This window comes from Pinus tabuliformis, chromosome 2_1, assembly GCF_031772625.1.
Source record: "Pinus tabuliformis cultivar Carrire ecotype Pingquan chromosome 2_1, CPIR1, whole genome shotgun sequence".
NCBI lineage: Eukaryota > Viridiplantae > Streptophyta > Pinopsida > Pinales > Pinaceae > Pinus > Pinus tabuliformis.
The window spans coordinates 83,852,904-83,924,992 of NC_142299.1; positions in this window are offsets into that span (position 1 = coordinate 83,852,904).

The following is a 72,089-nucleotide window of genomic DNA, read 5'->3' on the forward strand; positions in this document are numbered from 1 at the left end:
GATTCCAACGCTGTTGTTTGATGAAGAGACGTTGCTCTCGCTCCTTCGCTTTGGCCGGTCACAATCCTCCACAATCCTCGTGGATAGACACCTGCACACACAAAGAGAAACACAAACACATGCGTGAAATCTAATAAATGAAATTATACATCAGTCAGAAAGGACATAACTCACATTAACCATTAAAAAGACAAATGAGAGTGGAACCATAATAGTAGTCATCTATTATTAATCAATAACAGAGAAGAGTACAACCAAAGTTCTGACGTCGAATCCTTCTCAAGAGGGTCTAGCCAGCAAGTCTCCTAAGCATTCACCCTTGGAGGTAGATCTCCTAAGACAAGAACTCTCTCTCACACAAGCAACACTTCACAACCTTCCTTAAGCTCTCTAGCAATCCCACACTTATCACACCAACTACCTACTAGCAGCAGCACTCTAAGCACTATCAACTCCACACTATCAAAACTAGCTGCTCATGGCCATGGTAGAGGCTTAAATAAGAGAAGGAGTCTCCATGAATGCTTTCAAATTTTCTCATAAATTCATCCACCACTGAAAATCCATCATAGGTCGACAGCTCCCTTACCTCTATTGTCACGCAATGTAGTGATCTAACCATCATGTTTCAATTAAGCGTTGTTACTTCGTGCAGCCGATTCTGCCATCGTTGTGTTAGCCTCCTGTTGCAACAGGTTTCATTTTTCATGATTGACATTTTTACATGCCAAATATGTCATCTTTCTTGCAGCAAGGTTCCATATTTCCAGAGAAGAAAACCAGAGAAGAAGTAATAAAGTGTGCCAATTCAAATGCCACTGCTGTTTCCAATTTTGATGAGTTGTTCCAGTGTTGAAGAATTTCTTAAAGGGAGGTCCAGAAAGTCTAATCTTGGCCTCCCTAGGTTTCAATTTCTTGTTTTAGAATATAGAGAATGACATCTGTCCAAACAGTTTAATCTTGGCAGATTTGTAGATAGATAGAGAATCAAAGGTACCCCAACTGTTTAATCTGGGCCCTGGCAGAAATAAGTGTAGATTTAGATAGGAAAATAGAAAAAAGGAAAAATTGTGAGGATGGGTCTGTAAGTCTAAGTGCACCCAAAACAAAAAGAAGAAAAAATGTTAGGACAGTAGGCTGGGTAGGTAGCTTTGATGTGGCAGAATCATGATTGGTGATCAATTTTGTATCTCACAATGTCTCATCTTTTCAGATCACAGTCATCAGGCAGTTTTGCATTCAAAGGAGGTACTCAAGCTGGAGATTCACTAACCTCCCCTTTCTTCTCATCCCCTAGGTCACTTACTAACATCCCCCAAGAGGTCAAGATCTGCTTGAGCCTCTCAGTTTCATCATTTCCATGACATGTGCCTTGGTGAACATCTGCTTCACTCAAGGATTGCTCACTCAGTGTTTGTGAGTCTTCTTTTCCCCAAAATGGCCTAAGGTCTCATACCTTAGCGCGCTCTTTTCATCTCCATATTAACTTTTAAATTTATTATATAACCCCCTAACAATTTTCCCCTTTCCCCTATTTAAATCATGTATATAAATCCCCTTATGTAAATATTCCCCCCTGGCAATATAGCCATATTTTTACTAAGTCAGGGAAATCATAGTCCATTTGGGACTGTTTTTAGCCCATCCGTGTCCAGGGATTATTCTGACATCTGGTCAGAATAATAACCTCTTCCCTAAACCAAAACCCCTAAAAAACCTTCAAAAAACCCATTTTTTGCACCTTTTTCCCTCGTTCCATGCATAATATATTAACCCCGCATGTCAAAAACCCATATTTCCCGCATATCCCTAAGTCCGACTGTAAATACATTAATGTTGAGGGCCCGGGAATCGGGTCGACAACAAGGGTGATACCCACCCGGTCTGGAACTTGGTTGGCAGCTCCTTGTCTGTTTGGTATAGCGGGTCCGACTGGGGATAATGGGATCAGTTTCCCAATCTAAGGGGTGTGTGTGTGTGTAGAGTTTGATGATGCTGATCTAGAAGTATTTTTAAGCTAATTTAATTCTAACTTCTAAACTGACTCTATGCTATTGTAATCTAACCGAAACAACACATCTAATCTATGCTAACCCGGGGTAGATTTCCTCTATTATGCGATCTAAAAAGATTTCGAACAATAACTGGTAATAAAGATCATTCAGCTATCATAAGAATATAAATCAATTAAGATAAACCATTATGCATAAAAAGTTAGGCAAAACAGTTGTGAACAGCATATCGCATAATAAGTTATTCATATGTCAAGCACGAATAAATGACTCCACCGTACAGAAGTGCCAAATGGTAACCGACACATTCATACATTAACACATAAACAACTAAAACTGCATATCACTCTAAGAATATAAGTAGAAATTGGTCAAGAGATAAAAGTACCATTTATGACTGATTTCACTCATAAACTTCAAGCAATAACGATTTATCTCTACTTTTTCTAACATCTACTAAGAGTACAGAAGTGCAACATCAGTAGCAAACATTAAAATGCAAACATAAATAAATCTCGATCCATCCATTTATCAAAACCTCCTCTGAGGGTGCAGAAGTGCATGTTCCGAGGACAAGTTTTTTGACAAATTTCTGGACCCTTCTCTAAATGCATGAGAAGGGTTAAAATACTACTTCCTAATTCTAATAATAGTATTATTACAAAATTTAGGATGCGGTTTTCAAACGACCGTCCTTTTTCTAATCTAGTTGAAGGAAAAAAACAACATTCTAAATGAAGTCACTTACGAACTTGGTCCTTAAAGTTGCAAGTGTTCAGCATAGGCTTGAGAAGAGTCGGCTGACTGATTTCTGCGCTGAGCTGGGCTGCGAAAACGGCATCTACGAGAGCTGGTGCTACCTTTTCGGCTGCATTTGTAATGCATTTCACCGTCATCCATTGGCTATGCGATTTAACCAAGTACGTCCAGTAACATTCCCAATTCAACCTAGCCAATGCTTGGATTTCTTTCTCTTTTGCCTGCGCTTTCTGCCTCCATTCTGTTTCCAGTTGCGACTTGTTTGGTAGGTACCCCGGGGTGGTCTCTATAATTAAATTGGCCCTGTGTAAATTCTCATTTACACAGTCGATAAGAATACTTGCCTGAGTTGTCACTGTCTCTGCTGCTTGCTCCGCCTGCCTGATTTGATCGTCCCATTTATTAAAGAGAAACTCCTTATGATTTTCATTTATCCTGGGTGCACCTGCCCTTTTGCCTTCATCATCATCTTGCCAAGTCAAATATTCTGTCACCTTCTTGTCATTCTGATCATAGTCACTTCGCAATTCCACCACTTGACTGGTGATTTTGTCGCTCAGCTCACAATAGTGACTCCACTGCGACATTTTACATCCCAACTCTTCCTGTTGTTGCAATAGTTGCTCGTTCAAGCCAATAGATTCTGAAATGAATTCTGCCAGCTTGGGCTCATCTTTATGCATTTCTTGTAAAGTCTGCAATTGTTTTTCTTTCTCTTCGAGACTCCTTTGATAGCCTATCTGCATTTGTTGAAAGTCTTCCTGTAGTTTCGCGAGCTGTCTGGAAGCTTTAGTGTTAGCGTTGGCTTGTTGCAACTGTTGTTGTAGTAGCTGTATATGATTTTCTTGTTCCTTCAATAGTTGCTGAACTTCTGAGGCCTTGTCAATAGTTGCAGAAGCATATGCTCCTACAATCTGAGACAGCTTCGTGAGATTTTCAGTTGGATTATTATTGGGGTCTTTCCATAAGACTTCCAAATGTTCAGCATCTTGAGACAGTGTATTCTCTAGTTTTCTTTTCTTTCTCTGTCTTCTTACAACTGCTTTGTGTTGGGGACTATAGAATACATCCAGTGGGGGAATTTCTTCTACGTTAAGTAGAAGCTCTGAAGGTGGAGCAATAGGAAGGTGTTCTGCTTCTGCGGCACTACTGACTATGGTCGAAACCACTTCTTGCACCACCTGTGTATTATTCACAGGTTTTTTCGGGGCTTGCCCTTCAAGATTGATCAATTCATTGAAGGTTTCCCACTCTTTATCTAGCTCTGTTGTGACAAGTGGTGCTTCGATGATAGGAGGGGGGAGATTTCTTGGTGGGGAGGCGATAACTTGCTGTTGAGACATTGCACTTGACTGAGCTGTATATTTGGTTGTTTCTTCATTTTTTCTTTGGTCATAAACAGACTCTTCAGGATGCTCAGATACTTCTTGCACAGCGTTGGACTTAGATCTGGAAGTGCTAGAGTTTTAACTGAGGCTGATGCTTGGAGTTGGCTCTCTAGCAGGTAGTCGCAGCTTCTCTAGCGGAATACTGGCCAGCCTTCTTTCTCTGTATAACGTGAATTTTTGGAGGTCACCTGGAGACAACCTCAACTAAGCTTCGCTCAAAATTTCTTGGAGCGAACTCTTATTCTGAAATAGATCATCAAACAAATCTTTCTTTCCAGAGAACACTCTTATCTTGACATTCGTTATGAATTCTTGGGCCACATCATTTGGGTCGAATGGCCTCGCTGGGAATTTAAATAATTGAAGACACGTCACATTCTCCACTTCGCCAAAAACGTGTCCTACATCGAAGAAAGAGAAGGCCCCACAAGTTACGGGAAATTGAGGCCATATGGCCTTCTTCTTGTCCTTTAGGTCTTTGGTTAGGCCGTCTTCGGAACAGGTTTGATAAGCGATTTCCAGAGCCAAAAGTTTATCAGGGACATATAGGGGTAGGACATGTGGAGGTACAGTGCTTCCAAAAACTCTAATGTAAGTAAACCATTCTTCCCCGAACCATATCGCGATGGGGATGATGTCAATTTGGGCCTCGGGAGAGCACCTTGGGGGGTCTTTATCATACATTATTCTATATAGGGGCAAAATAAGCCCATGGCAAATCTGGTAAAAGTGAGGGGCAAACTGGGAATCCCATAATACCGTATGATAAACATGGATGGGCAATGGGTCTTGGGTAGTCCATTTCCAACCCATAATAGGGAATTCAGATACAAGACAAATAGAATCCATAATATATGCAGACAGATAAAAAGGAGGATAGACCCTTTGAGACAAGGATCTTTTAGACCGGTAATTGATAACAGCTGTGTATAGATTATCAGAAAGAATTTTGGCCCAATCTATAATGTCGGCGTTTATGGCAGCATCAATTAATGGTAGCCATTTAGATGAAAACTTGTTGATATCCGGCATCCCAAATAACCTACAGAGCATGGCCGCAGCAAAACAATATGGAGAGGTGAGGGAACCAGTGCTGTACATACCGTTTTTATCCTTTTTTAGCGGCTCGTCTCTTCTAGACCATTCTTTAGTGGTGTCTGATAGATCTGGATTCTCCGCTGCGAACTTCTTAACAAATTGTGCATTATAGGTCGCTTGCGGTTCTGGAAGATGATACATAAGCTTCAAATCTTGCGCAGCAAACGATCCGATGAGCCCATGTCCATGAACTTTGAATTGTCTATTGTTCAAGTCTGCATCATCCAGTATCCACTTGATCATGTCTGTATATGGTAGAATTTTGGGTCTTGCCGCTATTCTGTGAAGGAATGAACATGCTAGGTCCTCTAAGGATGCCTCAGAAGAGCGTGGTGCACCTGCGACGGTAGCAACCTTGATTATTCTAGGTTTTTCCTCTTCTAGCAGCCTGTACATGCATTCCCATGTTGATATCCCTGCATCTCTGTTACAGGCTGTGTCTGTGTACAGAGGCGCCATCTCCTTAGTCTTCTCTTTTGCTTCAGAGCTTTGAGCTTTATTTTTCTTTCCCATTTCTCTCTGCATTTGTGTCTGAGTCGTCTTAGCTCTTCGTTCCTGCAGATTATGAGTGAAATGGAAATGACTGATCCAGAAAGGTGATGGGAGAGTTTTAAATGCAGTAGATAAATCAAATATGCCACCTTACGTGGAGTAAATCTCTACCAAGGCACGCATCTTTAATCCATTTAATAACTGACAACTAATTTATTTACTATCATTAAAAGCGCATGATTTTGGGTCAGATTATGGTAAGTGGCTTTTCTTTGAATGGCGTGCCCGGAGGATTCGTACTGAAGTGATTTATGATTTGCTGACGTAACCTTGCACATCGCGCGATTGCTAATCGCATCATCGCAAATCGCAAGGATGTAGCATCGCAGCGATCGCAACATCGCAGATCGCAGAAATTTGATGTTTGCCAAATCTTGCCGACTCATTTCTGCGATATGCGATCTAGCGATCGGCATTATTGTAGATCGATGAATCTTTAAGTTTTTCTTTATGGGCACTACTTTGTTGCGATGCGATTTTATTGTTAACACGAGGGTCGTGCGCATATCGATTTTTAAAGAGAAATGAAGATATTTCCTATCCTTTTGCAACGCGACTTTAAAGATTTTCTTCTCATCATAAACTTAGGCTTAAAATATCCAAGAGGCTTTTCCTAAGCATATGATTGTAACCTCAAAAAGAAACTCTTGATTTTCCTAAAAATTAACTAAGGGTCCCCATTCATTTACGTATTTTGGTTGATACTTAAATGAACTAGGGGGGGTGTTGCTGGCCACAACAATTAATGCGCCCTTTATTAAACCCCATAACCCACTAAACCTAAGTCTAAAACCCATCCGCCGCTCGTATCAAATTTGGAATATTCCTGCGAATATTCCCACCCACTAACCCGCTGTTACCTCACGATCGCTACCAACCGTTGGATCGCCTGCCCCACAGATCAATGGCTGGCAGGCTTTCTTATATGCAACACGCCCGGTCTTTAGCGTCCGGGAGTTCGGCAGTTTTGCCGCCGTACTCCCGCCACGCGTCAGGCTCTGGGGTGTGGCGGAGCCCCCTCCCCCGAAACCACCTTTGCCCATAAGCGGTGCACCAGAAACCGCTCATTGCCCTGTGATGTCATACCTTACGTCACCCCTTGTCCAGTCACCCGATGAGTCACCTGGTTGCTTGGCCTCCTGCCACGTGTCCCCGCCACCGTACCTGCCACGTCATTGTCCATACGTGATGACGTCATCCCGCCATGTTGCCCTGCTGACGTCATGCTGACGTCACCCACCGTACAATGCTGACGTCATGCTGACGTCATCAGCACTTTTTTGGGCGCAAAGGCGCAAAAGTCGCACTTCGGAGCCCCGAAATCCAATTCTGAGGCAGTTTTGATGAGCAATTTTGCACGCAGGATTTTTTAGGCCGAAATGGAGAATCTTCAGGGAATCTTTAAGGAATATTCTCACCATGCGGCCCCAGGAAGCCCGAAAAGGCGCACAAATGATCCGTTTTCTTCACAGAGCACACCAAAAGGAGCAGAAGACAATTTCAGAAGATACAGAGGCCGAACAACGGCCATTTACTAGTGATTAGACCCGCAACATATCAGATCAGCAGTCCAGATTTTGTCAAAGAGTATCAGAGAAGGAAAAAATGCCAAAGAGTATCAGCCGAAGATATTTTAGTGGCTCGAAGCAGCTAAGAATTAATGAGCCCCCCAGAAAGTCAAATCAAGCAGCTAAAGCCCATTCCTGCACTCAAATCACAACTTAAACTTTAAATGCAGGCAGACATCGAGGAGTAGGAACCCATGCATATTTATTTCAGAAGACACTACAGCAAGCCACCAAGGACCACATCATTCACTTATTTCTGATACGGCGACCCTCAGCGCCGCTCAAGAGATTTTTTGCATTTAATTCCAGATAGAGTTAGGTCAATAAAATTATGTTTTACGACCTGATTAGGTCAAGATGTAATAAAAGCAGTAGATAGAAATTTTTTCCCTATATATACCACCCTCTGTATAGTTTTAAGGGTTGGTTAATTGAGAATTTTCACTAGAGACTCGCTGTGTATACCTGAAATTTTCTGTAATCAAAGATTGCTTAAAGCTTGGAGAGCGAACTGTCTGTTGATGAATGTTTTGAAGAGTTGAAGATGGAATTCCTGTGCTGCGGCCTGAAGCAATAAGTGCCTCTTATCTATGTTTATGTGTTTGCCATTATCTAAATAGCAGAAAAAAGGAATAGCCTAGAATTAGTTTAAATACTCTCTATGCTCAATTTCTGTTGTTTCTTGATGTTTTCTTCTAAAAGAATTGGTTATGAACATTGAATTCCTACCAGCTCATGTTTACCCCAATTCACCTGTGTTGGCCAATTATCTAGGGATTCTTAACTGCCCCTAGGTAGTGCCCTGTTATTTTCTCTGCTAATCTGTTGGAGAGATTCTTAACTGCCTCTCTTTCTTTAGCATTCAGTTCATCCCTTAAACCTAAAAATTGCTTCAAGCTCAGCTATCTTGCTCCATGTTCCCTCACTGTTATTAAGGAAACACATCAGCAGTTCCCCTCCTCGACTCCACGCCCAATGGTTTGAAACATTCAGACTATGTTCTGCCTCTCTACCTGAAAAAAGTCAATTTTCCCACCGAAAATCAAAACAAAAACCCTTTGGACCCAAGACCTAGCCTAAAATCCTTTCAAACAAAGCTAAATCTAAAAGAGAGAGCCCTCTCTGATTGCAGGTTGGCTAGAACCTGCAGTCCAAAGTTGGTTTGTGGTTACCTCGGCCGTATCCCTTTCTTAACCTTCAGGGACAACCTGAGTGTTAACATAATGGCGACTCCACTAGGGACTCTCCTCAGTTAATTTTACAAAGTTTCATGAAGAAGGTTAAAAAAATCCCTGCAGAAATCGATTTTCTAATTGCTGTATATTTCCTAAAACTACAGATGAAGCCTGAATGTCAGGCAGGAAGCCTTTGAAACTGTTTCTGTTTACATTAACAGAATTAGATAAAAGCTGCTTCAGTCAATCTTCATGCTAGTTTTAAGATATACATAGCCATTCCAAAATCTTATCTGGCCCTTGTGAATACAAAAATATTCCAAAAAATATACCCAAAAAAAAAAAAAGCCAAGTTCGGAAGCTGGCTCCCAAGAAAAATCCACGATATACAAGGTCAAACCCAGACCTAGATCCTCCAACTGTTTTTGAAAACCCTAACATAATCCCTAAAAGCCTTAGGAAGCAACAAAGACAGGAAAATTTTGCTGATTTAAGTCCTGAAACAGCTTATCCTAGCCCTGTTCCAACTCCTGTCAAGGTTTTATTCCAGTCTACCCCTGTTTCCCCTAGTTCATCATCTACATCTTAAAGCCCTCCCTTCACACCTTCATTCACTACACATATTCCCATTACCACTACTGTTGTTTCTACCATTCCTATTACCCCTGTTGTCCCTGTAATCCCTGTTGTTCCCGTTATCCCCACCAATATGGCTAATAGATATGCACCCCTGCAATTACCTGCTAATGCTGCGGCTTTACCTCAAGATTACCAATCCAAAATCACATATTTTGATTCCACTGGCCCTTTCACAGCTATTCAGCATGCCAAAAAGATGCAAGACTATTTCGAAAACTATGAAATAGACGATGATAGTGTAAGAATGAGAATTTTCATTCAGAGTCTAACAGGTGATGTAAGAACTTGGTTCAGATCACTTGCTGCAAATTCCATAACCACTCCTGATGAGCTTTACCTATCCTTTACCAACAGATGGGAGAAAAAGAAAGATCCCTTGCACATACTAGCTGAATATGATACAATTAAACGAGGTCCTCAAGAGACCGTTTTAGAATATTGTGCAAGATTCAATAATGTATATAATGCGATACCACAGAATTTAAGGCCTCCACCCGATCTGGCCTTGTACAAATTTCCTGACGGTTTTGACCCGGATATGGCATATCAGTTGAAAGAAAGAGCCCCTACAACTCTTGAAGACGCCCAAAAGGTTGCTGTTACCGTAGAAGCTAACTTAATTGCCAAAAGAAACAGAGCGAGAATGGAAAAGAGAAACACCTTTAAGGAAGAACCCTCAGCCTTTGACCAGAAGCTTGACGCTATCATAACTGGCCTGCAAAGACTAGGAGAAAGAGTAGAAAATGTTGAGAGAAAAGCATCATGGGAAGGACAACAGTCCAACACCATAAGAAATCCAAATTTCAGGAAAACACAGAACATAAATGCTGGTAGGTCTAACCAAGACCAAGACATCAGACCCCCTTTTCAAGATAACTATGTAGAAGGATCCACATCCAGTCAACCCATAGAAGACGATCACATAAATGTAATGGATCTAAAGGGTGAGCATCAAACTTTCCTGACACAAGAAGACCAAAATGAACATGATTGCAGTCAATTTCAGACTAAAACTGGTGAGTCTTTTGATTTCAAGCAGGGTTATGATACTGCTGTGTATGAAGTACACAAACAGTATAAGCTCAGAACTAGGACCATTGACATCTCTGAGCCTAGCAAGACAAAGGAAACCAAACAGCCCAACAAGATTAAAAACACAGCTGTCATAACCCAACCAGCTGATATGACTGCCTCAAACTCAAGTCAAGTGACTGTAGAGGACATAACAGACACGCAGCCTGCTGTTGAGTAGCCTTTGACGCCGCCTTTCTTAAAAGAAAATTCAAACAGCATCCCAAAAGGTACTCCCGGAGTTGCCAGACCGCAAGCAAATACTTCCCATAGCATTGATAAACAAGAGCAAGTCGCTGAGAATTCAAATGAAAAGGGAAAAACTGCCAATGCCAATACCAAGACTCCATTGGAGAAGCCTTTTAGTTTAGAAATAGAGATTGGAAAACTCAAGATAGCCATTCCTCTTTCAGAATTGGCTAAACACGATGTGTATAGGCAACAAATTCAAAGGTCACTTCAAATTACAGAAAACAAAGATGATGTAAATGTTTTGGATGATTCCCCTGAGCTATTGTTTGGACCAGAAGTTAATGGAAAATCCACCCACGGACCTGTCCCACCCTTTTATGTCAGTCTGCATATACATGACAAAGTTTTACACAACGCTATGTTTGACTCAGGGGCATCACACAATCTTATGCCCAAAGCAGTTATGGAAAAACTGAATCTCGACATCACAAGACCTTACAAAGATTTATACTCATTTGACTCAAGTCAAGTGAAATGTTTAGGCCTCATCAAAGATCTCTGTGTCTCCTTAGTCCAATATCCTAACAAGACCATTCTCATGGATGTAGTGGTGGCTGATATTCCACCAAAATACGGTATGCTCCTGTCAAGATCATGGGGAGCGAAGCTTCAAGGATCCCTTCAACTAGACCTTTCCTATGCTACCATTTCAGTCTTTGGGCAACCAAAGAGACTGTACAGAGAAACGCTGATGAAATACGTAGTAAGTAGTGAAAGCAAGCCTGAAAATTTTCCCATTTACTCAATTCACTCCGATATGGATTCTTTCATTTTATTCAATGATGATTCAAATCTGCCCACTAATAAGGAGCCTTTGGCTCTAGAACAACAAGTGCACATCAATGAAGAAATGGTTGCCCACAATAGAGAAATCGTCAAAACAGTAAATGCAACCAGCATGTTACAAGAACCTCCCCAAACAGAAATTTTAAATCTGCCCAATCCTAAAACAGCTCAATCTCTTGATACTGATCACAAGCAAGAAATCACATGGTTTCTAGAGTTTGATGGCTCTGTTAACAAGTTAGGAGCAGGGGCAGGTGTCTGGATTCACAATACATATGATAATCATGCAGAAGGACATGCCTATAGACTGAATTTCAAATGCACAAATAACATGGCAGAGTATGAGGCTCTGCTGTTAGGCCTTAAACTGCTGAAAACTCTAGGTGCTATAAAAGTGTCTATCTTAGGGGACTCTGATCTAGTTATACAATAGATGAAAGGTAATTTTGTTACCAATGACAATAGAATGAGAGCCTACAGAACAGCTGCTACTGACATACTCCAGTCATTCACTGAATTCAAGCTTGACAAGATTTCCAGAAATCACAACATTCATGCACACAACCTAGCCACCTTCGCAAGTACATGCAAGCTTCCTTTTGACCCGAATCATCGTTTCACAGCCGAAATAAAACATAGGCCCACCATCCCAAATAATGTCAGAGATTGGCAAGTATTCGAGAATGATGCCCAGATCAATAATTTCCTTACCCTTGCGCACGAATTTTCAAATATTCACATTGACACGGATGCCATGACAGATTCTGAACAGCAGAGAAATGAAAGTCAGCAAGCTCTAAATACTACAACAGCCAAACTGATTCTGAAGCCAACCGTTTTTGACAATGAAAACATTGAACAGCTGAAACAAACACAGGCAGAAGAAGCAGACAGAACAGAGGTAGAAATCATTGACCTAAAGGATAATTTTTTGCCTGCTGGACTAACTCCGCTAGAAGACATGTTTGACTCTAATGACGTTCCCAGAAAACCAAAACTGCAACCAATAAACACGGAAATTGAAGAACACAACATTGGGACACCAGAGAATCCAAAAATGATCAAACTGTCCAAAAATCTGTCACCCGATCAAAAGCCCAAGTACATTGAATTATTCAAAGAATTTCAAGATGTATTTGCTTGGAGCTATGAGGATTTGAAGTCCTATGATACATCAGTGATTCAGCACACAATCCCATTGAAGCCCAATCAGAAGCCCTTCAAACAGAAATTGAGAAGAATCAACCCTGTGCTGCTTCCCCCGATTGAAAAAGAAGTAAAAAGGATGTGGGAAGTAGACATAATAGCCCTTATCAGATTCTCTGAGTGGGTGTCCAATTTGGTTCCTACAAGGAAAAAGACAGGTGAAATCAGACTTTGTGTAGACCTCATAAATTTAAACCAAGTCTCCTTAAAAGACCACTACCCTTTGCCCAAAATGGACCACATATTGCAGAGAGTAGTGGGATCATCTAGAATCTCTTTACTAGATGGATTTTCAGGTTTTAACCAAATACTTCTTCACCCCGATGACCAAGACAAAACAACTTTTACCACACCCTGGGGAACATTTAAGTATGTAAAGATGCCATTTGGACTTAAAAACACTGGTGCTACTTTTCAACGAGCAATGGATATTGCTTTCGCCAAAGAAATACATGACTTCCTGGTTGTCTACCTTGATGATTTAACCCCATTTTCCAAATCTGATGAAGAACATCTCAAGCACCTCAGGCAAATTTTCATGACATGCAGGAAATATGGGATTTCTTTGAATCCTAAGAAATCCTTATTTGGCCTTGAAGAAGGAAAATTGCTTGGCGACATTATATCAAAGGATGGGATCAGAATTGACCCTGAGAGAATACAGGCCATCCTCCAAATTCCATACCCCCGAAACATAAAAGAGCTACAAGCATTCCTTGGAAAAATCAACTTTTTGAGAAGATTCATTCCAAATCTGGTTGAATTAATAAGACTGTTAAGAAACATGTTAAAGAAAGATGCCAAGGTAAGATGGTCCCTGGAAGCTAAGCAAGCATTTGAGAGTATCAAATCTGCCTTAACTCAAACCCCTGTCCTAACTAGTCCACAGTTCGATAAAGATTTCATCATATTTTCATTTGCATCCGAGCATACGATAGCTGCTGTCCTGCTGCAGAAGGATGAACAGGGAGCTGAAAAGCCAATTGCTTTTTTTAGCCGAGCCTTAAGAGACGCCCCATTGAAGTACCCGATAATGGAAAAACAGGCCTACGCACTTGTCAAGGCCATCAAGGATTTTAGAGTGTACATACTGTATTCACACGTGATTGCCTACGTCCCATACGCCGCTGTAAAAGACATACTAACTCAAGACGGATTAGAAGGCAAAAGAGGAAAGTGGATCGCAAGTATCCTCGAATACGAAATTGAAATAAAACCAACCAAGCTGATAAAGGGACAAGGTTTAGCTAAACTGATGTCGGAAACAAATTTTCAAGCCTTAGACATTAACCAGCTGGACAATGAACCGGAGCTGGCGACTCCACAGATCAATGAAATATTTCTGCAATGCCCCTGGTACACTGATATTTGCTTTGTATTGTTAAACCTGTGTGCTCCCCCAGGATTGTCCAGGACAAAGAAAAGATTTTTGAAAATGAAGGCTTTGAGATTTTGTGTTATTGATGGTGCACTATTTTGGAGAAATCATGAAGGTATATTGCTGAATTGTTTAACCATGAATGAAACTAACAATGTCATGAAAGAATTCCATGCAGGTGATTGTGGAGGACATCTCTACTGGAAGTCCACAGCAGACAAAATCCTGAGAGCTGGTTTCTACTGGCCCACTCTCTTTACAGATGTAAAAAAGTTTTCCATGACATGTCACAAGTGCCAAATTTTTGAAGGCAAGAGAAAATTGTTGCCCATGCCCCTTAAACCCATCTCCACTGAAAAACCTTTTCAACAATGGGGTCTTGACTTCATTGGAGAAATCCATCCCTCTTCCTCAGGCTAGCACAAATGGATCCTAACAGCCACCGATTATTTCACCAAGTGGGTTGAAGCCATTCCCTGTAGACAAGCCAATGATACCATCATTATCCAATTCCTTGAATGCAACATCCTTTCCAGATTTGGCTGCCCTGAGAAAATCATCACTGACACTGCCGCTGCCTTTAAGTCCAAAAAGATGATCACTTTTGGTGGGCTCCAGTATTGTAGCAATAATGCTACAACTCCTGGAGCTTCCTATCTCTAATTTTATCAACCTAGTAGTTCGTAACAAACTTGGAAGCGACGGTGTTGTATGCACAAGTACTAGCTCTTGTCGCAGCTGTCACTTGGTCAGCTGGCACAAGTCCGCTAGGGCTCAAGCCAACTTCTATATGTTCTTAGAAGAAGCTTTCTAAATGATGGACGAAGGCTATCTCAAAGGAAATTAATCTACTTTGTAAAAATGAACTGAAAGCCAACCAAAACATGGAAACCCTAGTAAACCCTAATCTGACTAGCTTAATCTCTATGATGCAATGGTGGGAGTGCAAATGTCTAAAAATGATGCCATTACTTCTAGTGATATGAAATGCATGAACTTAAACTACTTCTATTGAAAAGAACATTGCTTTTGTATTTTTGCTTAAGTGGTTGGAGTTATTATGATTTTGTTTCTTATTAGGGTTTGACTGTGCAGGGGTAGTGCGAAGGGAAAGAAAGCTTGGGAAAGGTCAAGAGGGCTAGGAGAGGTTCCAGGGGATCCCTAACATCATTCCACAGGAGTCCACAACGTTCAGATGCTCGGCAACCGAGTTTGCAGGCTTCTACAGGATGTCTGCAGGGGATCCTACAGGAAGCTCGGAATTTCTACAGGAAGTCTGCTAACTTCTACAGGATGTGCTATAGTTGGAGTTTTGGGTGATGGAGGAGTGGAGGAGTTGTATGGTTGGATGGGTAAGGTGAAGGAGGAATTTGTGGTGGCTCAGGGACAGAGATATGAGATGAGGAAAGAGTGGGTACAGTTGGTTGGTGAATAGAAGGGTGGAGGCAAGGAAAAGTGGAAAAGATGGAGCTACGTGAGAAGTAGAAGGGTTGGAAGGCTAACGAGCTGAACAGAGGTCGAGCAAGTGGCTTCAGGCGTGGTTGAGAAGAAGAAGAACACGATAAAGTGATGCTATGCAGTGTAAAAGAAACAAATCCTCTATATGTTGCACAAAACCGAGAATTCCATCAACCTATTCTAACTGTGTTATTAAACCAATGAACAACAATGTAAAGTGTGGAGAAAAATCATGCATGGTGTTGGAACGAAGCAGTAGTGCTCAATAGCAGAATGCATGGATGGATCTACAATTGAAATGACTGTGTGGCAGCTTGCATGAAAGCATAAGACTGCGTTTTTTTGGTGGTTGGTACAACCCACACCCCCAATCTCTAAACAGAGATGGCAGCGAGTGCACTATCAACCTTTTTTGGAGCTCTAATGAATTACAATCCTCCTACTCTAATCTAAGCAACTAAAAGCAGTTGAACCGGAAACTAATCCTACTCAATCACATAAAAGAAATCAAATCAGCAAACTGTAATTTCTAAATGCATGTCAAAACAGAGGAATAAAGTGCTGAAAAGAAAGACAAGTAACAATACAAGGAAGAGGAGGTCTATTTCTCTCAGGTTGGGCCCTAACCTGAGAGCTATAGCTCCCTTAAAAACTCAGAATTGAATCCAAAGATGCCTGCCTTTATTAAAAGATCATAATCATGAGTCTAACATCATGCCAAAACTGGCTTACACTAGCTAACCAAATTGACTAACTGAAATGAGGTCTTAAGCCCTCTTATTTATACAATTTGAGGACCCCACAGTCCTTCTAAAATTTAGGGACTCGACTGCCCAAGACTTGTAGTTAACAACAGTCCAACTTGACTTGCTTGGCTGCCCTTGAACTCATTGATTTGGTGGCCTTTGAACTCCAAGCTGATGGTGGAGAATTCGAGGTAAGGGCCCATAAATGAGGGGGACACCTTCCTACAAATCCTCTAGCTTGTTCTCCCACGAATTTGGCTGCCAAGTGCTCATTAAGACCTTCAATTTTGTCTCCAAGTGGACCAAAAAGGCTACACAAAGCACCCATTAGACTTGTTGGCATAATGACTAACCAAATTCACTCTATTAACATAAAAATAATCAAAAACATGCAATAAACCAATGAGAATGGTGGATTAAGTCAACTTAGGAGGTTGAATGAGCCAAAATAATTGTCCATTTTTGGGGCTCATCAACTTTCTGCCATAAGTTTCATATCACCCTGGGCCACTCTACAACATATTACGCTCAAGGAAATGGATTGGCCGAATCATCTAATAAGAGCCTCATCAACATCATAAAGAAAATGCTAGAAGAAAACAAGAAAAACTGGCACAAAAAGCTGGTGAATGCCCTATGGGCAGACAGACTTTCAAGCAAAAGATCAATTGGAATGAGCCCTTATGAGCTGGTATATGGCATGGAGGCTAGATTTCCTTCATCCCTGGGCATTCCCACCATCAAGCTGTTACAAGAGATTCAGGCAGAACCAAATGACATTCAAAGAAGAATTAATCAGACAATTCATCTTCAGCAAACCAGAGAACAAGTCTATGACAAAGCACAAATCTTACAAGAAAAGCTCAAAAAGATGTTTGATAAGAGGGCTAAAGCTGAAAATTTCAGTATTGGTGACAAAGTTTTGAAGTGGGACTCAAGAAGAGAAGACAAGGGCAAGCATGCAAAGTTTGATTTCCTATGGAAAGGCCCATTTATTATTTCTGTTGTTCAAGGAAACAACACCTATTTTCTCAGATCTATGGAGGACAACACTGTTGAAGAAGGCCCTGTGAATGGCAGGATGTTGAAACATTATCACGATCCTTGTTGTTGAAACAATGCAAGTTCTGTAAATATCTTTGTACAGTTATATTGTGTATATACGAGCACTGTTTTTAAATTCCTTTTGATAAGCAGGCCGATTCATGGAGGCACAGCCGGTGCTGATTATCCAGTTTTTAAAAACCTATCTTTGTATCAATCTCAGCAAAGTAGCAAGAGTAACAATGGCATAACAACAATTTGGGTCAAAGAGAATCTGTTTTGCACTTGCAATTTTCAGGCAAGAAAAGGTTAACAGAAGAGGAAAAATTTCAGCAAATTGTTTCAAACCAATGCTGAAGGAAGTACATCAATTTGCAATCCATGTTTTCAAAGATATATTCTCAGGCAGCATTGTACATAATAATCCAGCACGCAGAAGAAAGCAGGCGTTGCTGAGCAGTTCACAAAGATTCACTTGAGGAGAAGGTTGTTTTGTCACAGAGTTTCATATTTCTAACAGCCAGAGCAAAGAAGTTTTTCAGTTTACAGTGACAACAGAGATCAAGGCAGTCTGACCTGCTGTTCTTGACTTTTCACAAGGAAAAGCCATCCCCAAGTGGAGCCGCTGTTAGCCTCCTGTTGCAACAGGTTTCATTTTTCATGATTGACATTTTTACATGCCAAATATGTCATCTTTCTTGCAGCAAGGTTCCATATTTCCAGAGAAGAAAACCAGAGAAGAAGTAATAAAGTGTGCCAATTCAAATGCCACTGTTGTTTCCAATTTTGATGAGTTGTTCCAGTTTTGAAGAATTTCTTAAAGGGAGGTCCAAACAGTCTAATCCTGGCCTCCCTAGGTTTCAATTTCCTATTTTAGAATATAGAGAATGACATCTGTCCAAATAGTTTAATCTTGGCAGATTTGTAGATAGATAGAGAATCAAAGGGACCCCAACTGTTTAATCTAGGCCCTGGCAGAAATAAGTGTAGATTTAGATAGGAAAATAGGAAAAATGAAAAATTGTGAGGATGGGTCTGCAAGTCTAAGTGCACCCAAAACAAAAAGAAGAAAAAATGTTAGGACAGTAGGCTGGGTAGGTAGCTTTGATGTGGCAGAATCATGATTGGTGATCAATTTTGTATCTCACAATGTCTCATCTTTTCAGATCACAGTCATCAGGCAGTTTTGCATTCAAAGGAGGTACTCAAGCTGGAGATTCACTAACCTCCCCTTTCTTCTCATCCCCCAGGTCACTTACTAACATCCCCCAAGAGGTCAAGATCTGCTTGAGCCTCTCAGTTTCATCATTTCCATGACATGTGCCTTGGTGAACATCTGCTTCACTCAAGGATTGCTCACTCAGTGTTTGTGAGTCTTCTTTTCCCCAAAATGGCCTAAGGTCTCATACCTTAGCGCCCTCTTTTCATCTCCATATTAACTATTAACTTTATTATATAACCCCCTAACAATTTTCCCCTTTCCCCTATTTAAATCATGTATATAAATCCCCTTATGTAAATATTCCCCCCTGGCAATATAGCCATATTTTTACTAAGTCAGGGAAATCACAGTCCATCTAGGACTGTTTTTAGCCCATCCATGTCCAAGGATTATTCTGACATCTGGTCAGAATAATAACCTCTTCCATAAACCAAAACCCCTAAAAAACCTTCAAAAAACCCATTTTTTTCACCTTTTTCCCTCGTTCCATGCATAATATATTAACCCCGCATGTCAAAAACCCATATTTCACGCATATCCCTAAGTCCGACTGTAAATACATTAATGCGCCCTTTATTAAACCCCATAACCCACTAAACCTAAGTCTAAAACCCATCCGCTGCACATATCAAATTTGGAATATTCCTGCGAATATTCCCACCCGCTAACCCGCCGTTACCTCGCGATCGCTGCCAACCGTTGGATCGCCCACCCCACAGATCAACGGCTGGCGGGCTTTCCTATATGCAACATGCCCAGCCTTTAGCGTCCGGGAGTTCGGTGGTTTTGCCGTTGTACTCCCACCACGCGTCAGGCTCTGGGGCGTGGCGGAGCCCCCTCCCCCGAAACCACCTTTGCCCATAAGCGGTGTGCCAGAAACCGCTTACCGCCCTGTGACGTCATACCTTACGTCACCCCTTGTCCAGTCACCCGATGAGTCACCTGCTTGCGTGGCCTCCTGCCACGTGTCCCCGCCACCGTACCTGCCACGTCATCATTCGTATGTGATGACGTCATGCTGACGTCATCCTGCCACGTCGCCCTGCTGACGTCACCCACCGTACAATGCTGACGTCATCAACACTTTTTTGGGCGCAGAGGTGCAAAAGTCGCACTTCGGAGCCCCGGAATCCAATTCTGAGGCAGTTTTGATGAGAAATTTTGCGCGTAGGATTTTTTAGGCCGGAATGGAGAATCTTTAGGGAATCTTTAAGGAATCTTCTCACCATGCGGCCCCAGGAAGCCCGAAAAGGCGCACAAATGATCCTTTTTCTTCACAGAGCACACCAAAAGGAGCAGAAGACAATTTCAGAAGATACAGAGGTCGAAAAATGACCATTTACTGGTGATTAGACCCGTAGCATATCAGATCAATAGTCCAAATTTCTTCAAAGAGTATCAGAGAAGGAAAAAACGCCAAAGAGTATCAGCCGAAGATATTTTAGTGGCTCGAAGCAGCGAAGAATTAATGAGCCCCCCAGAAAGTCAAATCAAGCAGCTAAAGCCCATTCCTGCACTCAAATCATAGCTTAAACTTTAAATGCAGGCAGACATCGAGGAGCAGGAACCCATGCATATTTATTTCAGAAGACACTACAACAAGCCACCAAGGACCACATCATTCACTTATTTCTGATACGACGACCCTCAGCGTCGCTCAAGAGATTTTTTGCATTTAATTCCAGATAGAGTTAGGTCAATAAAATTATGTTTTACGACCTGATTAGGTCAAGATGTAATAAAAGAAGTAGATAGAAAGTTTTTCCCTATATATACCACCCTTTGTATAGTTTTAAGGGTTGGTTAATTGAGAATTTTCGCTAGAGACTCGTTGTGTATACCTGAAATTTTCTGTAATCAAAGATTGCTTAAAGCTTGGAGAGCGAACTGTCTGTTGATGAATGTTTTGAAGAGTTGAAGATGGAATTCCTGCGCTGCGGCCTGAAGTAATAAGTGCCTCTTATCTCTGTTTATGTGTTTGCCATTATCTAAATAGCAGAAAAAAGGAATAGCCTAGAATTAGTTTAAATACTCTCTATGCTCAATTTCTATTGTTTCTTGATGTTTTCTTCTAAAAGAATTGGTTATGAACATTGAATTCCTACCAGCTCATGTTTACCCCAATTCACCTGTGTTGGCCAATTATCTAGGGATTCTTAATTGCCCCTAGGTAGCGCCCTGTTATTTTCTCTGCTAATCTGTTGGAGAGATTCTTAACTGCCTCTCTTTCTTTAGCATTCAGTTCATCCCTTAAACCTGAAAATTGCTTCAAGCTCAGCTATCTTGCTCCATGTTCCCTCACTGTTATTAAGGAAACACACCAGCAGTTCCCCTCCTCGACTCCACGCCCAATGGTTTGAAACATTCAGACTATGTTCTGCCTCTCTACCTGAAAAAAGTCAATTTTCCCACCGAAAATCAAAACAAAAACCCTCTGGACCCAAGACCTAGCCTAAAATCCTTTCAAACAAAGCTAAATCTAAAAGAGAGAGCCCTCTCTGATTGCAGGTTGGCTAGAACCTGTAGTCCAAAGTTGGTTTGTGGTTACCTCGGCCGTATCCCTTTCTTAACCTTCAGGGACAACCTGAGTGTTAACACGCTCTATCTCTTCATCTGAATCTAAAGTGCAGGAGCTTTCGCGGTCCCATGAAATGCTTCCATATTCAGTCAGATTCACCCAATCTTCTTCTCGCGCAGTTATTTTGTAGATATAATCAAGATCAACATCACTATCATCATCGTGCACTGGTTCAGTGTATCGCGCTCCTTCGGCTGGATCTAGCGGTACTACCACGCATAGTGAATTTTTCTCAAATATCATTTTGCGCTTCTTCAGATTTATGATTCCGTTCATATCAGTGGCCCAATCTATTCCTAGTAGTGCATGATAGGGATTGTTGTCATTGACAATCTTTATCACTTCAAAATCCGCCTGCGCGCTCACACCTTCAATATCGACTGTTACCCCTTGTAATCTTCCCAAGGGAAAAATATTCTATTGGTTTGCCATTCGTAGTTGAATAGGGGACCATTGTAATGTAGGTTTTCCCATGCATTCTCATGTTTGCTTTGGTAGTACATTCGCGTCCGAACCCAGATCCAGGATTACCTGATCCATTTCATACTCACCTATTTGTGTAGTCAGCCTCATTTCCCTTCCTGTGCACTGTTGGGCTACTAATATGTCATTATTATTATCACTCTTTAATGCTTATTTCACCCATTTCTACCATTCTTTATCACGTCATTTATCATGGTTTATCATATAATTCCATCTTATAATCATTTATGCTCTTATGGATAAATATTATTTCTTCTCCTTTATTTTCAATAAATTGATGATTATTATGCATGATTTTATCAATGATAGTTTATTAATAAATTTGTTCACCATTTTAGCCTTCAAGATATTTTCCAGATTGCAGATTTGATCTCCAGCCCATCATTAAATGTGCCAACTCAGAAATTCGCTGGAATAAGAAGTGACAATTTTGCATTGGACATTTTGGGAAAATGGAGAAGAATCTGGAAAATTCGAAACATGGGTTTTGTCCAGAACGGACAAAATTAGCTTTTTGATGAGCCGTTTTCCAAAATTTAGTCCTTATTAAGAGAAATAGAAGGTTCTTTGAAGACGTTTTTATGAGATTCGCTGTTGTGTTCGTTTTCCAAATTATCTCAGTTGCAATACCAAATTCGACCTGTTCCTATTGAATGCTGATAGAAAGATATTTCAGATATGATCTTTTTGATCAATTTGTTGTGAACAATCCAATTTTGTAATGAGAATCATTTTTTAATCATCTTTGTTGTAGCTTCTCTCTGCTCTCTGTGTATTTAAATGAAAAAAGAGATCAAAGATGGAGGAGGGGAATTATGGGGAATTAGATGGATTATAGAGATTAGTAGAGATAGATAGGATAGGATAGGAGGAGAGGGGGATGGGAGTATTATTATTCTGAATTATAATTTTATTTACAGACTCTCTTTGAGAAAACACAGACTCTTATACGTTATTCTGTTGGATGATTAATATATAAATCAAGTTGCGATTCCTTCTTAGTTACCAAAGTAAACTCAGCAGTATTCACTGGTGGCTAAGGGCTCGGCTTGTCGTGGATCTACTTGCTGCTCCTGTACAATATAACGTGGTTTTCCTAATTTCTTATTTCTGCAAGTGTGGTTTGTTTAATAATTACCTTCTGCAATTGAATTGTGTTGCTATTCATTTCCATCATAACAAGATCATTGCTTTCTGCAAGTATATTGTTGTGTTGTTCATTCTAATTACAAAGCTTCATTGTTCATTTCAGTAACTTAGTTTTGTTGTTCATTGCAGTCACATAAGCTTTGTTGTTCATTTCTATTATATAGCTTTGCTGCTCATTTACTTTTTGCAATCATCTAGTTTTGTCTTTTAGCATTATTATAGTTAATAGAATTATCTTATTTACATCATCTGCAGTGGTATTGTCGATTTAATTCATTATCATTTCCAATTTGGTTATTTAGTGTGTTGTGTGTGAGGTCAACAACTATAAAGAACATTGGCTATTGTTGTCAAAGCTCTCAGATTGGGGATCTTATTTGTGCTTGATTTAGTTTACATCAGTTAAAAAAGGAATGAGTTATTGCTACTGTATCCTTGACTGATAATTGTTGTTACTTTGTTGAATGAATGATTTAGTTTTAGAGCATTGAGTTTTCTTTAATTACAAGTGAGTTTTATTCAAAGCATCCATTTACTCTTGTATTTTGAGAGATCTATACTGCAATTTAAGAAACATTACTCTCTGGGATTATAGCGTACACATATTGTGTACACTCTTGAAATAAGAGGATTTGCCAAAGTTGACAATTAATGTGGAATAAATAGGAGTTTTAAAAGTCACCTTTTAGCACCCAACATTTTGGCGCCGTTGCCGAGGAGAGTGTTTCCATTTCACAAAGAGTGATGTATGTTTGATGTTTATCTGCTGTGAAAGAATTGGGTATTAAAAATGAAAGGTAAGAACCTGTGTAACGAGCAAGTAAAGTGCTTGCTCCTCCGCCCACTTTTCAACAAAAGTTTGTAGGAATTTCGTAGGAAATTTAGAAGTAGAATTTTTTTTGAAAAAATATCATAATTCCACTCAAGTGGTGATGTAAGCACCACCCATTTCACTAACCAATTGACAGGAACATTTGAAGGAGGAGCCTCAAATAAAAACATGAAGGACATCTTATATTATGGTAAGAAATGACTCACATTTCTACTTTTGAATTCCCTATCAAAGATTTAGGAGGAGTGACACAAATGCACATAATTCCCCCATCTTCTATACCAAATTTTCATGGTTTGACAAATGAAGATCCAGATACATTCTTATTTGAGCTTGAAGGACTTTGTAGAGGATATGATTATTTTACTAATGATTAAAGGTTGAAAGTGTTTCCTCTTACTCTAAAAGCAACAACTCTCCAATGGTTCATGAGCCTAGGTGGGAACTGCATCCAAACATGGGAGGACATGAAGAACATATTCTTGAAGAAGTACCAAGATTATTGCAAATCCAATGAAGATATTTTCGATATGATACAAGGGGAAGATGAAAGCTTGGAGGACTATGTAGAGTGATTTCAACATAACCTTCAAAAATCAAAGCATAAGTATTTGGAAAAAGAGATCTTAAAAACAATCCTACTCAAAGGAATCAAAGATGAACTTTTATGATAGGAAAATGTGATGTTTTTCAGTTATCATATGATGATGTTTGTGAATTGTGCATAAGGTACTCAAGAGGAATCTCCAAGGCTGGTAAGAATTCTAGAGACGTTTGTTATTTATTTTCCAAATCTGCTACAAGAACAAGAGACATAAGAGTTGAAATCAATGTTTTATTTGAAAATTTTAAAGTTGATTTTATTAGCTCTTTAAATTCAAAATTGGATGTTTTGTAGGTTTAGAAAAATTAAGAAATTGAAGAAGTGTTTTTCCCTCATTACCGAAAGAAGCATCCAATAGATATTTGTTCTTCCTTATCTAGGATGGAAGTAAGTTACATACCAAAGAGATGGGGAAGCTGCAAAAAGGTCAAAACCATGGAAACCATGGCCTACAGGTATGGTTCAGAACACTTCCTCTCCATTCTCTTACTTGCATAATCCATTATGGAATACTCATGTGTTAGGGAAGCCATGTCCATCTCAATATAACCCCCACAAATTTTGTCTACAAGTTTGGCATGGTTCATCTTATGATTACATGACTACTCTCCCTCATCTTGTAACACAAAAATATCTTCCATATTCTCCATCAGCTCTTCCACAACATCATGTTTGCCTATCAAAATCATCCACTCAACCCAATCAACTACATCATCAAAATGCTCAATTTCGTACACAATTTCTTGCTCAACTCATTCCACACCCTCACCATAATAAACCAATACAACATGCTTACAGTGTTGAACTGCAAAATTTACCTACCCTTCCCACCCATTCTATCTCACATGCACCATTGGAGAAAACTTACAATGAGATTCAGAATGTTTCAAATCCAAAAATTGTAGAAGTTATGGAAAAAAATGAGGTTTCTTCTAGTTTGCATCAACAAACCATTTTAAAAGCTCAAGAAATTCATGATATGATGGCTATGGCAAATCAAGAAAGTAAAGGATATATTGAAGATTGGTTTCACTCCATCACTTGTTTGCAGCATCACTCCATACTTCAACAATTTTTGACACCATCTTTTCAAGGGAAGTTGGCTTCTCATACCCTAATATTTATTAACATGCATTTTTCAAATTTAGGTATGTGCATACTTGAAGCCTTATTTTGAAAATGGTTCCACTGGAAGTACTCCTATACATAATCATATTCATTTTTCAAATCAGAAATGGTAGTGTAAAAAAATGAAATAAATAAGGACATAAATAAATACATTTTGTTTTATGTAAAAATAGTTGTTTTATTGCAACACGTTGTGGAAATCAACATCGGTGATAAATGTTTTAATTAATTTGTGTATCTAGATGAATTATAATGGAAATAATATTTCTACAAACACTCATATTCATTTTTATCACCAATTTGGAAAAAAATGCTTTAATATCATATTTTTTGGCTTGTGGGCTTGATGAAATTTCTGAAAACACAGTCGGGATAGTCATGTTTTGAGGGGCCAAAAGGAATATTTTTAAAACTTGTTTCTATTCTAAGTAGCCCTTGATTTCTAATTTCGAACCCAATTTGACACACTCAATTTGGATTTGAAACGAAAAAGTTATAACCAAAACATTGACAGGGTGTCTAGTAGGTAGCTTAGGAACAATGTTGAGACAGTCAGTTTTTGGAGGTCTAAATGACTATATTTTTAAAACATGTTTCTATTTTAAGTAGCCCTCGATGTCTACATTCCAATCCAATTTGAATCACTCAATTTGGATTTGAAACGAAAAAGTTAGAACGAAAACATCGACAAGGTGTATAGCAGGCAGCTCAGGAACAGAGTTGGGACTGTTCATTTTTGAAAGCCTAAATGAATATATTTTGAAAACCCATTTCTATGGTATATTTCCCTATGAATATAGTTTACAAATAAATTTGAATAGCTCATTTTCGATATCGTATGAGAAAGTTATGACCAAAATACTCACTATTTATCGTAAATCAGCACTCTTAAAACTCAGTTTTTCTAGTTGTTCAGTTGTGGATTTGACCCATCAATTAATTTTGTTTTCAAAACCTGTTTTTATTGGAGATAAATAAATTAATATACTTTAATTTCCAATTTTAATCATTCGAATACGACATCAAATGAAAAATCTATGCCTAAAATATTGATTGTTGTTCTATGTGGGGAAATCAAAAATGACTTTGTTATGCAGGTTGTTCTAAGTAAAATTGACATATCATATCATGGAATTTTTAAAACCTGTTTTTATTAGAGATACAACTTTGAATTAGTTCTCATCTGGCTTTGGAATCACTCAATTTTGATAAAAAACAAAGAAGTTGTGATTAAAACACTGCAGGTTAGCATGATTGGCCACTGCTCTCCCGCAAGTGACAAATAAATTTTACTTTGTTATTTTCTCCATGGATTTGTTATGCAGAGTAACTAATTGTTCTTTTTTTTGCATAATTCTTGGATTAGGGGAGTCCGATCACCTCTCTTTATCCATGATTTAATGTTTTATTGCAGGTAGACACTCGTTTTTTGCAGGTCCTAAGAGAATAAAGAAGGTCAATTTATGGACGAGCAATTCTTGAAAGAAATTTGAATGAAACAAGGGAGTTTCATCCAATTCATTACCCAATGGATTCATAATAGAAGAAATGAAGAATTGATTTCCATTTGAAGATTCATGTCATGTCACTGCTGCCAAAACATTTTTCAAAAATATTTTTTTTTCCTTGCCTTAGGAAATAACATCATAGCTGTTGTAACTTAATTTATTTATTTACATACTGTTTTTAAATAAAGTGTTGTTTATTTTTTGATGTCTCTTATGTTTTTGTGTTTCAGGTGTTGCTTCCTTCAAATTGTAACCCATCTTCAGTATCAATCCAGTGAACAATTCATTCGTTTTTTAATTTTGTATATAAAATTTTCTTTCTTTTTACTGTTCGCCGTTCCATTTAAGGAACAACAGTTTCACGTGTTTGTTTTTTTGTTGTTCCATTTAAGGAACAACTGTTGGTTCTCTTAAGGAACAACTGTTGTTCCATTTAAGGAATAACTGTTGTTCCTCTTAAGGAACAACAGTTTCGCATGCATTTTTTTGTTGTTCCTTTTAAGGAACAACTTTTTTTTGGGTGTATTTTTTGCTGTTCTTTTTAAGGAACAACACTTTTTCGCATGCATTTTTTTGTTGTTTCTTTTAAGGAACAACATTTTTTTGGGTGTATTTTTTGCTGTTCCTTTTAAGGAACAACACTTTTTCACATGCATTTTTTTGCTGTTCTTCTTAAGGAACAACATTTTTTTTGGGTGTATTTTTTGCTGTTCCTTTTAAGGAACAACACTTTTTCGCATGCATTTTTTTGTTATTCCTCTTAAGGAATAACACTTTTTTGGGTGTATTTTTTGTTGTTCCTTTTAAAGAACAATATTTTTTCGCATGCATTTTTTTGCTGTTACTTTTAAGGAACAATACTTTTTTTGGGTGTATTTTCTGCTGTTCCTTTTAAGGAACAACACTTTTTTTCATGCATTTTTTTGTTGTTCCTTTTAAGGAACAACACTTTTTTTGGGTGTATTTTTTCTATTCCTTTTAAAGAACAACACTTTTTCGCATACATTTTTTGTTGTTCCTTTTAAGGAACAACACTTTTTCGCATGTATTTTTTTTGTTGTTCCTTTTAAGGAACAACACTTTTTCACATGCATTTTTTTTGTTGTTCCCTATAAGGAATTTCACTTTTGTTTGTGTGTATTTTTTTTTGTTCCCTATAGGGAACAACACTTTTGCATGTATTTTCCTTTGTTGTTCCCTACAGGGAACAACACTTTGGGAGTATTTTCAAGAACAACTCTTCCTTCCTTTTGTGGGATTATTCATAGTTCATCTCAATCACATTTTACTGATTCCCTTTTATGGCATGAAGTACACTACTTTTATGAGGACAAGAATTATGGATTTTTTTGAAGCAAAATATCATTCACGTTATGTTCTTTAACAAGACAACTCCTTGATGATAGATTATTTTCAAAAGGGACACAATTATTTATATACTACTTTATTGTATTGTTTTCTGTTGTACATGATACTGATTGATCATCTTAATACCATGTTGGTTCCACCCGTCCTGGTTATAAACTTCTCTGTCTGTAATAAATGAGATTATGGGTATATTTTTTCTATTGACATGTTCAACTTCTTCCACCATCCTTGCTCTTAAGGAGTACTGAACCTGCCTCTTTTATCATAAAAATGTGTAATAACAACAAAATTTTGTTCACAGATGGAGGAGAGGGGGTCTCATTATGAGCTAGACTACCATGTTCATAAGGTTGTAACAAAATGACATTCCCATTATGGCCACCACACCAAGGTTATGATCCATTCGATAGCCAAATTATCCTTGGAACAGGAGGTCTCATCACGAGCCGGCTTGATCACTTTTGCTACATCCCAGTGAATGGCAGTGTGGTTATTTGGTTAACACGCCAGCACACTGATCTCTTTTGTAGAACAACACTAGAACTCTCCATTTATAAATTGATGATCCTGGCTCATACAGGTTAAAAGGCAACCCTGCCGAGGCTATGGACACGTGCTGGCAGCAGAGGCTCTGCTTATGGTATTGAAGTTATATTTTATCGTCAATTAGTACTATAATACCCTTTTCTTATTCTCTCCTTTTATTAGAGAAGTTATTTCCTTAATTTTTCCCTGTTTTAAACCTTTACACATGAGAAATTGTTTTTCGATCAATCGCATCATTTTCAGCTAGAATACCATCAGCAAAGCATCTTTTTGACATATTGTTGTCCTTTTTCTTTTTTGCATAACTTATCATCAATCCAAAGCATCTTATCGCTTATTCATAACTATCTTTACACACTCGCTCTCATTATAACCATAACTCTCGCCGTCCTATCATTGATATGTGTACTTTGCTTCATTCGCTGTCGTATTGTTCATTCTCTTGCCTTGCCGTCAGCACAACACCTTTCATATGCTTTATGGTCATGGAATCTCTTTTCTAATTGGAAGGGGGAATGTATGCATTATGGGATAGCATGCGATATAATTATCGCACTCCTCCATAACTTGTTTATTTGACAAAATATTAGTATTGCATGTATACAAAAGTTTTTCTGATTGAAATTTTTGCATGCATCTTATTTGTTGCTATTCACAACTAACACTGTGGATTCAAGAACATTGTATGCAAAATAGTGATTTGTTTATAGGAGAACAACAAGTATGGGGGGAAACTCTATTCGCAACATGACCACACTAATACAACTAACAGAAGAGGCTCGAACAACTCGCAAATGCAAACAATTGTTCAGACATGATGTGCTTCCCTGGATTCCACTTTTAGCATCAACTATGCCTATGTCAGCTTCAACAAATGCCAGTTCATATATGTCATTCTACATTTTTTCAGAGGTAAAATTTGAGGTAAAATAGCATAATTTTCTGGTTTATTACGAATTTAGGAGAATTTTATGAAAATCCATTGAGCATTATTTATCATCATTAATTCCACATATTTACCACTTCCCATTTTTAAGAGACATATCATCTTTCAGTTTGGGGGAGTGTTGCTTTCATTCATTTCTTCCTTATGACCATGTCATTAATATTATTTATCATCCATTGATATTCTTATTCATTCTCAACACCTCTCTAATTCCATGTTGTTTTACACCAAGCATAGATTTCAACAGATTGTTGCAACCACCTATATTTGTTTTCTCAAATTGCATGAAGGCATGCTAATTCTTCAATTTGGGGGAGGAATTGCTACGCATGATGGATGTTTTCTACTTTCTTTCTCATTTAAGGCATACGATTTCATTTTTATACAATGCAGAAATTGATTTGTGTATATTTTTAAAAATATGAACTGAATTTTTGTGATTTTTGGATAATAAAAAGGAATCATTAAAATACACAAACCCAGATAATTTCAAGTTAAATTAGTTCATAAAATTTTGGAAATCATGCACTCTCACCTACTGCCATTTTTATTATATCTCATGATCTGTGCATCAAAACGATCTGATTTTTGGATCATAGAAGCATTAACATAGTAGAAATCTACTTGCAAAATTTCAGCAAAATCTGGTTTATAGCTTTTGAGACAATGGTTAATGAAGTTTGTTGTTACTTATATCATATTTTGTTGCAACTTCATATACATATAGTTGAACGTCAATGAAAAATTGTTATGCTTTCATCAACATTGCTAAAATTGAATATTCATTATTTAAGGAAGAATTCATTTGTTCTATCCATTTCATGAGTTGGGATGAACAATTTTTGTATTATTGCTTGGTTAACACAGAGTCTTTGGGTTGCATGAGGACATGCAATATATTCAGTTTTGGGTTGCATGAGGACATGCAATATATTCAGTTTGGGGGTATGTTGGGCCGCTAATATGTCATTATTATTATCACTCTTTAACACCTATTTCACCAATTTCTACCATTCTTTATCACGTCAATTATCATGGTTTATCATATAATTCCATCTTATAATTATTTATGCTCTTATGGATAAATATTATTTCTTCTCCTTTATTTTCAATAAATTAATGATTATTATGCATGATTTTACCAATGATGGTTTATTAATAATTTGTTTCACCATTTTAGCCTCCAACATATTTTTCAGATTGTAAATTTGATCTTCAGCCCATCATTAAATGTGCCAACTCAGAAATTCGCTGGAATAAGAAGTGACAATTTTTCATTGGAAGTTTTTGGCAAATGGAGAAAAATTTCAAAAATCTGAAACATGGGTTTTGTCCAGAACGGACCAAATTAGTTTTTTTATGAGCCGTTTTCCCAAATTTGATTTGTATTAAGTGAAACAGAAGGTTCTCTGAAGACGTTTTTCTAATATTCACTGTTGTGTCCGTTTTCCAAATTATCTCAGTTGCAATACCAAATTCGACCTGTTCCTATTGAATTCTGATGGAAAGATATTTCAGATATGATCTTTTTGATCAATTTGTTGTGAACAATCCAATTTTGTAATGAGAATCATTTTGTAATCATCTTTGTTGTAGCTTCTCTCTGCTCTCTGTGTATTTAAATGAAAAAAGAGATCAAATATGGAGGAGGGGAATTATGGGGAATTAGATGGATTATAGAGATTAGTGGAGATAGATAGGATAGGATAGGAGGAGAGGGGGATGGGAGTATTATTATTTTGAATTGTAATTTTATTTACAGACTCTCTTTGAGAAAACACAGATTCCTGTACATTATTCTGTTGGATGATTAATATATAAATCAAGTTGTGATTCCTTCTTAGTTACCGAAGTAAACTCAACGGTATTCATTGGTGGCTAAGGGCCCAGCTCGTCATGGATCTACTTGCTGTTCCTGTACAATATAATGTGGTTTGCCTAATTTCTCATTTCTGCAAGTGTGGTTTGTTTAATGATTACCTTCTGCAATTGAATTGCGTTGCTGTTCATTTCCCTCATAACAAGATCATTGCTTTCTACAAGTATATTGTTGTGTTGTTCATTCTAATTACAAAGCTTGGCTGTTCATTTCAGTAACTTAGTTTTGTTGTTCATTGCAGTCACATAAGCTTTTTTGTTCATTTCTATTATATATCTTTGCTGCTCATTTACTTTCTACAATCATCTAGTTTTGTCGTTTAGCATTCTTATAGTTAACACAATTATCTTATTTACATCATCTGCAGTGGTATTGTTGATTTAATTCATTGTCATTTCCAATTTTTTTATTTAGTGTGTTGTGTGTGAGGTCAACAACCGTAAGGAACATTGGCTATTTCTGTCAAAGCTCTCATATTGGGGATCTTATTTGTGCTTGATTTAGTTTACATCAGTTAAAAGAAGAATGAGTTATTGCTACTGTATCCTTGACTAATAATTGTTGTTACTTTGCTGAATGAATGATTTAGTTTTAGAGCATTGAGTTTCCTTTAATTGCAAGTAAGTTTTATTGAAAGCATCCATTTACTCTTGTATTTGAAAGATCTATACTGCAATTTAAGAAACATTACTCTCTGGGATTATAGTGTGCACATATTGTGTACACTCTTGAAATAAGAGGACTTGCCTGGGTTGACAATTAATGTGGGATAAATAAGAGTTTTAAAAGGAACCTTTTAGCACCCAACATGCGCAATGCATGCTTTCCAAGTTTCTGGACCACACGCGGTTCTCCTGACCCTGCACACCTAGTGATAAGTTTATGTAGTCCTTTTATTGCCTTGCTGTCGCGCAACAGTTTCATGCATGTCTCCAGAAAGCTAGTGAGCATTGAAGGATCCATCCCTGGTTTTATTTGATCCTTACTACCTGAAGTGGAGGCCTCCGTGAAGCTCTTCTTAGCTTCCATGAATGTCTCATTCGCGCATTCTAAATCAAACTCGGGTTCCTTTGTAGGAGCCTTGCGAACCCACACACTTTCTTCTGGCTGCTTCCCTTTATCATCTCCCATGGTCATACCACTCCTGAGCATCATGTTTACATTTCAGTCTTCTTCACGTGGCTCAGACCTCAACATTTGTAAATTCTGGGTTGGAGGGGGCTGGAGTACCCCCTTTTTACACATCCTCGCTATCAGCGAAGGGCAATCTTATGCCTCATGATCAAACTGAGTACAATACCAACATGATATTCTTGTTGGGTACAATAGTGGGCATAATGCCCTGGCCCTCCGCAATTGTAACAAATTATTTGTCCGCAACCCCTTCCTGGCTCCATTCCGCCTCGATCTCGACCGCGCCCTCGCGCCATCGTTGCATTTGGGTCAAGGGTTCGTGTTTCGATTTGCACCCTGTAGGAAAGAGTCTGATCTAGCATTAGTTCATAGATTTGGTAGGTGCATTCGTCATGGCCTACCGACCTACAAAAATTACAAAACAATTGTTGGGACGTCTGCGTATACTTCTGCAACAGATGACAATTATCCATGGTGTGTTTTCCTCCTATCTGGCAGATTGCGCACCATAATGCAGATGCCACGCTTGACCCTGCCTGTGCCTCTAGTGTTAACAACATCGGCCCACCTCCTACCTAGTAGTTCACGAATACTGGACAATGGTCCTTGTCGTGTCCTTGGCCTTTGCATTTTATGCACCATACTTCCTTGCGCACCTCCGGTCGAGGTGTCCTGTCCTGTTTCAAACTTTTCATTTCCAGACACAGATTCTACAGTTGCATGTGGATTTGTTGGACTCCCAACCCAGGGTCTTGTATAGGGGTCTCATGCAATCTCATTTCCATCTCCAATGCTTCGACCTAGGTGGAAAGTTTTTGCTGTGACAGTGCCGTCCTTAAGTGCAGTGTTAGAGATGCTACAAACCATGCGCAATGTTGTCCATCCATCAATTTCGTATTAGCTTCACAGATTGTACTCTTCAGCCTTTGGTCCAGATCCCAGGGGAGTCTAACCTAGGAGCATCGCGAACTCCTTAAACCCGATGATTGATTATGTTTCTGATTTTTGCCTACTAAATTCCATGTTCAGCACGGCCTGGATCTCTGCAATTCTTGCGTTCAGGTGGTCATTAGAATGCTTGATATACCACATTAATGCATGATCCTGCGCTACACTCACCAGCGTAGCCATTTTAATATTATCATCCACGACACCCTATGCTTCCCATACTGCTCTTACCACGAACTAGAAATGGTATGGATCTTCATTCCCCACTCCTCTAAATATTGGTAGTTTGATCGCACTCACCATACTAAACTGTAGTGGTGGCAGAGGTGGAGTGGGTGGAGTTGGAGATGAGGGGGGTGAAACAGGTGGCAGTGTGGGTGGAGGTGGTAAACATAGAATTTGCTGTCTTATCAAATTGACTGTGCTTCTCGGAGAAACCTTTGCAAGCTCTTCCTCTCTCTCCTGCGAGGGTGAAATTAAGGGAATGGTTTCTAACTCTTCGCTACTTCCGCTTCTGTAGATCTTCCCGCTCCACATAGTCCCAAACATTAATATATTCGCATAACCCGCTTTTCACACCATAGCATCTTAATCCAAGTGTTCAAAGATTTAATATACTTACATCGCAGTCCCTTGAGAAAACATCGCTCTGCCTCACTATAGCTAACGGTTGTGTCTACCGCAAGCTCAGTGATAAATCCTCCTATTATTTGGTTGAGCCAATGGTCCATAGCTTGTGCTATCTTATCTCTTCATGCTTCTAGTCTGCGCACTAATTCCATAGTCCACACTAATGGTTTGTCGAGCCTACACCTTCCCTAGCTGTCCACTAACTTTGCGATTCACTCATACAACTTAGAAGGAAAGGATGCAAAGAAAATTTCATGGATTTCCATATACAAGTAGCGTTCCAAAGGCTGTTCCTTAGATACTCATGGATTTCTATTCTCCTGGCCGTGGACTCGTGAATTTTCTTTTCCAACCACTCTTCAATTTTTTTCTTTGTTGGATTCCAGTGGCACGACATCAGACACCTTTATGCAGATCCCGGTCTGGGCAATGGAACCATTTGTTGGCTTGCATGGGTGTGACCCAGGTTCAGAGGTGATTTAGCCAAGAAAATCCTGGTACCACTGGCCCTTTTGGCAACAGTCCGTGGAGCGCGGACTGAGGTCTCACCCAAAGTAGTAGGGGAGGGTGCTAGAACCAGGTTTCTGCACCCTGGCAATGTCTGATGGGCTTCTGGAGGTCCGCGTTTTGACCCTGTGCACACATTGCTATGCGCACTTGTTCCTCCTTCGCAACCTGTGATGTTGTTTCCACACAGCCCTACTTGGGGCGCAACTTGTATAATACCCAAGTTCCTTGCTATTACTCTATTATTACTTGATTACTTAACTTGTGTGTGTAAGATTAATGATTATTACAACATATTCAGTAATCATATCAGTGCACGTGATAAATAAACCAATATAAATGTAAATAAGGCAATGTACAACAAATACACAGAAATAAGAATCAAATTCTCTTTGTTAATCTTCAATCCCAATTATAGACTCGTGTTGAAGCCCCGAAAATCGGGTCGACAACAAGGGGGATACCCACCCGGTCTGGACCTTGGTTGGCAGCTCCTTATCCGTTTCGTATAGCGGGTCCGACTAGGGATAATGGGACCAGTTTCCCAATCTAAGGGGTGTGTGTGTGTGTAGAGTTGGATGATGCTGATCTAGGAGTACTTAAATCTAATTTAATTCAAACTTCTAAACTAACTCTATGCTACTGTAATCTAATAGGAAACAACACATCTAATCTATGCTAACCCGGGGTGTATTTCTTCTATTATGCGATCTAAAGAGATTTCGAACAATAACTGGTAATAAAGATCATTCAGCTATCATAAGAATAGAAATCAATTAAGATAAAACACTCTGCATAAAAAGTTAAGCAAAACAGTTGTGAACAGCATATCGCATAATAAGTTATTCATATATCAAACACAAATAAATGACTCCACCGTACAGAAGTGCCAAATGGTAACCCACACATTCATGCATTAACATATAAGCAACTGAAAACTGTATATCACTTTAAGAATATAAGCAGAAATGGTCAAGAGACAAAAGTACCATTTATGACTGGTTCCACTCATAAGCTTCAAGCAACAATGATTTATCTCTACTTGTTCTAACATCTACTAAGAGTACAGAAGTGCAACATCAGTAGCAGATATCAAATGCAAATATTGATAAATCTCGATCCAACCATTCATCAAAAACCCCCTCCGAGGGTGCAAAAGTACATGTTCTGAGGACAAGTTTTTTGACAAATTTCTAGACCCTTCTCCAAATGCCTGAGAAGGGTTTAAATACTGCTAACTAATTAATCTTAATTACATAAATTTAGGACACAGTTTTAAATGACTGCCCTTCTACTAAAGCAAAATTATTTCTAAAAATTGAATCTAATTCCTAACCATTTTTGTATTTGCTCCTTAGTGCTGTAAGCATGCAACATTCGCCTGGGAAGAGTTGACTGGTCGTCTTCTCCTTTCGTTTGAGCTACGAAAATAGAAATAACAAGCGCTGGCACCACTTTCTGGCAAACTAGAAGATATTTTCGAAAATCTTCCTCTGGCTTGGTGTATCCACTGTGTGTATACTTGGTAATAACCCAAATTTCTCTCAAACTGATGCTGCTTTTGCTATTTCGGTTTCCGGCTTTGCGAATGACTGAATAAGTTAGGGACTTTTCTCTCGGAACAATTTTCTGTATTGAAAATTGTCTCCGTTCTTTGTTCCGGGATTTTCTGGTGCGTTTTCCCTCTTTTGCGCCTTTTTCTTTTTGCTTTACAGGGCATAAGCTTCAGGATCTTTTGCAAACAGCTGCTTTTGTGCGCCTTTGATTCTGAGTTTTGGATGGCCTATTGACATCAGTATCTGTTGAGTGATACTCTGGAATCAGTGGTCCTGTTGCATTCAGCATCCGTTTGTGAAGGCATCTCTTCTCTACTCTCCGAGAATCGACGCTTTTCCCTTTTCCTTAGATGTTTCCTGCACATTGCTTTATGTTATTTGTTGTCTTACAGTTTACGCAAAGGAAAAGAGTAAATGAAGAAAAGATTGACATGAAAGCTTTAAGCTCTAATGAATGTATAATCATGACACCCATAATGAACTGACTCTTCGAAAAACACAACGCAATCCTTCCTGGATATTTTGGCGTATAATCATTAATTTCTTTTAAGGCGCGTGCCCAATTTTGGTCTACAGACAGCTTTCCTTGAATACTATGCTGGGGAAATTTTTTGCGATGGGTGATTTCTGCGACTTGCATCGCAGTATCAAAGATCGCGTCATCAAGATGTATCATCGCAGGAATTGACGATTGCATTCATCGCAGATCGCAAACATCGCAGATTGCAACATCGCAGATCGCAACATCGCAGATCGCAAATCGCAGATCGCAAATCGCAGATCGCACTTAGTCATCCAATCATTGTGTGCTGCTTTATGCGATGTTGCGATATGCGACGTCGCATATCGGTCGTCGGAGATTCCTCAAGTTTTTTCATTTAAGAGTGCTTCACAATATATGTGATGCGATTAATTTCGCGTCACTTCTTCACAGCTTATTATGCGCATAGGAAAACGTTTCACTCTCTTCACGCGATGCGATACAGGTTTAGGGAGTTAAAATACAAAAATTTTGGTAAAATGTTTTTTTGGATTTTTTATTAAGGGTCCCCATTTTCTTGGTGTTATCGCTAATACCAAACAAAGAGGGGGGTTGTTGGTGGCCACAACAACTCGACACCACCCTGCGCACTGAACTGTAGGGGTCCGCGCACTCAGCTGCAGACTCTACTAGGCCTCTGCACACTTAGCTACAGAGTCTCTTCTTACTATTACAACCCAATACACTTAGAATCATACTCTAAGCTCGAACCATCTGTACTCTTCTCTTTTATTCCTTTTCTCTCTTTATAACTTAGAGCCTCGCTCTATTTATGCAATCCCATGGTCCGCAGACCATGGGTAGGCCGACATAACTTTAGATTACATTACATTACTTTAGGGTGGACAACCCTATGGCTTAACCTCTACTTTGCGCCTGCAATTCGCGGAGTCTTACAAAACCTTTGACCAAAACTTGGGCTTTGAGCCCCAAAACATGATGTGGGGGGATTCCATGCCCAACAAACATGCTTGCTAGAATAACTAGTACTTGTGTTAGAAGCTTTACCTTTTATCCCCATGGCTGTGATTCTAGTTTCATCACCTGAATCATAACCTAAATATTGTTGAGTTGTAGAAAAAATCTTTTGTTTTCCCTTGTTATTGAACTTCTTTGGTCTCAACTCTGGATGTAATTTCCAACATTGGTCTTCATCATGGCCACATTTTGAAAAATATTTGCAAGTAAGTTTCTCTCCCTCTTTATTGACTAGAGCATTCTTATTGTCTTTTCCTTTAGCTTTCCCCTTTCCTTTGTCTCTAGATTTAAAGGGTTTCTTGTTGGACTCTTGAGGAAAATTCTTGCCTCTTGATTCTAAATGAGTAGCCGGAACACATAATTCATATAGATTGGTGGGATTAAACATAAGTATAGTATGTCTCAAATAACTATTTATTCATATTCTCTCAGCTACCAAAATTAACCAAGACCTTTTACTTCTATGATGTTAGTAGAATTGCATGTGAAAGAGTATCAAAAACCACATGTGCATACTTTAAAGAAGAGGAAACATAAAGGCAACCATCAAATCAAAGAACAAAAACAACTTGATAATGGAGTTCACCCAGTGTGGGTTACGGCTCTTGGCCTGGTGTCAAGTGTGGGGAGGTCACTTCATTAATTGCTACAATATGATGATGAATACATGATGTGATATTTGTCAAGAAAAGGAAGAACTTACTTAACTAGAGTGGCATGTCTCTCCATGAGACGCTCTTATATAAGAACTATCACTCATAAAATCTCTCCTTCAGCATGAAAAAGTATCAAACTCTCACATGAAGTGGCATACAAAGATCCTCCAACAAAATGGAAAATAAGGACCTCAACATCAAATCATCATCTCAACAAAAATAAAAATAAGACATGGAATTAATGCATCTTATACCTCCACTTCCAAGAATGACCTAAAAATACAAATCTATGCTAAAGAAATGAACTGCACGATTGAATTCCTAGCGAGAAATTGTGAAATCTGACAGTAAACTTGACCCTTTCTGACTCAGTCAAACATGGGCTCCCCAGGAATCTCAAAGATTCCTCAAAGATTCTCTTTTGTAGTCGGTTTGAAATTTGCCTCATCAGATGAAGAAATTTATCACACCATCACGTTCCTTGCCAAAAATTGAGAAAAATGAATATAAAGTCGACATAGTTCCGACACCTTCAAAAATTTCCCCTCTAGAAAATATTTTAAATTCCTTAAGATTCTACTGCAAGAATATCCTTTAGAATCTAAAATATTACCCTAGAATATTCTATGGAATATTCCCCAAAATATTTTCCTTCGATATGTGTGCCCATGGCAGACCCCTCCAGTCTCATGCTCTATTCCATGCTCATTGTTGGCTTCACCTCTGTGGATTGAATGGCCCATTCAAATGCAAGAAACATGATTTTATGGTTTTCCCTGGGTAGTGGTACCAAGGCCCAGGTTTTTGGTGCATTGATGCACTCCACAAATATAATGTAGGAGGTCTGTGTTCAACTTTCTGGACTCTCTATTATAATGTGCTTTTTTGTAATATATGATATGGTTATAACCATAGCCCTACCATGGTGATTCATGGGTTGACCCTTCCGCTTGGTCTACATGGTTATTACCTACCCATTGCGCTCATCATATGTGGGATTAACCACCCTTTTGGCATCATAAAATAATATGGTTATAAACCATATCAAATCGTAGAAATTGTGCCCACCATCCATTGATTCATATTCTTTATTTGGTTTTATATGGGTTGCACCACATGTATATGGTATTATATGGTTATATAATAACCTTCCTTTTAGAAAATGGTTCTAAATAACCATACTAACTTTAATATATTCGTTTGGTTAAATATGGTTCCACTATAATATGATTTTTAAATTGATTTTGTTCTTATATGGTTTTTGCTTTCTATGGGAGTTTTAATATTTTTCTTTTGTCTTTTACAAGGATGAGGAACCAATAAATGAGTGCCAAGTGTTAATGGATGATAGATCACTAGTCGACTACCATGTAATCTGTGAGTCCCACTTACTAACTAGGATGCCATGTGACACACTGTGGGCCCTCTTTTTTGTCTATCTTGTCAAACTTCAAACTACAATAAGTTGGTCATACAGACTTGGATTTGAGTTTTGTCTATGCCACCTAAATTGTAACGATGAGCACTACAACTTGGACTTGGTTTCAGTAAGAGTTGAAGAATTTTATTTTTTAGCCTCTCCATAGCCACCTGGATCATTCCCCCCCACTGAGGCACTTTTGGTCCTCCAAAAGCATGAAAACAATCTGAAATCTATTGTACTCCCTTGCCTGCACAATAAGTTGCCTAACAAGCCACACTTCCTTCTCCTTCACCTTTGTTCTTCAGAGCCAAAACTGATGAACTGACACCTGTAATCTATACAAACTTGTAGTGCATCTTACAAAACACATGTTCTTTTTACAAGACCAAACATGACCTAAGAAACCCCCAGACTTGCCAAGATTTTATAGCACACTCATTGGTCAATTTTACATCAAAATCATAACAACAACCAATACCCAATCTATCAACTTAAAGGGCCAAAAATATCACTATGTTGCCTTCATAAGTGATGGCAAACACTTCATCAATTTCACAATCATTTCACAACATGTGATTTACAAAATGTGCCCATACAACTACTTAAAAGTGCTACCCATCTCTTACTCAACCATGTTGATGGGATTTCTTCATGTAGTTTTCTTTCTCATTGATTTTCTTCATTGACTAGTTCATTTTCAAGTTCTTTCTGATCCTTCAGTTGCTACTCTACGTGGAGCTCCCAACATGTGGCTCTTTGATGTGCATGCTTGTTACAATGAAAAAAACATTATTCTTCCTCTAGACCTGCTTAACCTTCTTCCTTCCCTGATGTGGAGAAGCCATTTCACGTCTTGTCCTCTTTCTTGCTGCCATTCTTTTCCAACACTAAGCAACAACATAGTTATACAAGCCACAAAAACCACATGGTTTTCTATGCCACAAGTTTTGTTCACGATTACCAATTTTTTTGTAATCAAAATGAACTTTAGAATAATGGGACTTTTTATACCTTACTATAGCCCTCTCTTTGGAATGCTCACTTCCATTTCGAAATGACCTGCAATCATGATCACTAGAGGATTTTGATGTACTCTCAAAATCCTTCATTGTCTCAAACTTTTTGCCTGAAGATTATCATGTTTCTTCCTTTCTGACATAGCCCAATCCTGCATGTCATGGTAATTCCACCACTTTGATGGGATTCATAATGCCTTTCCCATTAGCTCCTAGGCCCTTGCCTTCATATCCCATATTTTTCATTAATCTTGAACCAATGAATGTAGTGTTCTTTTCAAAAGCACCCAAACCATCATCATGTGAAAATGAAACTGAATAACTACCAACACTATTTACTTCAACCGTTGATTCTGAAGTAGGTGATGATGGCTTCCCTAAGCCTTCGTTGCACTTCAAATTTCCCAAGACCTCTTCCATGGCTCTTAATTGAAGTTGTAATCTATGCTTCTCCTCTTTGGCTTCTTGTAGAAGTCTCCTCAATTCAACATTCTCTACTTGAAGGCTTTGATTGATCTCTTAATTTGAATGATGCAAAGATGAAGAAGACGAATATTCACTTGAAGGTGGAGATGGAGTATCATCCTCTGCTCTCTTTTTCTCTTGTTCCTCTTTTTCCATTTTCTCCTCATAATTTGCATACATTATATCTACCATGCTTTCCATCCTATAGAAGGCCTTGTAGAGGTCTTTGTGATCCTCTATTTTATTTCTTTTTGCACACTTAATCTCTGGTTATCATTCACACAAGACTTCTCTTATACCAAACTTGATCTAGATTCTCTCAGCTACCAAAATTAACTAAGATATTTTACTTATGTGATGTTAACATAATTACATGTGAAAGAGTGTGAAAAACCACATGTGCATACTTTTTAGGAGAGGAAACATAAACACAACCATCAAATCAAAGACCAAACACAAATTGACAACGAAGTTCATCCAGTGTCGGTTACGTCTCCAGGCCTGGTGTCAAGAGTGGGGAGGCCGCTTCAGTAACTGCTGCAAGATGATGATGAACACATGATGTGTTCTTTGTAAATGGAAGGAAGAACTCCCTTAACTACAGTGGCATGTCTCTCCATGAGATGATCTTCTATAAGAACTCTCATTCATAAAATATCTCCTTCAGCATGACAAAACATCAAACTCTCACATGAAGTGGCATACAAATATCCTCCAACAAAATGTTAAACAAGGACCTCAACATCAAATCATCATCTCAGCGAAAATAAAAATAATACTTGGCATCAATACATCTTATACAACCACTTTCAGGAACAGATTGAAAATGCACACCTCTGCTGAAGAAATGCACTGCACAGTTGAATTCCAAGCGAAAAATCATGAAATATGACTATAAACTTGACCCCTTTCTAACTCAGTCAAATTTTGGCTCCCTGAGAATCTCAAAGATTCCTCAAAGATTTTATTTTGGACCCTGACTAGGATTCAGCTGCTGAAATGAAGAAACTAATCACACCATCACGTTCCTCATGAAAAACTAAAAAAATGAGTATAAAGTTAGCATAATTTTGACACCTTCAAAAATTGGCCCCTAGGGAATCTTTTAGATTCCTCAAGATTGTACTACAAAAATATCCTTTAGAATCTAGAATAATCCTTTGAAATATTTTGTGGAATATTCCCCAAAATATTCTCCTTCAATATGCGTTCCCAGGGCGGACCACTCTAGTTTCATTCTCTATTTTTTTTCTTGTTGTTGTCTTCAACTCTATGGCTTGAATGGCCCGTTAGAATGGATGAAACAAGACTTTATGGTTTTTTCTGGACAGAGGTACCAAGGACCAACTTTGTGGTGCATTGGTAGACTCTAGAAATAGAATGTAGGAGGCACGTGTTCAAATTTGTATACTTCTTGTTACAGTGTATTTTTTTTGTAATATAATGTATGGTTATAACCATAGCTCTGCCATGGTGATTCGTGGGTTAACCTTTCCACTTGGACTACATGGTTATTACCTGGCCATTGCACTCATCATATATAGGATTAACCATCCTTTTGGCATCATAAAATAATATGGTTATACACCATAACAAATTGTGCCCACCATTCATTCATTCATGTGCTTTATTTGGTTTTATATGGGTTAGGCCATATGTATATGGTATTATATGGTTTTATAATAACCTCCCTTTTAACACATGGTTCTGAATAACCATACTAGCTTTAATATATTAGTTCGGTTTAAGATACGGTTCCACCATAATATGATTTTCAAATTGATTTTTATTTTATATGGTTTTAACCTTCTATTGGGGTTTCAATATTTTTTTTCTCTTTTTGCAGGCATGAGTACCCAGTATCAATGGGTAATAGGTCACTAGACGACTGCCATGTAATCTATGGGTCTAACCTACTATCTAGGATTCCATCTGGCACATTGTGGGCCCTCCTTTTTGTCTGTCTTGTCAAACTTCAAACTACAATAAGTTGGTCATACAAACTTGGATTTGAGTGTTGTCTGCACCACCTAAATCGTAACAAAGAGCACTACAAATTTGGAATTGGTTTCATTGAGAGTTGAAGACTTTGATTTTTTAGCCTCTTGAGAGCCACCTTGATCAACTATGCAATCCACCTATATATTTAAGGTGAGTATCTTGTGAGGTCATATCAACACCCAATGATAATCCTCTTTTTTTAAATTCTTGTGTGTAACTTTGGACACTTTGACTTTTATCTTGTTTAAAAATTTTCCAATTCATTATTTCTTTTTGCATATAAGCTAATGGATAAAATTGGCTCCTTAATGTAGCTTTAAATTCATTCCAAGAAGAGATAATTTTACCTCTTTTCTTAAAATATTTTTGAGTTATGGCCTCCTATCAAATGAGAGTTGCACCTTCCAAATGAAGAGAAGCAAGTTGGATCTTTGTGACATTCGTCATCAATCTTTTGAGTCTTGCAATAAAATTCAATTTGATGAACCTAATTATCCAACTTTTCAGAATTTACTACTCCATTATACATTGGCAATTCAAACTCAACATTAAGCTTAAGAAAATGAGACTTATCATGGCCTCTTGGAGATGTTGGTATATGTGGAGAAGGGGTGAAGATGGAGTTGAAGGAGGAGGAGGAGGTGGAGGCTTGCTCCCATTACCACCATCACCTTTTGGTTGATTCGAACTTTCTCCTTGCAACTGTGTTGTTCTTTCATTATACATCACTTTCACCATCTCAGTCATATCAAAGAAAACTTTTCTGAAAGCTATCTCATCCTAAAACATCAATTCTTGTCCTTTCCCTTCTTCATGTGCCATAAGTTGTAGATTATGTGGTATTCTTGAGCCAACTTGAGGGTTAGGTTCTTCAAGTGCTCCTTATCCTCTTCTGAATCTAGACCTTGTAATCATTCAAAAACCTTGCAAATTTTGTCAAACCTTCACAAAAGCCATGCTATGATACCAAAATAATCTAAAAATGAAAAGTGAAGGTTTCATTAAACAATTTGCAAGCTAGTTTATGTATTTTAGGCAATGGATTGTGGTTGCAAAAGTACAAAAAATTAAGTTAATTTGCAGAATTTTTAACAATTAAAAGAGGATGAAAATGGAGCATCAAACACAAGAAAATTGATAACAGAGTTCACCCATCTTGGGCTATGTCTCTGGGTACAACTTCTAGTGGGGACAACTTTATGATATGCTCAAATGATTAATACATCAACATACAAGCTTTAATATGAAAAAATAACACTGCCATTGTGTCTAGAATGCTAAAACACCCCCATCTAGGCTCTTATTGAGTTCAAAAAGGCTTAAAAACAAGCAAGATACACCCCTTTTTCAAAATTGGTATGCAGCGCCCACATATCAGCTCTCGGCTCTGCAAATTTGGAAACATCTTGGCCTCTGGTCTATTGGTTAGGTGCTTTGATTAGTTCCTCGCAGGTCAGGGATTTGATCCGCACCTATTGTTGTTTGTTGTGTGGTTTATTTTATAAATAATATTTTTTTTTTTGTTAAATAGGTTGTATCCCCCGCCCATTGCCTCCACTCCTAGTTCCCTATTGCCACATGGCTACAAGCCTTGGGTGAGGGCGGTGCGCCATGTGCCATGGACCCCATGCACTTGATCATTGGTCGTATGGCATAATAAAACTATGGGTCAGTCCAATCGGGCTAGCTCACCGATCCACCCACTACCCCAAACATCTCAGCTGGTGGTAAATAAATATAATCGGTCGACTATGGTTTAACAAGCGACATGTTTGGTGTAATGGTTGGATGTTGGTATGTTGGTTAAAATATTGTGTGTTTGATTCTTGTGAAGGCTCAACTAGTTGGTTAACCAAATTTTGGCACCATCCAGAGTGCCATGTGGTGCCCTGGGATGGGGCCACATGTCACTCTGTGATTGGCCCATCTCACAAACCAACAATAAAATCACAATGTGCCATGTCCTCATACGACTTGCCAAAATGTTGGCTCCTGATTGGCCCCTTTCAAACATTCGTATTTCCCAGTCATTGGATGACATCAACACCACATTAGCATGCAACTTTCCACATCAACATATGCACTACACAATCAACCCTGCAACTTTGACGTTTTTTTGTTGTTTGGCCAAAACTTAAGAACGTGATAACTTCCTCATACGGAGTTGGATTGAGGAAATTCAAGCATCATTGGAATCAGAATGATGAGCTATACGATTTGGAATTGGTTTAAGAATATTTTGAGCATTTTCATTTTTGAGCATATTTTTGATCCATTGGATCATGATAGGTTCAAAATCCAATTATATCAAGGGTTTAGTGCTTCGATATATCATTCAACCTCACCCCAAAACCTTGGATCACCGAGTACTTATCATATAGCAATGTAACCCAATAACTCAAGTCTAATCCGATAACATTTAACTTGTGAACTTGAAAACATGTGATAACAAGGATTTCTGTCTACAACAATTGATAGACTTCGATAACTAAGCATAAGTCTCGATAGATATCAAGATATCAAATTTCATAACCCGATCATATCGATAGGTCATGTCTGATAGACAAATGATAGTAAACAGGAAAATTTTTGTTAAGCTCTCCAACAACTGACATATTTCTATTGGCTGATATGTATTTGATCAAAATGTTAGAAGCTTGGTAACAAAAAAAATTTCAAGTTAAAATCCAAATGTTGATAGACAAAAAAATAATGATGAACAATTTTATATCATGTGAACTGATGTGAAGCTGGGGAAAAGTCAAAATTTATAAAAGGTTTGTGTTCTACGCTTTCACTCTAGTAAGCCTGAACCCTGGATTTCCTTTATTCATAACTACAAACCCCAATATTGTGTTGGGTCCTTCATTTTTCTGAGGTCAATTTTGGTTAAAGTATGGTTGCGTAGAATTGGTAGTGCATTATAGAAAAGAGTTTGGTTTATTTGGTCGGAAGAAAACAGAGGAAAAGAAATAGCCGACAAGCAAAGTGTAACAACCCTTGGTTGATTTTCCATGTGAAAAAAATAAGACCAGGGTCATGGGACACATATTCCAAGCTAAACTGTGGGAAAATATTATAGTGGGCATCACTTTTGGTTTAATAATGGCTATGGAAGTTGGAAAAGGTAATGGAAAAGACAAAGAGGCCATAAATGACATTTAATTATGAAAATAAAGGAAAATAGGAGAAAAGAAAGATGAAGAGACACAAATTTGCATGAAAGGGAAATTATAGGAAAAATGAAGGAAAATGAAGAAAAAGGAGACATCAATAGTAAAAAGGCATTAGAGAGTTAGTTCTAGCTTTTTTCGGTTCAGTTTTGGCTCTCTCTTTTCATTCTCTCTCTGATACACTCTTGCACACTTTAAGCATTCTTAGATCACTCTAGTATTCACTTGGATTTGGAGAAATAAAGAAAAACAAAGTAAGGGAGTGCAAGGAGACAGTTGGATCAATGACTACAAGAGGATTATCTTGTAGGTATCAGGTTGCATGTGTGATCTCCTTGCTGGTTTTTGGATGCATGGTATATCTACGTGGTTCCTTGGTTAGGTGTTGTCATTGGCATGGATATTTTCCTGGATTGATAGTGGTTTCAGCCTTGCTTTGCCATTTCCTAGATAGCCATGGTGTAGTGGGTTCCCCATTTTGTTTTTTGATTGGTTCTATGGTTTCCTATGGTTGCAGGTTGGAACAAATGCACTACAGCCCTGAAACTACTTGGGTTCCCTAGAGGCTATGGGTTGAATTACTAATTCCTGGAACCTTGGATAGCTTGAATAGAGACTAATATGGTTGATGTTAGTGATTTCTAGACCATATAGTTGAGATCAATGTGCTTGAGGGTTGAGATGGTTTGGCCTCTCGAAGCTCTAGTTGGTTTAACCCTTATGATCCCACATTCGTGCTTGGAATATGACGTAGGGGTGATTAGCTGAAGGAGGGATTGGTTCTTCCCAATCTATGTTTGGGTGGTACGTGGAAGTCCCTGACTTGGTTGGAATTTTCATAGGTTCATGTGAGCTATTTTCCTATTGTGATCTATGTGTTTGGTTGTGTTATATTATTTCCACAGCTAGCCCTAGTTGTTAAACAGAGGGGTTAGAGGGGGGAGGAGCCCCCCATTTCGAGGGTTGGTAGTCCCCCTCTACGAGGTCTGGGGCAGTGCCCCAGGGAAAAATATTTTGGACCCTATATTAAGTGGGTAGACCTACCTATGGTTTTGTGCATGGATTTCACACATGGTTTTAGGTGCGATGGTTTTTGGGCCATGGTATTTTGCAGATTTGGTTAAGGGAACTATGGTTATGTTCTAATCCAGGGTTAATGGATTGGGGTTTATGGATGCTTCGACATGTATATATATGTATTGTAACTGTTATGAAACCAGCTCACAAAAAGATAGAAAAGAGAGATCCACGCCTTAGAATTCAGCCTCTTCGAGGGGGCAACCTCCTTTACATTACATAAATGAACAATTCTTGGATGATACAAATGAAAAGACCTCCTTTCTATATATAGGAGTCTAAGGGGTTATAACATAATCAGAGCCGACATAACAATAATAATGTAAGGGCACAATAATAACAATAGTGGGCTTCTATGTGGCACAATAGTAACAATATGGGCACTACATGGGTACATCAATATAATAAGTGGGTTATACTAATAACAATAGGGGTTTACACTAGTAGTATAGGGGCCTAACATGCCCCTCTCCTTCAAAAAGCGTTGTCCTCAATGCTTGAGTAGTTCTTGATGCTTCTGTATAAAATTCTTGTCCTCCCATGTGGAATATTCAGCGGGTAAGTTCTTCCACTTGATGAAATACTCTGAAATTGATCGATTTCGTAGCTGTCGGGTTCTTGTTTCTGTGACTGCTCCAGGTTCCAATATGATTTTTCCTTCCTCTTCAATTTCTGACAATATTGCTTGAATTGGGATCTTTTGCAACTTTTGAATAAGTGGCCATAATTCTTCGTCCTTCTTCCATTCATCCCTTGCTTTGTTTATCCAATTTGGTTGGATAATATAAATAGCAAAAAACAATGCTTCCACATCCTCATCCTTGAAGAGTATTCTCATTCGGTAAGGTCGCCATTTTTTAAGTGCATGTAGTATTGCCAACATTTCCTTCTCATAAATAGCTTGCTTGAGATGTAGCAGTAAAAATACCCAATCACCTACATCAAAACATTTTTCACTACGATGTTGATCTACCAGTTGTTTCGTTTGATTTTGCACCGAAGTCGCGTTATCCTTTAAAAGTTGGAGAACTTGCTGTTGATGCTCGATGTGATCTTTCTCTGCTTGAACCTTTTTCTTCTTGATATGTCCTTCTATATTTTGAGGAGTGGTAATTTCTTCCCGTCCTTTACAAGATATGGTCGGATTCATTTCTTGATGCTCAATGTGGTCTTTCACTTCTTGAACATTTTTCTTCTTGATGTGTCCTTCTATCTTGATAGTTTGAGGAGTGGTAATTTCGTCCATTGAATTACAAGATATGGTTGGATTCATTTCTTCTTTCTCGATGTGATCTTTCACTACTTGCACCTTTTTCTTCTTGATATGTCCTTCTATCTTGAGAGTTTTAGGAGTGGTAATTCTTTCCAATGCTTTACAAGATATGGTCTGATTCATTTCTTCTTTCTCTGGGGTGGTGTCCTGGCGTATATCCTCTTCTTTTGATGTTTCTTGATCCTTTTCTTCCTCCTCTTCATATTCTATGTAAAATAATTTCTTCTCAGCACACCTATGACCTTTAGTGCATTTGCTATCACAATTGTAACAAAGCCCTTTTTCTCTTTTTTCTTCTAATTGTTGTGGTGTAACCCTTGTAGGTTGTGGAAGGCTGGGAGAAACAACACTTCCATCTCTATAGTTGTGAGGGGTATGCTTCCTGGTTTCCATAATTTTTCTTTCCATTATGTCACAAAGCCCTTTTACTCTTTCCAATTGTTGTGGTGTTGCTCTAAAGAAGGTTTTGCTCTTTGTATCCTCATAATGTGCTATCATTTCCTCCGTGAAAATTGACCACGTAACAAGTTTTTTACGAGAACAAAGCCCTTCATACCATAACAATTGATCTGGTTCTAAATATGAAGATGCAATACATACCTTTTGTAATAGTTGTACACCATGTAGATCAAAATATTGCTCCATTTGAAGTATCCAATTTACCGGATCCTTGCCATCAAACTTCCTCATCTTGCTTTTTCTTGATTTTAGGAGCTCGACCTTGAAACGACTGTAACTTTCTACTTTTCAATCACCTAGTTCTGAATTTGTGACCTGTAGTAGCCTCGTATGTCCTCTTTCCAATGCCACTAGTCTGATCCAAATTGGATTCTCCAAGAAAGAGTTATGCACAATCTCCCGCAGTGACCTGATTATAGACTATTTCAGTAGAGCGAACTTGTATGACATGCCACGTGTCACTGCTTCAACCTTTGACTCTAAAAAATATATAAAAGAAAACTACAGTCCGTCCTCTTTCTGTACCTTCTTACAAAATTTCAATCCGATGCTCAGAAAGAAAGTTATGACGATTTTCCCCAGGTCACCTGCTTTGAGTGTAATTCAGGAGTCTGCAAAAAGACCAACTTCCTCAGATCATATCTCCGAAAATATCATGTGAAAAGCTCTGAAATTCAGACCCAAGGTTCAGAGCGATTTCTTCTCAAATGGGTTTTCTTTTGCGACTTCTGAAACATCACAGAAAAAAAGTTATAGTGAAAATGCCACGATGACCTGTTTGGAGCAGCGAAACCCTAGAATCCAAAGCTCTGATACCAAATGTTATGAAACCAGCTCACAAAAAGATAGAAAAGAGAGATCCACGCCTTAGAATTCAGCGTCTTTGAGGGGGAAACCTCCTTTACATTACATAAATGAACAATTCTTGGATGATACAAATGAAAAGACCTCCTTTCTATATATAGGAGTCTAAGGGGTTATAACATAATCAGAGCCGACATAACAATAATAATGTAAGGGCACAATAATAACAATAGTGGGCTTCTATGTGGCACAATAGTAACAATATGGGCACTACATGGGTACATCAATATAATAAGTGGGTTATACTAACAACAATAGGGGTTTACACTAGTAGTATAGGGGCCTAACAGTAACATTGAAAGGAACATAATGAAAAATCAATCTGGTAGTCCCGATTTTGGGATCCAGGGGAAAATCTCTGTGTCTATTTATTTTATGAGTTATGCTTTCGCCTTTGTTTATTTTCTATTTTTTAGAATTTGTATGTAGGTAATTTTTGTACGGGCTTAAAACCTACAATTGGTATCAGAGGTGTTTTGGCTTCAAGGGGACGCCTTTGCTGCTGAGGGGTTTTGCTCGGGCCTGTGGTAGACCGTGTTCAGTGGGAGATCTGCGTGATTGATTCTGGTGGTGAAAGAAGATGGCAAGCAGTGGAAAGATAAAGATCGATAAATTTAATGGTTAGAGTTTTGAGTTGTGGAAACTCAATATGGAGGATCTGTTGGTGGATAAAGATCAATGGATCGAGGTAGACCTAGGTACTAAACCAACGAGAGTGTCCAATGAAGAATGGAAGAAGTTGGATTGGAAGGCAAAAAGCACAATAGGATTGTGTGTCTTAGATTCAGTATTGCTGAATGTATTAGGGGAAGCTATGGCAAAGGCTTTGTGGGACAAGTTAGGGAATTTGTACCAATCTAAGTCTTTGGTGAATAAACTGTTTCTATGAAAAACGTTGTATAATCTGAGGATGAAAGATGGAGAGTCGGTGATAGAGCATATGAACTCATTTAATACTGTGGTAAAACAATTATTATCTCTTGATATTAAAATTTTAGATGAAGATAAGTGTATCAGTTTGTTGTGTTCTCTACCAGATTCGTGGGAGAGTCTGGTTGTTGCAATAGGTAGCAATGCAACTACCTTGCAGTTTGATGAAATAGTCTCAGCCTTGCTGATGGAGGAGATGAGATGGAAAAATATGGAGCGCCCGAATGGTGATGCCTTGTCTATACAAGGATGGTCCCATAACATAAACAAAAATAAGTCCTCGAGTGGGAGATCTAAATCTAGAGGGAGATCTAAATCTCTAGGAAAACCTATAAAGGTGTGCTGGAAATGCAGAAAGGAAGGGCACTATAAAAGGGATTGTAAATATAAAGCTCTTGAGAAAGGAAAGGAATCTGATGATGATCCTTCTATAGAGGTGAAAACCACCTCATATGGAGGTGGGGATGTGTACTTGGATTCTTCTTCAAGTACACATGTAGATCATGAGGCATGGTTGATTGACTCAGGTGCATCCTTTCACTTCACTCCCCATAGAGAGTGGTTCTACGAGTATGAGAAATATGATGGTGGTGATGTCTTCTTGGGGGATGACAGGAAGGCTAGAATCATTGGTCACAGAAAATTCAAGTTGAAGTTGCAAGGTGGAAGGATTAGAACACTTCTGGATGTTCTTCATATTCCTGCATTAGCCAAAAATCTGATTTCTGTAAGCAAGCTGGATGATGCAGGTGTAAAAACAGTGTTCGAGAAAGATATTTGCAAGATGGTTCTGGGAGCATTGGTATTGATTCAGGGAGTTTGGATTGGAACTCAGTACAAGCTACAAGGTAACACTATTATTGATGGGTGCAACAGTTCTGTGGTTCCTAAAAGTGGAGCAGAAAATATAGTGGTCTCTAGATAAAAGACCATGATATGGCATCAAAGGCTTGGACATATTGGAGAGAAGGGCCTTCGAATACTTCATGGTAAAGGTATGGTATAAGGTATGACTAATTGTTATCGGGAAATCTAGTGTCCATTCAGAGCTGCTAGTCCCACTAAGACGGGTAGCTATCTTAGAAACAAACAAACTAAAGTTACTTTCATTTTCCTTTATGAGAAGTAGATGAGAGAGAAGCAGAGAGTACCAACCTCATTCTTTCGCTTGACTCCTTGCTTGTTTCCTCTCCCCTTTGACAGATATTTTCCGCTCCTTCCTTGCTTGTCCTGTTTCAAAGAGCACATGAAAAGTCAAAGTAGCATAATACCATCAAAGCACAGAGATCTACAATCATAAACAATATAGGACCAAATATATATTGACCACAAAAATGCATATATCAGTTCAAACATACAAGAATGTGAAGGAAAACTCAAATAGCTTTATTGATAGAAAGAGTAGAAGAGAGGATTACAACCCATTGATCTAACCCAGCGTCATCCTCCCAGCATGAAAGCCCTTCTTCACCTCATGAAAATCTTAGATCACCCAACACTATGATGTTCCACAAAGAAACCAACAGCACTTCCTTACAAAATACAAGATTCTAGCCTCTGGATCTTTGGGATGAGGGATCCATATATAGATATTTGTAGGTCAGTGAGTCAGCTTCTAGGATTGTGATTAGTGTCATTTCTCTGATAGTTCTCAATTCCACTTGGAGATTTCATGATCTCTTACTCATCCCTGGGCAAATTCAGAGAGGCAAGTGTCACAGGAGAAGTTTCTGGAAGATTCCATGATCATCCACCTTGAAAACTATCTCTGCCATTTGTCTACTCTCGCTCATCGCATCCTACAGAAGGGTTTTCCATTATGCATCGCACTTTTTGCATGTGGCAGGTGAGATGCATCGCACCCTTAGTACTGAGCAGTTTTTATGGTCCACTTTTGACCAGTTCTGAGCAGTTTTTCATGGAGAACTTCTGGGAGATGATGTAATCAACTGACCTTGTTCCTTTAGGGTATGAAACAACACTTTTAGGGAATTAGAAGCCCTTGGTTTATGGACATACGTGATTGGGGTTTTAGTGCCCAAATATGTCTATAACAGTTGCCCCATAAAGCATGAGGTCGTAAATCTTTTTGATGTCGGGTGAAATGCTTTATCATGAGGATCCGAGGTTTTTCGAACTGGAAGGCGACCTGTAATAAGATACAATACAATACATTATCTTCATAATATTTTCATGATCTAGCTGAGGTGGGCATTCCCATGCTCAACTTTATAAATTCATTCTCATGTACATAGGACAGACAACCGTCTGTGTGGCAGACTGATGATTCTGGTAGAGCCATCATCCTTTGGCTTGGATGATTATCTGTGCAGCAATGATGTACATTTGATGTCTTTATTTTCTTGAATATATCGTAGCCCAAATGGATGAAACTAGATCCAGGGTCTTCAAACTCGTTGAATTTTCACCCGAAGTACAAGTCGATCCATGTGAAAAGATGTTCTGGAGTCGAACATGGAAAGACATCGTCTGATTACCAGCCAATGATGTAAGAGGTTAACAGGTGCGAGATGAATCACCGATAATGATGATGACCCTCAAGGTACAACAGTACAATTCACGTGGTGTGAAAATGGGACCTGGCGTCGAACACCACGCAAAATATTTCGGTCGAAGGCCATTGATGTAAACCTATCGCCGGAAGTGAGAAACTTGCCATTGAGGCATGCAAGCTTCAAAGTACAGAAAGGGTTGTTCCTAGGTCGACTTCTTGGATAATGAGCTGATGTAGACAAGAAGTGACCTGTCATAGGAGGGCATTAATGAATCCCACATCTACAACATGGAACGGAGCAAATGATTTTGTGGAGGTGAAAACAATCTCATGATACAAGGTTCAGGGTGGCGGTCATGAATAGATGAAGCGTAAAGGTATTGCAGTGGATGAGACACAAACTGGGTTGGTGAATTCTCTGAGCCACTTCTCTTGAACATATCGGCGACACTGAAATGGATTGGTAGCGTTAACCCCAAAAATGGATGGTACGGTGGACCAATAGTAATATGACCGGTGAATGGAATAACCCAACCCGACTCAATCATGGTGACAGAGTGAAAGTGTCATGTTCAAGAGCGACTTGCTACCAATAAAGTTTCTTCAAGTTTTCTTCCCAATTTTTCCCCAGTCATTGCTAACCAGTACCTCTTTACTTTTGTCAAGCTTGAGGAGGATAACATATTCTTGTTCTATAATTTTCCCTTCAGGCAAACCCGTCGCTATGTTTTAACGAGCCTAGTGACAGTGAAACTTGCTCTTGTCTGCATGGACAAGTTTGTCGCTATTTTCTTAATGAGTTTAATGACAAAGATAACTTAGTACTTTTTCAATTTTAGAGAGTCTGAAAAGGGACAGAAAGGAAACTCCAACAATCCTTTTTCATCATATAATCCCTTAAGTCCAAAAAAGTATAAAATAATACGAAAGGGATGAATTTTCGATAGTTTTAACGAGCCGAACAAGACAAGTGCTCGATATTTTTGTGTAATGATCCCTGAAGTTCAAAAAGATTAAAATATAGAGGAGGGATGGCACTTCTGATCACTTTGATGAGATGGAGAGGCCAATTTCTCGGTAATCTTTTCATATTTTACGAGTCAGATGAAAATAGCTTAAAGGAGACTCGTTTTTTGAGGAATGAGTGATATTTTCGGGTAGCAGCTGGTTCCAGGTAAGGTTTGGAACTTTTCAATCACGATAGCGTAAAGAAGATGGCTAACAGAATCACTCATCGTAGCTATTCCTCAAAAGGGGTAAACAATTAAATGGAAGCGTATGATCGGCTAAAAACAGAGTGGAGGTGATGGTAAGAACACGACCAAGGCTCAACAGCTGATGATAATATGTTCACAATGGTTATTTACTGGAGGTTGGTTCATTTTTTAATGAGCTTAAACTCTGATGGAACATATGCTCATTGCTTAGGTTTAATTTTTAACGAGCTTGAACTTTGCATAAAACTGCTCGTGCCAGTCGTATAATAAGGATGTCTCATCGATAGGTTCATTTTTTAGGGAGCTTGCACCATTCGAAACTTTGCTCCTGCTACCTTTTGCATGCAAGCTAGGAATGACCAACTACTATCCTAGGGGTTAATTAACTACTGGGGTTAGGTAGGAAAATTCTTCCTTTACTCTGCTGGTGCCATTTGGCCCCTGCAAAGGTGAATGGCCGATCCGACCAATCACCTAACCTAAGCAGTTGAAGTTAACAGAAATTATGGAGTTAGAGTTATGCTGGTCACTTTTCACTTGCGTGCAAAAGGTTTGCATGCCCCCAGGTATAGCGAAGTAGAGTTTCCAGGCTACCATATAGAAGTTCTTGCATCTACAAGATGGTTCCATCCGCGCAGCAGACAGAAACACTTCCTTGGCTTAGTCCATCGGACGAAGGTGATTCTAGCTCCAATCACCTAACCTTGATGAGGGAATCTTATTCCGGTCTAATCCCATTTTCCTAAATGGACGGGTGTGTCAGACTAGTCATATATCCTCCGTGGAAACCTACCCTATACCTAAAGTTTTTCTGCCGAAGCAGACTAGGGTGCATGCCCCCTGGGTTTCAGTCACAATCACTGAATCACTCGCGCTCATTAGGTGGATGGACTGGAGGTCGATGAGACATTCCTTGTGTGGAAATACTAGTTAGGGATGGAATTTGACTATTAGCTATGTGTGAGCCAGGGAATGAAAGCTGGTCTACAAGCTGGACCACTCTGCCTTCATGCAGAAAACACATCACTCGAAAGAGTGAGGAGACAATGGCTCCCATGCTATAAATGTAGTCACGCCCAAGGAGTAGATTATAATCTAAAGGTCCTTGGACTACCATTACATTCAGATAAATGGTTTTCCCTCTCAAATTTATAGGCAAATTTGGAAGGATCCCTAACGGTCGACTGGTTCCTTTGTCGAAGCTTGTCAGATTTCGCATCTCAGGCATAAGCGATGGCGAACCAAGTGCTTTCCAAGCAGTTGAGGAAAGGATACTCACAGAAGCCCCTTCATCTATGATAGTACCGACCATGACCATTCTGTAAGCTTGTACTATGATTCGGAATGGTACATTAGATGGTAGGCGAGGTTTGCCTAGTAGATTCCAGTCGAAGGAAATGACTAGGTTGCTTGGAGGTGGGACCGAATAAACGGTCAGATACGACTCTAATGAACTTCCTTCCTGTGATAAAGGAATGGGTAGGTTGCCCCCATGTTCATCGGAATCTGTGTTTACAAAAAGAATTTGAACGGTGTCATTCTCATTCTCTTCGGTGACTGTATCATCTGAAGATGGGCCTTCTGAAAATAAGACTGGGTCGACTGCCGTCTCGACCTGTTGGCTTTGGTCCAGTGTGGGCTCAGAGGGTTTATCTTCAATGCTAGATGCTTCAATTGACCACAAAGGTGTGTTAGTCGGATTTTCAACTAGCGATGGACTCGGAAAGAGTTTCTCGTATCCAGGAGGAAGCCATAGCGATGAAGTAGGACGGTTATCCAAGACTCTTTTAGCTTCGTCTAGGAAGGGACAGTGGTGGATGGCATGATTACCTTCACACAGTCTACAAGGAATTTTATATTTTCCTTTTTGTCTAGTGACTTCGTTTTCACTAATTGACGGTGTACTTCCAACATGATCGTCAGAGGTTGAGGACATCGGATTGTGCACGCAGGTAGACCAGTCCCTTAAGATCCATGGGATGTAAGGACAATCTTGATGATAGTGGTCCCCTTTGAAAATTACACATGGAGATTTAGGTTTGGATGGTGTAGTGTGCGGATTTTCACTAGACGATGCATGGTTGCCCCTTTTTGCCTTTGGCTCCTTCTTCTTCTTCTCCTTCCCTTTCTTCTTCTTCTCAGTTACTTGGTTTTTAGTTTTACCAGCTTCACCAAGCGAAGAGGAAGAAGGAGAGGGAGAAACAAACGAAGTAGAAGGTTGGGGGGTAACTCTAGTATCATCTAGTTGCTAATTTGATTGCTCAGGAATCACGGTGCTTTGAACGACAGAGGTCGAGAAGAGCCATACTGGCAAGCCGATTGTCAGTCCTGGAAGGGACAATGTGGCCATATGAGGTGCACCAACATCTCCCCAAGAGGAGAAAGGACTAGGATTTCCCCCAAGGGGAAATCCTTGGTTGGTGGACTCCATTTTCTCAACCTAAGATCAATGAGGGAATAGCGACGTTACTCTGATTAAAATAAATTTTATGACACTTTGACACAACTTGCTTTTTCAAATTTTAAGAGTCGAGAAAAAGCTGAAGATGACTCTAGTCACCTTCGGTTTTTAATGAGCCTGAAGTGAGAAGTTCTCAGATGGACCTTTTCCTTTAAGGAGTCTAAAAAAGAACGAAAGAGACTACTCTGGAAATCTAGACAGAGGGATTACCAAACCAATCACAAAACTGTAGAATACTTTTTACAGTACGGCAGTCAATCTTCCCGAATGTTGTGTTTAGTGCATTGCGATCGATAGGGCGGTAGACACGGCTTCCTAAGGATAAAGGATATAGCCTATTGTGGTCCCCCAATATATACTCGATGGTATGTGGGAGCACAAGTCCATACTGGCACTTGTCATCTCAAAGAGGATGAATCACCCAACCTACGATGAAAGTGATAGTTACCAGGCTTTACGACGCTGGAATACGTCTCTAGCCTAGACTTCTAAATGTTGTGCGTTAGGTTCCAAAGCATTTTTATGTTCAATGAATTTATTTTACAGTTGATCTTTCTTAAGAAGTTTTCCTTTAAGGTTCACCGCGTGATGTAGATATACAATTCCTAAAAATGCAATCTAAGATGATAAACAGTCGTTTAATCTTCTTTTTGCAATGAAAATCCTAGCTACTAAGGAAAGAGGAATGAGATTCTTTCAACATAGAGCAGAGAGCACACACTAGATGCATTGTCCTAAATCAAAATCAACAAGCAGTCTAAATACAAATGCACATGCATGTATTTGTTTTCCACTTTCTTAATGTGTGAATGACAAAAAGAATGCTAAGTACAAATCTGAATTACCTTTTCTTTCAAAGCGACAATACTAACAATTTTCTCTTCAAAATACGAAAGGAAGACAAAGGCGACACTTTCAACTTCAATTTGAAAACTGCTTTCGACACTTGAAATACTATCAATTCAAATAAAATACAAGAGTAACAGTGTAATTGACCATCAAATAGAGTAAGATTCTTTTCTTTGACTAAAAACGACACTTGCGACACTTCCAAATCAAAAGACAACGATTCGATTAAGCTACTTTTTTGTAAATGAGAACTGTAAATGGTGAAAAATACATAAAAACATTCACAATTCTTTGTACAATGGAGGCTAAATAATGCAAAGGAAGGGAGTTTCAACAGTGGTATACTGATCATAGACAACAAAACTCCTGAATAAAGCTGAAGAGAGTGAAGAAAAACCAAAATCTGAAGGCAGAAATAGTCTTGTCTGATCATCGCACCTGTAACACAGGGAAACAGGGATGCATCTCACCTACTGCACACGGGAGGTGCGATGCATCCAGATTGCCTAAAGGAGACAGTGCGATGGTCCAGGGACGAGACTTTAACTTGGTTTTTGGTCACAATTTGCAGCTTAGTCCAGGGATTTAGGCCGAACTAATGATAGTCAGTAAATGCAAAGTGTAGGGACTGATCTAATGAGGCTACTTGAGCCACCACTAGGATGTTTGCAAATCAATTGTTCAGTTTATAAACAAAACCCGAAGATGGACTGAAGCAGCATTGATCTACTTTGCACTTGCATAGCAAATGCAGTTCGAAGGTTAGGTGGCTTAACTTCAGGCTCCGTTTGTAGTTTATAAAGTAAACAAATATAGACAAGTAAACGAGTTATTCGATCCCCAACGGAGTTGCCATTTTGTTATCAGGAAATCTAGTGTCCATTCAGAGCTGCTAGTCCCACTAAGATGGTTAGCTATCTTAGAAACAAACAAACTAAAGTTACTTTCGTTTTCCTTTATGAGAAGTAGATGAGAGAGAAGTAGAGAGTACCAACCTTATTCTTTCGCTTGGCTCCTTGCTTGTTTCCTCTCCCCTTTGACAGATCTTTGCCGCTCCTTCCTTGCTTGTCCCGTTTCAAAGAGCACCTAAAAAGTCAAAGCAGCATAATACCATCAAAGCACAGAGATCTACAATCATAAACAATATAGGACCAGATATATATTGACCGCACAAATGCATATATCAGTTCAAACATACAAGAATGTGGAGGAAAACTCAAATAGCTTTATTGATAGAAAGAGTAGAAGAGAGGATTACAACCCATTGATCTAACCCAGCATCATCCTCCCAGCATGAAAGCCCTTCTTCATCTCATGAAAATCTTAGATCACCCAACACTATGATGTTCCACAAAGAAAACAACAGCACTTCCTTACAAAATACAAGATTCCAGCCTCTGGATCTCTGGGATGAGGGATCCATATATAGATGTTTGTAGGTGGGTGAGTCAGCTTCTAGGATTATGATTAGTGTCATTTCTCTGATAGTTCTCAATTCCACTTGGAGATTTCATGATCTCTTACTCATCCATGGGCGAATTCAGAGAGGCAAGTGTCATAAGAGAAGTTTCCTGAAGATTCCATGATCATCCACCTTGCAAACTATCTCTGCCATTTGTCTACTCTCTCTCATCACACACTACAGAAGGGCTTTCCAGTATGCATCAAACTTTTTTCATGTGGCAGGTGATATGCATCGCACCCTTAGCACTGAGCAGTCTGTATGGTCCACTTTTGACTAGATCTGAGCAATTTTTCATGGAGAACTTCTGGGAGATGATGTAATCAACTGACCTTGTTCCTTTAGGGTATGAAACAACACTTTTAGGGACTTAGAAGCCCTTGGTTTATGGACATACGTGATTGGGGTTGTAGTGCCCAAATATGTCTATAACACTAATATCCCTCTGGATTTTTATTTCTGTGAAAATTGTGTATATGGCAAGCAGAATTGGGTGAGTTTCCCCTCTAGTGGCAAGAGGGCAAAACAAATATTAGAGCATGTGCACATTGATGTGTTTGGACTTGTGAAGGTTCCATCACTGGGTAAGTCTATGTACTATGTATCATTTATAGATGACTTATCAAGGAATGCATGTATATATTTCCTTAAGAAGAAAGCTGAAGTCTTTGATAGGTTTAAATAATTTAAGGATCTGGTGGAAAACCATATAGAGAAGAAGATATAGGTGCTAAGGACAGATAACGATGGAGAGTTTTGTAAGAAGGAATTTGAAGAATTTTGTAAGAAGTGTGGTATAGTACAACAGAATACTACTCCATAAAAACCTGATAAAAATGGAGTTGCAGAGAGAATGAACAAGACTTTGATGGAAAGGTCAAGAAGCATGCTTAGTGGTGCTAGGTTGCGACAAGAATTCTAGGTAGCGATGGTGGAGACTGCATGTTACCTGGTCAACAGATCACCTTCATCAACTTTGGTGGCTAAGACTCCATAAGAGGTATGACCTAGTAAGAACCCCTCTCTTTCACATCTGAGGGTATTTGGATGTGATTCATATGTACATGCTCCAAAGGAGAAAAGAACAAAGTTTGATAGTAAATCTGAAAAGTGCATCTTTATTGGGTATAAGGATGGTTTAAAAGGCTATAATCTTTGGAACCTAGTAACAAGGAAGGTTGTGTACAACCAAGATGTGGTGTTTAGAGAGGTGAAATATGTTATTAAACATGAAGTCCCATAAAGGAACTTGAGAAGATAGAGTTTGAGCTAAAGGAGGAAGAATTAGAATCTACAACAGAAGAGGAATTATAAGATTAAGAGCCACAAACTCTGGTTGTGAGAAGATCAGTTCGAGAAAGAAGGAACCCATAAAGGTATATTCCATCTACTTTCTATTCAAATTTTTCTTTATCTATTACTGATGATGATCCCAGAACTATTAAGGAAGCAATAGATTCAGAGGATGGAAAACTCTGGAAAGAGGCCATGGTTGATGAAATGGCATCTTTGAACAAAAATGAGGCTTGAGATCTAGCGAAGTTGCTGGCTGGAAGGAAACCCATTGGCAGAAAATGGGTGTTCGAGAAGAAGACGAATGAAGAAGGAAAGGTGGAGGTTTAACTGTACGATACACACAACATATTTTTGAGGCTGAACATTCAACCTTGCAAAAACTGTTCTTGTTAAAATGTTAGATGAGGCTCCAAAATCCCTTCTCCTTCTTCAGAGGAGAAGAATCCACAATGACATTCTCATTCTTCAGAGGAGAAGAATCCACAATGACATTCTCATTCTTCAGAGGAGAAGAATCTACAAGAACCTTCTTCCAGTTCAGTACATATACTCTTCTTCTGCACATTGATGAAAAGTTCTTATTATCATATTGGTACAAAGATATTGTGCATTTTCTACATGATTTTGAGTACCCTCTTGAATTCACAAAGAGTCAATGTAGATCCGTCAAACTCAAATCAATGAAGTACTGCATAGTAAATGAAAACTTGTATTGGATGAACCCATTAAATATCCTCTTACTATGTTTGACTGAAATCGAGACAGATGGAGTAATTGAACAGTTCCATGAAGGAGTTTGTGGAGGACATTATGCATGGAAGGAAACTGCACATAAAATAATGAGAGCGGGTTTCTATTGGCGAAAATTATTTTCATGGGTTGGATCAAAGGTGAGAAGTTGTATCCATTTTCATATATTTGTAGGTAAACAAAGGTTAGCAACACTTCCTCCTGTTCCAGTTTTAGTGGAAGCTCCCTTCTTACAGTGGGGATTATATTTCACTGGTGAAACAACTCCTCCTTCAAGTAATCAACACAAATGGATATTAACAACTACTGATTACTTCGCAAAGTGGGTAGAAGCAATTCCTATAACGAATGCAACAGACACAGTGGTGATAAAATTTATTGAAGAAAACATTTTGTCTAGATTTGGTTGTCCAAGACAAATATCTACAAATAATGCTCAAGCTTTTAGTAGCATTAAGATGATTGAATTTTGTCAAAAATATCAAATAGTTTTACATCACTCCACAACTTATTATCCACAAGGGAATGGGCTGGCAGAATCATCAAATAGAAGTATGATTAAAGTCATTAAGAGGGTGTTAGCATATCATAAAAGAAACTAGGACAATCATCTAAAATATGTAGTATGGGAAAATAAGGTTTCACCTAAAAGGTCCACTTGTAAATTTCCTTTTCAGTTTGTTTATGGAATAGAAGCTATCTTCCCTTCTCAAATAGTATTTCTAGTCATGAATTTTTTGCAAGAGTCATATGAAGAGGCTGATGATTTTTCAAGAAGGATAAATAAAATTATTGAGCTAAATCAAGATAGAGATGAAGTTAAACATAAACTTCAACAATATCAGGACAAGATGAACATTTTTCTTGACAGAAAAGCCAAAGAAAGGGATTTAAGACAAGGAGATTTATTTCTCAGATGGGATGCAAGAAGCGAAGAAAGAGGCAAGCATGGAAAGTTTGATAACCTATGGATGCGGCCTTTCAGCATTGCAGAGGTTAAAGGAAATAATACATTCATGCTACGGAATCTCGAAGGATAATATTTCTTATTTCCAGTCAATGGGAAATATCTTAAGCATTATATCTAGTAGTGAGTAATTTTTAGCATTATCATTGTATAGTTCTAGTTTTTCTTTAAATTTCCAGAGAAAGTGTTATTTTCACAACAAAGACTCTGTAGCCCAAGGAGAAGGCACATGGATCTGTAGGTCGTCTGCATCTTGCAGGGGGAAGCATCTCCTAGATGGAACCAATGTTGTAACTTACTTTTACACTCAAAATTGTTTTACAAATTTCTTTTGATTGCAAGAAAATAGAAAAATAAAAATAAGAAAAAGAAATGAAAAATTAAAAAGAAACAAAGAGAAAAAAAAAAAGAAACAAATAAAAAAGGAGATTTTTTTTTTTTGAGAATAAGCGCGCAAATTTAATTGCCACTCATTATATTACTTTTATTCAACAATTGAGTATTTTTAAAATAAAATATGGTAAATAAATTTTTGATTTGATTTCCACCAAAGACAAATCTTTATGCAACTCCCAACGGTCACGATGGCATGCACCTAGATTGACTGCAACAGATGAATTGTGGGACTGCCCGCACTCCCGACAGTTAATGAGGGGTGGGGGGGGTTGTTTACAAAGCAGTCTCTCTAATCCCTCCTTTGCACATGTGTCAAGTTATAATCTATTGTGAGGCCCCCCTCACTTAAAACTAGATTCCATCACTACCCCCACCTCCCGCAAACCGCTTATCTCCTCCGCCATTATTCTCATTGTTTCTAACCTCCGCCAACTTTTTGCCATTGCTATTCATGACCATCTCTCCTGCCAAACAAACCAGACGACCGTTGTCACATAATTACTCTCACCAATGATGAGTCTTATCATTGAGTAATTATATGGGCCTTAACTGGCCTTAATTCACCTCCTAGCTTAGTTAAACCAACTATTCTCACAACTTATTGCATACTTTTGATTATATTTTGCTTATGAGATGAGTTAGAGTTGGATATTTTTCTTTGTGGTATAATGTGCAAGTAATGCACGAATAAAGGATAAAAATGAGGGAAATGTAGGGATAAAAGGTAAAAGCAAGGGACTACGGTAAAAGGCCTTGGTAAAAACTCAGATGGGACAAGGGAAAGGAATTACAGGAGGTAAATCCTCATCATCTACTACCCATCCATTCGAATATCCCTCCATCAGCTAAAAGTACAAACAACCAAATCAGGAGTACTAAAAGACAACCAAGCAAGTGGAAGTACAAGAAGCCTCCCTACTAGAAGGCAGCCGAGCTAGTGAAAGTGAAAGGACAAGTTACCATTAAGTTGGGAGCTGTACCTCCCTGATTTTGAGGGAAGTCGTTGAGACTTTGGATGTATAAATAGAGAGGCTTAGGACCTCAAGTTTTTGTAGTTAGAAAACCAATAGTCAGTCAATCAGTTAGCAAGTATTCAAACCTTTTGACTTGTAACAGTTTGATGTAATACAATGTTCTTTGATAATAAAGATGAGTTTTGATTTGAGCCAACACTGAGTTAACTTAGAGGGTTGAAGCTCTTGGGTTAGGGCCTGACCCTAGCAGCCAAAGCTCCTCTTTCTTCTATTGTTATGTTAGCATAACTTCCTGTTTTTTGTTCATTTACTCAAGCAGTGCATTCTCATTACAACAACAATATAGATTCATGGTTTCCTATTCATTGACTTAAGTAGTTCATTTCCATTACAACAGTAGCATAGATGCATGGTTTCATTGTTCATTTGGTTGAATATATGCATTTTCATTGCAATGGTTCAAAATAGAGTAGTTGCGTTTCAGTTTGTTACATTCATGCTTTCATTTAATCAGTAGGTTGGCAAAGAAAAGATCCACAAGGTTGCTCACAGATGTCTCAGCCTCACCTCCTCCCTCTGGGACCATGATGTGAGGAAGAAACCCTGCATCAACCCCAAAAACACAAGGTTTTCATTTTCACAGAGGGTTTTTCATTTAATCCAATCACTGAAGTCATTTCATATTGCTATGTTCCTTTAATAGTCATCTGCTCATTTGCTCTCTTTCTATCATTAGACCTCACTCTCATACCTGTTTCATTCTCCTGCAGCATGGAAAGCTCAATAGAAGTTGTTCATCCATGTTCAAATGGTTTTTAACAGTCAATCACCTTTCACAAGAAAAACTGACCAATCAATGCCAAATCCACTTTTCACGTTTGACTTTTTGCCCTTCAAATCCCCATCGTCGATCTGCCTTATCAGATCTTATGGTTATTGTGCACCCGCTCACCAACTGGATCGGTCACATCTTCGCCGTAGATCTGCCTTACTAGATCCCACGGCCATCGCACCATATCACATGGATTTTGGTCCGACCGTTATCTGGCTGAGGGCACACGATATGGGCGATTTCCTCGTGCTACGCATTGGCCGGATAGGCCAATCGCGCAAAATTTTGGAAAACCATTTACGGCTTTGACGGTGCGTGATATTCCTCTTACCACCCTCCAAAACCGCTCGACATTTCCGCACATTTTCTTTTCGTGCTCCAATCTCCACCATCGATCTGCCCTACCAGATCTGATGACTGTCGCTTCACCAGATCGCCAACTAGCTTGGCCGATCTCTACCAATTAATCTTGTCTTTCCATCTCCGACTGTCCCTATTCGTTCATCTATCCGCTTAAATCCTCCGCAATATAATCACAACCGTCCATCCTGTTAGTTAGTCATGTTTGCCCATCTACCTATGTACCCTCTTGCAATCTGATCTCAGCCGTTCATTTAGCTCTCACCCTCCTGATCCAACGGTCCTCATGTGTTGTTTCTCCTTCATGTCCTCTTTTCACCATTTTGATTTCCAACCCTTCTTCCGCTTAGACACAGACCTAGCCTAGTTTCCATTGTTCAACCCTTAGCCTAGTTTTGATGCTTTTTGCTTCTGCAACTTAGATAGCAGCAATAGGTTAGTGTTAATTTCTGATTCTGCTTAGCATAGTTGTGTAATTGGTTAGCTAGGGTTTGGTGTGATTTAGGCTTGCATGTTGTTTTCTCCATTTTTGCAGTAGAATAGCTCTCCCCTAGACTAGGTTTGCTCTCCTTCCATCAAAATCAAGCTTCTTCTGACCCTATAGAAGTCTGGCTTGGAACCCCTGGGGTCTCTTTCTAGATGAGCAGTGACAATAGGTAATATCTTCACTTCTACTTGTGTATATAGCATAGTCACCTCCAAGTTTGTACGAACCCCGGGTTGATAAGTAAAGTTGGTAGCCCTGGGAGTTGCAGCATTCTTGCTGCAATACCTAGGCTCATCACTTTTTGGCGCTGTTGATGGGGAGCTGTCAGAGTAGTAGTGATTTTTGTTATTTTCTTCTATTTTCTAGTTCCCAACTTTCTTCCATTAGTTTATTTCTGCAAAATTAATCTAGTTTCTTTCTTTCATTTTGTCATCTATCTTCTTTCGTTTCCATTCTGCAAGTAGTCTTTCATTCAACAATTTCAATTCAGTAAGTAGTTTTCTTTCTTTTAGTAGTTTCTTTTCATTCAGTTAGCAATTTCAATTCAACAAGTAGTTTCCTTTGTTAGTGGTTTTCATTCAATTCAACAATTTCATTCCGCAAGTAGTTTCCATTATGTTAGTTGTTTTTCATTTAATCAGTAGTTTCCTTGCTGCAATTACTTTCCAGATTTAAAGAAAAATATAAAAAAAACCCAAAAACATTTCCTTTTATGCCTCTTAGGATTAGGTATAATTTAGGAAAATTCTTGCCAAATATCCCCACCTCATCCAACAGTCAACCCTCTTTCTTCTTCATTGACGGTGAATTGGAAGCCCCTTTAGGTGAGAAACCTGATATATTTGAATAACCTATAAGGGAAGAAGAAGCGGAAGAACCCATTCCTACTGAACCAATGGTTGAACACTTAAATGACAGAGGAGATAGAGGGAGAATTCAGAGTGCCTTCCCCATTAGTGAAACCAATGGCGGCACTAAAATGAAGAACATAAGCCCCTCTGCTCTACCTCACATCCAGGGCTTCACCACAGAGGACCCTGACACTTTCCTATTTGAGTTTGTTGTTGTCTTCCGAACCTATGACTATATAGATGATGAGAAAAAGTTGAAACTGTTTCCATCTACCCTTAAGGAGGCAGCATTGCGCTGGTTCATGGGTTTACTGGGAGATATCATAACAACTTGGGCTCAGATGTAGTAGGCCTTTAACAACAAATATAGGGACTACTTTAGGTCAAAAGACACTAAGGATGAGATTTCCAGGTTGACCATAGGCCATGATGAATCCCTAGAAGACTATGAAGAAAGATTCCAGCTCAGTTACAAAAAGGCTAGGTGCACACTTGACCCTAAGTCACTGAAGCTGGTCTTGCTTAGAGGAGTAAGGGAGGATATCCTAGACACCTTACATATGTTATCAGGAGGAGATATCTACCAACTACCTTATGAGGACATCAAGATGTCTTTAGAAACCATTCTGGGGCAACCAGAAATAAGGGTAGAAGTAGTCAACCTATGGCTAGTACCTCATCTTCCGATTCATCCATCAAGGGTGAAATTGGAAATATGTTGGAGGACTTCAAAAGTGAGATGCTGCAAACCCTTGCCTTGCAATTGGATACAATGAATATGAGAAGAAAGCAAGAGGAAGCAGAGAGAGATTTGGCCATCTTTTGTCCTAGATGCACTAGGAGGCATCCTAGGAATGAATGCCCATTAAAATGTATTGAGATTTTCTCATTCTGTGAAGAAAACCACTCCACAGACAAGCATCGTTCCTTACCTAGACTCAAAGCTATATATCAAGGAGTTGAAGTGGTCACTAAGTAGCTTTACTAGATTAACCAAACCATACCTCCTAGGCCTAGAGCATACCATCAGCGTATGCAAGGATCATCCCATGCATATTACAGACCCAACCAAACCACAGCTACACCTTCTTGGGGACCCCCTGCCAATCCTTCTTTGTCTACACCCCCTCCTTGGTCCTATGCATCTCAATATCATTCCTAGCCAATCATTTCAACCATACAATTAGCCACAACATCAGTGGAATACCCCACCCCAGGGGTGGAGGCCCCAGTTCAACAATGTTCCAGCTCTATTTCCTCCATCACCTACCCAACCATAACTCCTACACTTTGCTCCACCTAGGCAACCCCAAATGTTTTCCCAGCCAAATCCAAACCCAAAAAATAGGTAGGCCCAACAAACATGCAGTGGAGAGACATCATACCTAGCTTATGCTGTTGAAATTCAAGAGATCAACCTGAGATCTAGGAGAATTCTCCCAGATAACCAACCTCCCTCTCCACATAAGGAGGTTGAGGAGAAAAGAGAGGAAAGCAACCTTAAAGCAAATCCACCCTTTCCTGAAAGATTTGCCCAACCACACCAGCCTAGCCCAGAATAAATTGAACTTTTGGGAGAATTGGAAAACTTATGTGTAAAGATCCCCCTTCTCCAGGAAATCAAAGATGTGCCTATTTACAATAAACTAATTAAGGAGAAGTGTTTTAAGCATCCAAGAAGAAGAAAAAGGGATGCCCCTACCATTAATGTCATTGGGCCATTATTTGACTTAATGCTAGGGCAAGCAATACTTAGACCCTGGAAGCCCTGTAGTTGATGTCCACATCAATGGCACCATTGTCCCTCACACTCTGATTGATACTAGGGATGCCATTAATGTTATGACAAAGGACACCATGCTCAATATTAACCTCCAAGGGTCATTAAGGAAGACCGAAACAATGCTACAACTTGCAGACCATTCCACAGTCACCCCTGAGGGAATTGTGGAGGATGTGATGGTCTCCATTGATTCCTAGGAGTACCCATAGATTTCCTAGTTCTCCAACCCAAGGCTAAGCTTACTGGTTGCCCTCTCATCCTTGGGAGGCCATGGCTGGCCACAAGTGATGCCTACATTAGATGCAGAGCTGGGAATATGACCATCAAGAATGAGCATATGTCCAAAAAATTAGTCCTATACCCTTATGCTCAACCCTCCCTAGAACATGAATTACCTTTATGGTTGGAGGAGGAGGAAGAAGATTAGCTTTATTTTGCCGAACTATATACCTTAGAAGCCATCATAGGAGGAGGACAATAGGACGAGGATGATTTAATTGAACACTTGCTCCAGAGTCTGACTCCTAGTGCACTACCCCTAGAAGAAGAAGTAAAGGAAACACTAAACAGTCATCAAATTGACTTATGCTTGGCCGATTCCAACCCACTTCGAGTCAAAATGATAGAATTTGTCCTAGAAAAAACCTTGAAGATTAATTCATCTCTTTCTACTTAGAAGAGGAACAACTATGCAACTTGTTGAAAGAGAGCCTAGGATCCTTTGCTTGGAACTACAAGGAAATGATGTGAGTACACCCCTCGGTGTGTACTCACCACATATACATCAAGGAAGGCTACAAGCCAGTTAGGAAACCCCAAAGGAGGATGAATCTAGCCCTCAAAGACATAGTCAAGGAAGAATTGCAGAAACTGTTAGATGCATGGTTGATTTACCCTATCTGTGACAGTGAGTGGGTCTCTCCTTTAGTGCTGATTCCTAAGAAAAATGGGAAGTGGAGGATTTGTGTCAATTACAGGTAGCTAATCAAAGCCCCAAAGAAGGACCATTTTCCCTTACCCTTCATTAACCAAGTGCTAGATCGCTTGGTAGGGAAGAAGTTCTTTTCTTTCCTAGATGGATTCAATGGGTATAACCAAATCCAAATTTTCCCAGAAGACTGGGATAAGACCACTTTCACCTATCCTTGGGGTACTTTCGCCTATAGGTTCCTTCCTTTCAGCTTGTGCAATTCTCCTGCCACTTTCCAGAGAGCATTCTTGAGAATTTTTGTTGAGCTAGTGCATGACACTGTGGAAATCTACATGGATGATTTTACACCTTATGGTTGTGATTTCCAAGAGGCCCTGAATAACCTGGGCAAAGTATTACACAAATGCATTGAGATGAACCTGTCCCTTAGTCCAGAAAAATGTGAATTCCTAATGACTGAAGGGACTATGCTAGGTCACTCAATATCCCAGCAAGGACTGCAGGTGGACCCAAAACAAAGTAGCAATCATTCAAAGGGTCCCTCCTCCACAAAAGTAGAGAGATGTTAGGATCTTCTTAGGGCTAGCTAGATATTACAGAAGATTCATAAAAGACTTTAGCAAGATAGCCTCTCCTTTGTTTGGATTATTGGACAAATATTTTGAATTTATATGGTCAAAGAGTTGCCAAGAGGCCCTAGACATTCTAAAAGGTAAGGTAACCACTGCACCAATCCTTAGAGGCCCAAACTGGGCCCTCCCTTTTCATATCCATGCTGATGCCTCACATAAAGCCATACCAGCAGCCTTAGGACAGGTAGAAGAGAAATTGCCTTATGCCATCTATTTTACCAATAAAAACTTGTCGAAGGCCGAGCTAAACTATACTGTGATAGAAAAAGAACTCCTGGTTGTTGTGCATTCATTGAACAAGTTTAGGCATTACATTATAGGATATCATACATTTGTGCATACTGATCATGCTACAATTAAATATTTAATGAACAAACCAGATGTAAATGCTAGAATCATAAGATGGTTACTTTTATTGTAGTAGTTTGATCTAACTATTGTTGATAAGCCTGGTAGGGAAAATGTTGTTGCTGACTTTCTGTCTAGAATGAATCTGCCTGCAAGTGAAGAAGGAATGGTGGATGATCAGTTCCCAGATGAGAATTTGTTTTCTATTTCAGTGCTCTCCCCATGGTTTTCTGATATAGCAAACTATCTGGTGTCAGCACAGTTCCCACCAAACCTGCCCTCCAGAGAAAAAAACAAGATAATCAGGAAAAGTGCCCCCTTCACCTGGATTGGGGGAAATCTGTTCAAACTTGGCCCAGATCAAATCTTGAGAAGATGTGTAAGGGAAGAAGAGGTCTTTGACATCCTTCTGACCTGTCATGATGGGCCTTGCAGAGGTCACTTTGCAGCAAAAAGGACAACTTTCAAAGTGATGCAAGCATGCTATTATTAGCCTACTCTTCATCAAGATGTGAAGAAGTATATTAGTTAATGTGATCGATGCCAGAGGATGGGAAATCTGACTCCAAGGGATGAAATTCCCCTACAACGTCAAGTGACTTTCGAGCCATTTGAAAAGTGGGGCATTAACTTCATTGGGCCTATCAACCCTCCTTCAAAGCAAAAACAACACATCATTGTGTGCACTGATTATCTAACTAAGTGGGCAGAAACCAAAGAAATCAAGGCAGCAATAGAAGAAAAGGTGGTTGAGTTCCTAAGGGAGAACATATTCTACAAATTTGGGTACCCTAGAGAACTAGTCACAGACCAAGGCAGCCAGTTCACCTCTAGCATGATCGAAGAACTGCTCAAGCATCACAAGATCAAACATAGGACCTCCACTCCTTATCATCCACAAGATAATGGGCAAGTGGAGGTGACCAATAGAGCACTGGAGAACATCCTAGCCAAGGTAATGAACAACACTAGTTGAGGCCACCTGGGCCTATAATACAACATGGAAGACCACCACTGGTTTTACAACCTATTGGATGGTCTATGGAAAAAAGGCTTTGCTATCCATTGAATTTGAATATAAAACATTGAGGATGGCAACCCAACTAGATCTAGATCTCAGTAATGCACAAAAAGAAAGGTTGTTTCATTTGAATGGCCTAGATGAATACAGAATGCAGGCCCTCCTCCATACAGAGATAATTCAGGTTCAGAGAAAGATCTAGCATGACAAGCATATCAAGGAGAATCTATTTCAAGAAGGAGACCGGGAATTATTATATGATTCAAGGTACAAATATTTCAAGGGAAAGCTAAGAACAAGATGGCTTGGACCATATGTGGTGGAAAGATGCCATGACAATGGTTCAATGTGAATCAGGACTATAGATGAACAAGCCATTCCATTGCTGGTTAATTGACACAGATTGAAATTATGCAAGAGGCCTCCATCTAAACAATAGTTCATTGACAACATCAATAAGATAGTGATAATGGTGGAGCAAGTTTCAACTCCTCCCTCATCAGGTCCCTGAAAAAAAAAGGATTCAGTTGAAAAAATCCATGAGGCACGTGAGTCCCATCTTTGGGTTGAAAACCTCCATCAGGCAGCCCAAGGATGAAAAAAAAAAGGAAAGAAAAAGAATATTCCTGGGTGAAAACCTTCCTTGAGGCGCCCAGGGAAGATACCTAAGGTGAAAACCTCTCTGAGGCAGCCTAGGTGTTTTTCAAAAAAAATATAATGACAAAATAAAAATAAAAAACATAATTGTTGTTTGCAGGAGGATGAGAAAGACAATCAAGGAACAAAGAGAAGATCTAAAGGGAGCCATGCTTCACATATGTTCACCTCCTCCACTCCTTACCATGTATCCCTCCATAAATTCCATTATTTTTCACTTCACTACTCCAATTCAGGAGAAGATTGTGTTTTCCACAGCATCACCTCATCCATTACCATCATCCATGCCTTCAC